General features: G+C 41.7%; 3 protein-coding genes across 4 annotated transcripts; 2 read left to right on the top strand and 1 right to left on the bottom strand.

The window, feature by feature from the left end:
* The first annotated feature begins 21,352 nt into the window (after positions 1–21,352).
* Positions 21,353–22,780, top strand: LOC120023346 (cannabinoid receptor type 1A-like). The gene has a single exon (XM_038967358.1). The coding sequence runs from the start codon at positions 21,365–21,367 to the stop codon at positions 22,778–22,780; it is 1,416 nt and encodes a 471-aa protein (XP_038823286.1). The 5' UTR covers positions 21,353–21,364.
* Positions 22,781–24,573: 1,793 nt separating this feature from the next.
* LOC120023727 (akirin-2-like) lies at positions 24,574–32,516 on the top strand. 2 transcript variants are annotated; one of them, XM_038967798.1, is made up of 6 exons: positions 24,574–24,787; positions 25,033–25,226; positions 29,465–29,599; positions 29,735–29,884; positions 29,981–30,052; positions 30,206–32,516. In XM_038967798.1, the coding sequence occupies exons 2-6, from the start codon at positions 25,052–25,054 to the stop codon at positions 30,214–30,216; spliced, it is 543 nt and encodes a 180-aa protein (XP_038823726.1). In that variant the 5' UTR covers positions 24,574–24,787; positions 25,033–25,051; the 3' UTR covers positions 30,217–32,516. The 2 variants fall into 2 exon arrangements, with proteins under 2 accessions (XP_038823726.1, XP_038823725.1); XM_038967797.1 differs by having other exon boundaries at positions 24,574–25,226.
* Positions 30,889–36,987, bottom strand: LOC120023345 (origin recognition complex subunit 3-like). Its single transcript, XM_038967357.1, is given in 12 exon segments — positions 30,889–30,930; positions 31,092–31,115; positions 31,231–31,347; positions 31,451–31,514; positions 31,679–31,809; positions 32,044–32,161; positions 33,113–33,299; positions 33,427–33,540; positions 35,985–36,143; positions 36,318–36,425; positions 36,563–36,704; positions 36,970–36,987. Coding segments are annotated over 12 exon segments (1,224 nt in total).
* Between the last annotated feature and the right edge of the window lie 17,500 nt (positions 36,988–54,487).

Raw genomic sequence — 54,487 nt, 5'->3', positions numbered from 1 at the left:
CCATATACCACAACCCCTCTGCCTTATTGCTTAACTGTCAAACGGCAGGCAGGCATCGATGGTCATGTCACCAGAATAAGACACTCAATATTTATTGGAAAGTAGCATAATTTCATCACCTTGCACTTTCACCACCCTGTGAAGTTCATCATAATTTATTTCATCTGTAGACTAATAAATTGCATGCTTTCCAGCAGTGTTGCCATGTTCACGGTTTTCCTGCAAAATTGGGCTACTTTGAAAACGATGTCGCGGGTGAAAATTGCGGGTTTTTGTTGCGGGTTGCAAAATAAATGTACACATACATGTTTTCAATCTTTGCACCCACACTGCTTGCACGCGTAACCAGGCGCTAAAATAGAACTTGGTTCTATTTATGACGTGTGATGCGCCTCAAGTCCCGCCTCTCCCATCTCCTCATTGGTTTTTAGGAGCATATACCCACATGGGTGATTGAAAGATGAACTGAGATCCACACTCCAGTCCAGTCGGAGGGGTAATGCACCTTAAAGTTGGTTGCCAACCACCATATAAAGTCCGAAGAAGAAGAAGCCTGAAGGAGGAGAGATTACTAGAAACAAACTCGGTTTACCGTTTTATCTGTGGATTAATTGTTGGAGTAGAGAACCTTGTGCATTTCAGGTAAAATAACAACCCTGTGTTTATATCCCAGGACAACAGCAAGCTAGCTAGCTAAATTTCCATAAATGTTTGCTTATCGACCTGTCCCCAAATTAATATAATTGGTTCAGAGTTCGTTTTGATATTTCAACCTGAGTGTCCTGATCGTGTCTGGTGTGGGGTGACAAAATCAACATGCGCGCGATGGTGCACGCGTGCGGTCTGGTCAGCATGTTAGTTGCACACTGCCGCCTTTAAAAAATATATTTAACTGTGACCTGCTGCTGACTGAGGCAGGCTGTTGCTGAGTGAGTGGTGGGGAGGGCCGGAGGGGTGTGTGTGTGTTGAGAGAGCAGCAGCTATTGGCTGAGTCATGTGAGCGAGAGGAGATTAGGCTACAGGTAAAACAAATTCTAAAAAATAACACTGGCTGTTGTTGACAAGCATATTCAGTTCATATACATATGTTTTATATTTAATTCAGTGATTCAAATGATGACCCCATCCTCAGTAGCCTATTCCAGTAGGCTATTGGGAAACACTTCTTACCTCTTAATAGCCTCACTATTCATGTTGAATAAATTAGTCTGATAATTTGAACTAAGCAAGTTGCTAAATCGTTCAGTTTACATCTTGCCTACATCTTGTCTAGGCTACTGTATACCATCGGAAATGAGATCTAGGCCTATCAGGGGCAATAGAATACTTGCCTTAATCCAAGCAAACCATGGCAAATTTTAATTACAATCATAAACCCAGATTTGAGTCTGCAGCCTATGACTATTGAAATGGGTCATTTGTAGTCTTAATATTTGGCACATAATAACAGCACAATAGCCAGAAAAGAGCCTAACATTGGTTTTTATGTTGATTCAAGTTTTTCTTGCTCAGAGATTTCGAAATCCACTCAAACTCTCCTGTCGGGTTTATCTATAGTTATGCACATGCGCAAAGGGGATTTATTTACTATGATAAACCTGGTTCGAGCCCTGAATGCTGATTGGCTGAAAGGTTTGACAAAAAATTACTTTTTACTGTTGTAATTACGTTGGTAACCAGTTTAGCAATAAGCAATAGCAATAGCAATAAGGCACCCCCGGGGTTTGGGCTAGTTTTCAGGCCTTTTGGGTGAGTTTTGAGTGGTCATTAGACTATCAATTTTGCTTGACCTGGCAACCCTGCTTTTGAGACATTTTAGTGGGAGGGCCACACAACATGTCATTGCATAACTCCCAAGTTTATTTCGATGCGATGGTTATTATATCAATATTGTGCATAAATGCATTTCCAGCAACATTTGTCACATAATTAATTTTATCGACACAAAAATATCTTGTCTAGCGTATTTTATATAGTCGACATTTGTAAAGTTTGCAGACAAATGTTATTTTTACATTAGGCCTGTCATGACATTTTTTACAGTAATACAAGTGTTCTCACAGGATTGTTCATGAAGTATTAGTGGAGGAGAAATGGGGAAAATCTAAATATCTGCCATTGTTGCTTTACAAAGACTCATTTTGTTCCATATAGAGATCCAATCAGCTCAGATTTGATTACTATTATAAAATGTATACTAATCACAAAATCTGAAAATAATTTCACAGGAAATTATAACGAGTATCTTCTGCAATCAGTGATTACTAAAAAAAAGCTTAATGATGGCTTCACTCCATGCTGTGACTAAAGGGATGCAAAATGCAGACTTCACCCCTACTATAATCAACAGTACTATTTCCAATCAGAAACATGTTAGTAGATGAGATGTTTGCCAAAGAAAATGCCATCCATGATAGTACAGACACAAATTGATCAGAAGAACCTACTATTTCCCCTTCTATAATGGTTCTGTTCAACATGACCAGATAATATTGGTTCCTAATACACTATTTCGGAGCATGACATCGTTGATGGAATGGCATCATCCCAAATTAAATGTCAATACTGAATCGAAACAGTATATCACTCTGCAGAGTCTGCACCCATACTCAGAGATGTTTGTTAGCTTTAGAACATCTTGTATCCGTATTCTAATCATGGGAAGATTGTCTTTCTATTAAACAATATCCTTAAAGCATCAAATGATGAAAATGAAACAGTCTCCTTTGATGAACTGAGAGGAATTTATCTTATTTGAAAGAATATAGCGGACAGTGGATGGAAAACAATGACAGATCAGATGAACAGCAGAAGACAAACCACTGTAATATCCTATGATTATAGATAGAGATCCCGATGTCTACCTCCTGTGACATTACACTGACTTTGTCCCAGCCAGTCGGAACCAAGTCTTGTCTATCAGTGACATATTTAAAGCTCATACATCAATGACATAATCAATGTTCCCATTCTGAAACCACTGCTTCCTCAAACAGAATGAAGGGAGGCTGATAACGACCATGTGCTCCAGAGGCCACATTTAAATAATATATTGGGACATCAATTTCACATTTGGGCTTGATGAAAAGTATAATATGCTGATCTTCCTGTGCGAACAGGTGTCCTTGTTTGACAGTGCCATTAATCAATCAAAACCTAACAATGAACTCCCTTGACCTTGGGCATGGACACAAGTTGGAGTGAGAGAGATTCAATGTAGTTAAAAGGTAAACCATTTAGATGTATGGGCTGCATAGAAGACAATGGGAGATGGTTCAGTTTAGTCTCCTGACAAGACATGTGGCATTGGCCTTCACTGGAGAAGCTCTGCCCTCATCTTGACATCTACCATGGTACTGTATTACACCAAGGGATGTATGAAAATACTACCTCAGCCAATGACTGCTATAGCTCTGTACTGTATACTGTATGCCTCTTGGGAAGGTTTACATATGTGACATAATGAGTATCAGAGTGTCTGGTACAGTACGGTCAAAGAATTTTGGTGAAGTTGCTATGGTGATTTGCCCTCCAATGCGGGTAAAATTGTATTATTCCTCCTCATAATCTCCCTAAATGTAATTTCAAATGGGGATTGATAATTGCATTTGTCTAGATGTTATTTGATTGGGGACATAGATAGTAGTCAGAGCCAATTGCCAGAGGGATAGAAACAGTAAGAATGTGTGAATTACTACAGCACTGGGACAGCTATACAGACACATTGGATAATATGATGATGGTAATCATCACAAAAAGGTTAAGACTATTTGAAGATTGGAACTTCTTTTGACCTTTTTTTGTCTTCTTTTGACCAGGCTCAATACAGCAAGAAAGGTCAACACCTTCACCCTCATCACTCACACAGCTGATCAGAGGTGCTGGGCTGGGGGGGGGGGGTTCTACTAAGCTAATATATGGAATGGTTTTAACTATTTCATTTAGAATTGTGTGTTTTTTCCCTGGTTTACATTCACCCTATTGCAGGTTTTATTAAAGTGCCTTCAGAAAATATTCACACCCCTTGACTGTTTCTACATTTTGTTGCGTTAAAGCCTGAACTAAAGATTGATTAAATTGAGATGTTGTGTCACTGGCCTACACATACCCCATAATGTGAAAGTGGAATTATGTTGTGGAATGTGGAATTATGTTTAGACATCTTTACAAATTAATTAAAAGTGCAAAGCTGAAATGTCATGAGCCAACAAGTATTCAACCCCTTTGTTATGGCAAGCATAAAACAGTTCAGGAGTAAAAATGTGCTTAACAAGTCACATAAGTTGCAGTGACTCACTCTGTGTGCAATAATAGCGTTTTAAAATGTTTATAAAAATATATATAGATATTTTTACCCCTTTTTCACCCCAATTTTGTGGTATCCAAATTGGTAGTTACAGTCTTGTCTCATCGCTGCAACTCCCGTACGGACTCAGGAGAGGTGAAGGTTGAGAGCACTGTGTCCTCCAAAACACAACCCAATCAGGCCGCACTGCTTCTTGACACAAAGCCCACTTAACTCAGAAGCCAGCCGCACCGATCAACATTGCTACTTTTTGTCCTGAATACATTGTGTTATTTAGGGTAAATCCAATACAACGGCCACTTATGTCGCTTATGCCTAGAAACGGTCAAATGGTACAGCTAGTGTACATTCAATCCTCAGGGTCAAGTTTAAGGAGCTCCTTTAGCACCTCGGACTCAGTGACTGCCTGCAGGGAGAAACTTTGTAGCGGGGCAGGGGAAAAAGAGGGAGAAGCATCGGGGATAGTCGCATTAGAAGGGATGGGATATGAGGAAAGGTTGGACGAGTAAGGAGGCATGGCTGAGTCAAATAGGAATCCAGACTTAATGAAGTGGTGATTAAGGAGCTCAGCCATGTGCTTCTTGTCAGTAACAACCACATCATCAACATTAAGGGACATGGGCAAGTGTGAGGAGGAGGGTTTATTCTCCAGGTCTTTACCCGTTTTCCAGAACTTTTTGGGGTTAGAGCCACAGAGAGAGAACTGCTCCTTAAAGTAACTAACTTTGGCCTTCCGGATAGCCTGAGTGCACTTATTTCTCATTTGCCTGAACGATAGCCAGTCAGCCTGAGTATGCGCGTGTCGAGCCATTCGCCAAATGCAATTCTTGAGGTGGAGTAACTCTGCAAGATCACGGTCGAACCAGGGGCTGTGTAACGGTCGTCATAGTCGTTCTCCTCCTCAGACGAGGAGGAGCATGGATCGGACCAACACGCAGAGTGGGTAGTGCTCATGATAATTTATTAAATCGAAACTGAACACGAAACAAAATAACAAAATGAAACAACCGACAACAGTCCCGTGTGGCACGAATACAAACACGGAAACAAACACCCACAACACACACGTGAAACCCAGGCTGCCTAAGTATGATTCTCAATCAGGGACAACGATTGACAGCTGCCTCTGATTGAGAATCATACCCGGCCGAACACAAACATCCCAACATAGAAAATCACACATAGACAAACCCACCCAACTCACGCCCTGACCAACTAAATAAATACAAGACAAAAGAAAACAGGTCAGGAACGTGACAGGCTGAACCTGTTTTTAATTCTCAATCCTTGTCATATGAAGAGAAATTAAGATAAAAGGTATCGGTGCTCATCGGCCATTGGACATAAACATCGGCCATTGGAATCAGTGACTAACTGCAAACGTTGCAAAGCAATCACTAGCCTGCTATTCAGTAGAGTGGGTGTGTGGTACAATTCTGGCTTTAAGGGTCTCTTTTCCTTTTTAAAAGGATAAACATTCACATGCAACACCATGGGCCAGAAAAAGTTGAATATCAATCAAAATCAAATCAAATTTATTTTATATAGCCCTTCGTACATCAGCTAATATCTCGAAGTGCTGTACAGAAACCCAGCCTAAAACCCCAAACAGCAAGCAATGCAGGTGTAGAAGCATGGCTAGGAAAGACTCCCTAGAAAGGCCAAAACCTAGGAAGAAACCTAGAGAGGAACCAGGCTATGAGGGGTGGCCAGTCCTCTTCTGGCTGTGCCGGGTGGAGATTATAACATGGCCAAGATGTTCAAATGTTCATAAATGACCAGCATGGTCAAATAATAATCAGGAGTAAATGTCAGTTGGCTTTTCATAGCCGATCATTAAGAGTATCTCTACCGCTCCTGCGGTCTCTAGAGAGTTGAAAACAGCAGGTCTGGGACAGGTAGCACGTCCGGTGGACAGGTCAGGGTTCCATAGCCGCAGGCAGAACAGTTGAAACTGGAACAGCAGCAAGGCCAGGTGGACTGGGGACAGCAAGGAGTCATCATGCCGGTAGTCCTGACGCATGGTCCTAGGGCTCAGGTCCTCCGAGAGAGAGAAAGAAAGAGAGAAGGAGAGAATTAGAGAGAGCATACTTAAATTCACACAGGACACCGGAAAAGACAGGAGAAGTACTCCAGATATAACCAACTGACCCCAGCCCCCCGACACATAAACTACTGGAGCATAAATACTGGAGGCTGAGACAGGAGGGGTCAGGAGACACTGTGGCCCCATCCGATGATACCCCCGGACAGGGCCAAACAGGAAGGATATAACCCCACCCACTTTGCCAAAGCACAGCCCCCGCACCACTAGAGGGATATCTTCAACCACCAACTTACAATCCTGAAACAAGGCCGAGTATAGCCCACAAAGATCTCCACCACAGCACAAACCAAGGGGGGGCGCCAACCCAGACAGGAAGATCACGTCAGTAACTCAACCCACTCAAGTGACGCACCCCTCCTAGGGACGGCATGAAAGAGCACCAGTAAGCCAGTGACTCAGCCCCTGTAATAGGGTTAGAGGCAGAGAATCCCAGTGGAGAGAGGGGAACGGCCAGGCAGAGACAGCAAGGGCGGTTCGTTGCTCCAGAGCCTTTCCGAATACATTGGCCATGCTGTCAATCCAGCATGACTTCTGCCGCGTTAAAAACAACTGGTAACTCGGGAACTGGGAAATCTCCAACTTCAGTGAGTTCAAGACAACTGGGAACTCTGAAAAAAAAACTAGTTCCGACTGGGAAAATACGTTTTGAACGGTCATCCAACTCTGAATTCCAAGTCGGGAGTTCGGGCCTCTTTCTAGAGCTCCGACCTGAAGATCACTGACGCCATGTTTCGACCTTGTTTTTTTCCGAGTTCTCAGTTGTCTTGAAAGCACCATAAATCTAGAAATGCCAAAACTTTGATGATGAAGTTTGATAACAAAATTTTCCCACAAGAAGAACCGCTGCACCACCTTCCTGTTCAGGAGAGCACAGCACAACACGGTGAGTCCAAAAATGTCTTGCATGATGCTGCATAAATTATGTAATATACCGCAGATAAGAAAGTAATACTAAGTGTATGTTGTGTATTAAGCTGATCATTTTGTCCCTTTCCCCCTCATAACTTAGCCTACTGTTCGGACTTGGTGGTGCACATGTAGCCTGTAGCCTGTTTTAGAGAAATGTCATCATTGAACTTTGTAAGAGCTTTCTTTGTCTGCTTATAAGCCCCCTTTATGTATCCTATGGTTCTGACTTGGTGTACAGGAAGATTACTGAGAATACTGAATACCATGTTCTGAATCCTGTCGCTGTACATTTCAAAAGTGCTGAACAAATAGTTATATTTACTACGTCCGTCTTAGCTCGGTCATTCATTTCTTAATCAAAATTATGGATTGCCTCTTATCCACTCATTGTTCCCTCATGCCATAGTTTGTACATCTCAATTGTCAGTAGAAACCCCCCCACTTTGTTAAGCAAGTCAGCCATATCAGCTATGCTTCTTAAAAAGGCGGTAAATGAGGCTGAATGAACTGTTTCACTGCCAGACAAGGCTCCACTGATAGTCAGGTGTAGCGGTGGTAAGGACTCACTTCATGGGGCTGAAAAGAAAGCTCTGCTGTTTGGGACAGCTTTATGAAGGCCCTAACGGTTTGTAGGCTCCGTTTGTCACCGTTATAGTGCAATTCATGTATTGGTTAGTGTTGTGTTGTGTAGTGGCTTTGCTGGCATGTAACATATTTTTTAAGTGAGTTTGCCCCACCAAGATTTACATGCTAAAATCGCCATGGCAGACAGTGCAGGAAGGCTTGCCAACATGATGAGATGATTATGGACAAAAGAGCAAGATGTTTTTTTGTTAAAAGGCAGCCAAGCATCGATCATGATTTCACCAGAATAAGACCCTCGATATTCAAAGGAGCATCAATTATCATGCACTTTCACCACTCTGTGAAATTCATCATAACTTATTTCATCTGGAGCCTAATAAACTGCATGCAATCAAAACTACGAAATAACACATATGGAATCGTGTAGTAATCAAAAAAGTGTTAAACACATTGGCACTCTCTCAACAAGCTTCACCTGGAATGCTTTTTCAACCGTCTTGAAGGAGTTCCCACATGTGCTGAGCACTTGTCATAATTTTGATGTCTTCACTATTATTCTACAATGTAGAAAATAGTAAAAATAAAGAAAAACCCATGAATGTGTAGCTGTGTCCAAACTTTTGACTGGTACTGTAAGTATTTCGTATAATGTGCCTCTCTGCTTACATTTGACACAGTATCCCCTCCAACCTGAAACTAGAGAGACACAAATTTACTGTCAATTTTTCTCCTTACTGCCCTGTATGCTCAAAGTGCTTTCTCTCTGGAGGGGATTCTAACAAAATGTCCAGACATTCTATACGCCTAACACTTCCTCTCCTCTCTGAACTCAGGTCCTGTCAGGAGCACTCTCACCTCGAAGCTACACAGACATCTGCTGTTTTCCTGTAGCCTGTGAGACACTTCCAGTGTATTAGGGACTTAAAGATAGTGTGTCGCTGAGCTGAACTGAGCGAGAGTAGTCATGGGGAAAATCATTGATGTCGGCACAGTGTAGGACAGAAGAATATCCCAGATAGAGAGATGTGGAGTCCTCTCCTTAGAAAAAACACATCAATAAAGTTGATTCAAGGAATGGACACTGCTAAAATGGATTTTGGATATATGTGTTATCATGCAGCTCCGTTAAGCAGGCCAGCACCCCACAGCCGGCTTTCACACTGTGTCACTGTCTGTCACTATCTGACAAAGGCAGTGCGGGGTGCCTCACCCTAATTTGTGGCCCACCGAAGGTCATACAGTGAGCTCCAAAAGTATTGGGACATCATGGTAGCATCCACATTAATATAGAAGTGTTTATTAACATATTATATTCTATTTACAATAAAAAAGACTCCAAAATGACACAATACATGATTTACCATTAATTTCTATTCGTGATACAAGCTTGATGTAGTCATTACGTGCTATAAATACGGGGACCAAATACTTCACTTTTTACTGCTTTAATACACATACAGCGCATTCGAAAATTATTCAGACCCCTTTGACTTTTTCCACATTTTGTTATGTTACAGCCTTATTCTAAAATTGATAAAGCATTTCCCTCATCAATCTATACACAATACCCCATAATGACAAAGCGAAAACAGAAATAACTTATGTAAATAAGTATTCAGACCCTTTGCTTTGAGACTCGAAATTGAGTTCAGGTGGATCCTATTTCCATTGATCATCCTTGAGATGTTTTTACAACTGAAGGTTCTCCCATCTCCACAGAGGAACTCTGGAGCTCTGTCAGAGTGACCATCGGGCTCTTGGTCAGCTCCCTGTCCAAGGCTCTTCTCCTTTTTTTGGAAAATCTAAAAGTAAACGAAACTGAAATAGCTTCCTTGGATAAGTGTCCACCCCCTTGTAATAGCAATCCTAAATTAGCTCAGGTGTAACCAATCACTTTCAAAATCACACCCCAAGTTAATTGGCCTGTATTAAAAACCTGTATTAACATGTATTGATTCAGATGATTTCAGAATGAATTTAGCAGTTCCTGTAGGTTCCCTCTGCTGGGTAATGAAATGCAAAGCAAACAGTCAACCATGAGCACCAAAGAGCTTTCAAAAGAACTCTGCGACAAAGTTGTGAAAAGGCACAGATCAGGGGATGAGTATAAAAAGATTTCAAAGGCCTTGAATATTCCTTGGAGCACAGTCAAGACTAAGAAGTAGAAGGTGTATGGCACCACTAAGACCACACCTAGATCAAGATATCCATCCAAATTGGATGACTGAGCATGTTGGAGACGGATCAGAGAAGCTACCAACAGTCCAATGGCAACTTTGAAAGAGTTACAGGCATTTTTGGGGTTAAAGCGTGCATGTAACAACAGTGCCCCAAGCAGCCATTACTTAAGATAGCCCACCTTGATTCCCATTTGAGGTATGCAAAAAGAATATTCAAGAGATTCTGTATCCAAGTGGCAAAAAGTTTTGTGGTCTGACGATACAAACATATTTTTGGAGGGCCTTAATGCAAAGCGTTATGTTTAGTGCAAACCCAACACGGCACATCACCCAAAATGAATGGAGCAATGTACAGAAAAGTCATTGAGGAAAACCTGCAGCTCTCTGCAAGAAAGCTGAAACTGGGGCGGAAGTTCACCTTTCAGCATGACTACCACCTGAAGCACACAGCCAAAGCTACAGTGGAGTGGCTAACGAATAAAATGATAAACGTCCTCGTCAGCCCAGTCAGAGCCCCGACCTAAATCCAAACGAAGATTTGTGGCATGACTTGAAGATTGCTGTCCATCAATGCTCCACAAAGAATTTGACAGAGCTTTGACAATTTTGTAAAGAAGAATGGTCAAATATTGCCAGATCTAGGTGTGCAAAGTTGGTAGAGACCTATCCCAACAGACAGGGGGATTGCGACTGATACAATAATGATATTTAAGCTTTGTATTTTGAATATATAGTTTTTTTTCACAATAAAAAAAAACATCCTTAAAAATGTGGAGTATGGTGTGAGTGGCGGGGGAAAAATCCTTATTTAAATGTATGAAACTCTGAGGCACTGACACAACAAAATGTGAAAAATGGTCAAGGGGGTGTAGACTTTCTATAGTCACTGTTTAAATGGCCTTTGCTTTTATTGATTTATAAAATACATGAAATGCTTTTGTTCACTTTCTGGCATTCAAAATAATAGATATCTCAAAATCCCCAAAGCATGTCACATCACTACTGGGACAAGCCAATTTGCTTACCCTAAGTACTTTAAACAATGCATAAACATAACGTTTTGCAGTTTAAAGGACTGGCATTATGTTTTATCAATTATCAACAGTTCAATATAAACAAAAACATGTATGATGTGTAACAATTTGTCATTGTGTTATTGATAGTTGCAAAGGCAAGGGAGGCAAATGCCCCCGCAATTCAAGAACGACCCATTATGACATTGTCAAGTTGCATTAATTTACTTATTTTTGTATGAAGATGGAAAGATTGTGTTTCTGCCACATCTGCACACATGTTGCATACTTGTTACACATACTATACCCAGATGTACAGTAAGAACCTGACATCAAAATGGTGTGACTTGGGGACACCTCATGAAAACACGAGGTGATTTACACAAGAATGCGTAAATATCTGATGTTCTGCGGGGTATGTGAGAGAGCAGTAATGCTGTACAGTAAGATACTAACAACAGAATCACGTTTTCACTGCTTGCATGTAGCCACCTATATTCCATCTCTACCTCTCTGAGGTAACAGACTGTACTCCCCTGTCGTGTCTTTGGCTATGCCGGATTAAGTGATATGACATGCCATTCTATAAAATCCTTTCTCTGTAATTAATATTACCTGATTAAGCTAATCATGTAAATGTAATTAACTAGAAAGTCGGGGCACCACGAAAGAGTGTTTATAGAGCTGTTATCTTCCGAATAAACTCTGAAAGACCTAGTAATATTTTACATCAATAGCGGTCAATATTAATCGTCACCTTATTTCAGTCTCATCTGAAATTTGTAAGTTCTTGGTTATCTTCACGAATCCTGGCTAACAAGTTGAATCAGCAATACAAAATTGGGTTTAATTATTTATTTACTAAATACCTAACTAATCACACAGAATTACATATACACAGAATGCAAATTATGTCATACAGAAAACGTCCCTGGTGGAAGGAGCCGACATGACGGCTGGTTACACAAAGGGAGGGGGTTGGGTTTGAGTGAAAGAGCGGAAAGACTGAGGAACAAAGGGAGAAGCTGTGCTATCGTAAATACAGTATCTTATGCATTCTAAATTACCGCCCATTTGGAAAAGGAAAATGCAATAAATATTTACTCTGAGCTGCACTCCGGTAGGTTGGTTGTAGATGCTGGTCGTGTTGCCCAACAGAGATCTTCCTGTCCTCGGAAGAATGTCTCTGGTGGTAAATTGGATACGTTGTAGTATCTTCGTTGTGTGTTAGACTGGATACGTCGTCCGTCCTTTCCTAGCCCACGTTTACAGCTGCTGTTGCTAACTCAACGGCTAGGATGTCTCACTTCTTTAGTGAATAAGAGTTCAAAGTTCATACCATTCACAACCAAAGCTCACACTGAGGTTGGCTTAGTTCTGTAGTTGACATGTTAGTCCTTTTTAACGTATGGACCGTCGTCCTATCGTCCTCGGAACAGATGGTTACATTTTCGTCGAGGGCTTATATAGTGGAGGGAGAGAAGGGTGTGTTTCATAGTTTATAACCCATGTCTCTTCACAGAGGCGGGCCACTGAGCTCTAACCTTATGAAAACCCAATTCTCTCATTTGGAAGCTAAAATTACATTTAATCTTTTCACAAATAGTTTCATATTCAAACATTTAAATTGCACAACAATTCCATGTGAATCTGATAACTAGAATGTGTAGACTTTCCCAGATACAGTTTATGTCGTCCTGTCATCAGTTATAATGTCTCAGATGGCAACCGAACTGACATCATATTCATTAAGTACCAACACATATTTTCAACTGGTTCTATTACCGAAATATGGTTCCTTTCCCCCCACCGTTTGATGTTCCCAGACTCTCTATGTTTAACAAAGGCTATTCAAGAGTCCTTCAGTAGAGTCAAGAGAGAGAGGGGAGAAAGGTATTTATGGGGGGGGGGGGGTCCTAAACCTTACCCACAGGCCAACGTCATGACACCCCTATCCCAGTCTGTCTCCACATGGATCTTCCATTACTATGGGAGAAGAGAAATATACTACTGGTCTATGTAGGAAAAGCAATTATCCTTTAGCTACTTATCTTAAACAGCAACAGTACTATTCTGCTGGTATAGGAAAAAGGGATAAGGATAAAGATCTAGTGCCATGTCGCAGGGGGTTTGTACCCTCTGGGAGGCATGGATTCATCCCAGGAGTGATATGACTCCAAGCATATCATGCTTTACTTCAGAGTCATTCGGTTCAGTCTGTGGTCAAGGAGAGCTGATACCTCCGTTTCCCAGGATGTATACATATGGAACAGCCTTTCACCTTATGTGAGGTTGACCACTGATGAGTGATGTATGAGGGTCATGTCTGGTCATACAGACTGTGGTCACGGGAGATGTCTTGGCAGGGCATAGGGCACTTTCCAGGAAAGAAGAAAATGTCTTGGAAGTAGGTCTTTTAAAAATAGAAAGTAGGTCTTGAAATAAAAGTCTTGAAAACATGTATTTCATTGTGATATTGTCACATGACCAAAGTGTTTTCAAGACCTTCTTTTACAGGGCAGAATGACGCAGAATGATGCTATTCAAGACACACTGCTAGTATGTTTTTTTCTCCAAATGACAAGTATAACCCCTTAATTTCAACAACTTGTGACATTTACCCATTTGCTTACATTTGGCCAAAATGACTGGGAAGATGAAAATCCTCAGGTGAAACATAACTCACAATGTGGACCACACATCACCATTCACAAACTGTACCTGTCTCTGTCACCTCTTAGCCCATGGAGATCATGTCGGTTTGGTGTGCACAGAGAGATTTATTGTAATGTGAGACCACAAAATGAATTATACATTTTCTGCTATGGGCTTTTTATATTGCGCATAGAAGCCCAAAGTCCCCTGGTGACCTTATCACCACAACATGCAGTATATGTAGAGATAGGCCCCATTTCTTCCTTTTGTCCCCTAGCCTCCCACAAACAGCCTGCAACTGGAACTATTAGCCTACTAGCTGAAGACAACCGTTTTCATGACAATAATCATCAATCATCTTTGTTTGCGCTGCCTGTTTCCAATTGCCGTACAAAGAATACGAGCCAGACACAAATATGATAGCTATGATATACACAGAATGGGAGTCAAAGGCAAACTTGAGGACTAAAAATTTGCCTAAGGACTGAAAAGCCATTCATATTTGGGCAATTGCAGTGCCTTCAGAAAGTATTCATACCCCTTGACTTATTCCACATTTTGTTGTGTTACAGCCTGAAATCAAAATAGATTTTTTTTCTCATCCGTCTACACACAATACACCATAATGAAAATGAAATTCAGAAATATCTCATTTATTTAAGTATTCACACCCCTGAGTCAATACTTTGTAGAAGCACCTTTGGCAGTGATTACAGCTGTGAGTTTTTCTAGGTAAGTCTCTAAGAGCTTTCTACACCTGGATTGTGCAAAATTTGCCCATTATTCATTTCAAAATGATTCAAGGTCTGTGAAATTGGTTGTTGATCATTGGTAGACAGACAACCATTTTTAGGTCTTGCCATAGATTTTCAAGTAGATTTAAGTCATGACTGTAACTCGGCCACTCAGGAACATTCACTGTCTTCTTGGTGAGCAACTCCAGTGTAGATTTGGCCTTGTGTTTTAGGTTACTGCCCTGCTGAAAGGTGCATTCATCTCCCAGTGTCTGGTTTTCCTCTAGGATTTTGCCTGTGCTTAGCTCCAATCCGTTTCTTTTTATCCTAAAAAAAACTCCCTAGTACTTGCCAAGCATAACCATAACATGATTCAGCCACCACTATGCTTGACAATATGGAGAGTGGTAACCAGTGATGTTTTGTATTGGATTTGTCCCAAACATGAGACTTTATATTCAGGACAAAAAGTGAATTGCTTTGCCACATTCTTTGCAGTAAACTTTAGTGCCTTTTTGCAAACAGGATGCATGTTTTGGAATATTTTTATTCTGCACAAGCTTCCTTCTTTTTACTCTGTTAATTAGGTTAGTATTGTGGAGTAACTACAATGTTGTTGATCCATCCTCAGGTTTCTCCTATCACAGCCAATGGGGGATCCATAATAAATACAGATACAAATACATTAAACGCTAACTGTTTTAAAAGACACCATTGGACTCAACTTATTAAGCACATTTTTACTCCATATTTAGGCTTGCCATAACAAAGAGGTTGAATACGTACTGAACCAAGACATTTCAGCTTTACATTTGTATTAATTTGTAAGAATGTTGAAAAACATAATTACACTTTGACATTATGGGGTATTGTCTGTAGGCCAGTGACAAAAAAATCTAAATTTCATCAATTTTTAATTCCGGCTGTAGCACAACAAAATGTGGAAAAAGTCGAGGGGTGTGTCATTACTGTTTGTGCTGTGTGAACGCGACAGGTACGCCGGTACGGTCCGGTACGGCAAAATAGTGAACCTATCACAATAATTAACACAAAATGCCAAGAAAAATGTAGGCTATTTATTATTTAACATTACCTCATATCAGCCAAATTAAAAATGGTATATGCTACAAATTGCATTGTGGTTCAAAGAGAACACTTATATTTTTCCAAGCAGAGATGAGTGGTCGAGACCGAGACGCAGGCAGACAACAACCGCAGCATGTCATTACAATACATGTTTAATAATTTTTTAACGGATCCCTCTTTCCATTCATCAAATTGCGGGTGCACAGTGCACTGTTTGAATGCTAGAATTATTTTGAGTGGACTAACATGCGCGGGTAGCCTACAGGAGCGCCTTTGGAAGTGATTGTTTGACAATCAGATGAAAACAGGATGACTGGTTGTGTTTATGCCACATTAAAAGGTAATAGGCTACTAGGCCCACAGAGATCATATTACATTTATTTGGGTTCTATATGTAATTGTTTGATTACACCTAGGTTATAAAAAAGTTTGCGTGCCTGCTTGGGTGCCCCGTACCTGTAAGAAATTAAACCTACTTTCACCCCTGGCGCGTGGTGATGTGGGCTGGTGTTGCTGAAATGCCAGGGCAAAATTTTGGTCCCAGTCTGTCCCTGGATTTCCCTTTGCATTATGGTGCTTTTCCTTGGTAATGACACTTCAAATGTATGGGCGTAATAGAGCTGGATGGAAAGACTAATGTTTTCTTTCATATTGTTTCATATGACGGGAGAGACAGCATTTTCATCAATGCTATGTTACTCTGTTTTGTCCCATGTCTCATAGGCTACATTTGTGAGGCAGAAAAGACATGCAGAAACAAATTAATGCAGTCCTACATTAATAACACCTGACATTTTACAGTCTTACAAATGCAGAGACATGGAACAGATTATACCTAATGGGACTGATAAAGTGTTATGAATACATTATCATTGGCATTTAAATACAGTGTTGCTTTTGGACACAGTTTCTGTGACAGTCCAAGAGTAAGTGCTGAATTCCATCTTTGCTATATTGTAGAGGTCACATACACAATGATAAGTGTCTGAACCTTTTCCAAAATGCTGCATCTAAAAATAGTATGTTATTATCCCGAAAAGTTGTTTTTCATTTGGTGGAGGGGGTGTTTGGGGTCAGGGTTCACGGTGGAAGTAATTTTGCAGCTGTGCAACACAGAGAGGAACTACTTCAATCTTTACATATTATTTCATAATATTTATGGGCAAAAAAGTGGTAACGGGCACACACACCACACAAATAATGCTAGCAAAAATAGCCAGCCTCACAAACCCTGTCACCCTCATAAACCCCCATAGACTTGTCTGTTCAAAGTTTGTCTCAAAACCCAACCCTAGGCAACAGCAATGTGGTCTCAAGGCAATTTATATTATTCTGTTGGTGGCGGATGTGTTGTTACCTACCCCTACCACCTGGGGGCGGCCCATCAGGAAGTCCAGGATCCAGTTGCAGAGGGAGTTGTTCAGTCCCAGAATCCTTAGCTTATTGTTGAGCTTTGAAGGTACTATGGTGTTGAACGCTGAGCTGTAGACAATGAATAGCATTCTCACATAGGTGTTCCCTTTGTCCAGGTGGGAAAGGGAAGTGTGGAGTGCAATAGAGATTGCATCATCTGTGGATCTGATTGGGCGATATGCAAATTGGAGTGGGTCTAGGGTTTCTGGGATAATGTTGTTGATGTGAGCCATGACCAGCCTTTCAAAACACTTCATGGCTACAGACGTGAGTGCTGTGGGTCAGTAGTCATTTAGGCAGGTTACTTTAGTGTTCTTGGGCACAGGGACTATGGTGGTCTGCTTGAAACATGTTAGTATTACGGACTCGGACAGGGAGTGGTTGAAAATGTCAGTGAAGACACTTGCCAGTTGATCAGCGCATGCTCGCATTACACGTCCTGGTAATCAGTCTGGCCCTGCGGCCTTGTGAATGTTGACCTGTTTAAAGGTTTTACTCACATCAGCTGCGGAGAGCGTGATCACACAGTCGTCCGGAAACAGCTGGTGCTCTCATGCATGTTTCAGTGTTATTTGCCTCGAAGTGAGCATGGAAGTAGTTTAGCTCATCTGGTAGGCTCGTGTCACTGGGCAGCTCTCGGCTGTGCTTCCCTTTGTAGCCTGTAATGTTTCACAAGCCCTGCCACATCCGACGAGCATCGGAGTCATGGTAGTACGATTCGATCTTAGTCCTGTATTGACACTTTGCCTGTTTGATGGTTCGTCGGAGGGCATAGCAGGATTTCTTATAGGCTTCCGGGTTAGAGTCCCGCTCCTTGAGAGCGTCAGCTCTAGCCTTTAGCTCAGTGCGGGTGCTGCCTGTATTCCATGGCTTCTGGTTGGGGTATGTACGTACGGTCACTGTGGGGACGACGTCATCGATGCACGTATTAAAGAAGCCAATGACTGATGTGGTGTACTCCTCAATGCCATCGGAAGAATCCCAGAACATATTCCAGTCTGTGCTAGCAAAATAGTCCTGTACCTTAGCATCTGCTTCATCTGACCACTTTTTTATTGACCGGGTCACTGGTGCTTCCTGCTTAGATTTTTGCTTGTAAGCAGGAATCCGGAGGATATAATTATGGTCCGATTGGCCAAATGGAGAGTGAGGGAGAGCTTTGTGTCTGTGTGTGGAGTAAAGATGGTCTAGAGTTTTTTTCCCTCTGGTTGCACATTTAACATGCTGATAGAAATTTGGTAAAAACGGATTTAAGTTTCCCTGTATTAAAATCCCCAGCCACAAGGAGCGCCGCCTCTGGATGAGCGTTTTCCTGTTTGCTTATGGCGGAACACAGCTCATTGAGTGTGGTCTTAGTGCCAGCATCGGTCTGTGGTGGTATGTAGACAACTACGAAAAATACAGATGAAAACTCTCTTGGTAGATAATAGGGTCTATAGCTTATGAGATTCTCCACCTCAGGCGAGCAAAACCTTGAGACTTCCTTAGATATCGTACACCAGCTGTTGTTTACAAATATACATAGTCCGCCCACCCTCGTCTTACCAGACGCCGCTGTTCTATCCTGCCGATACAGCGTATAACCAGCCAGCTGTATGCTGATAATGTCGTCGTTCAGCCACTACTCCGTGAAGCATAAGATATTGCAGTTTTTAAAGTCCCGGTGGTAGTTTAATCTTCCTCGTAGGTCTTTGATTTTATTTTCCAATGATTGCATGTTAGCTAGTAGAACGGAAGGCAGTGGGGGTTTATTCGATCGCCTACGAATTCTCAGAAGGCAGCCTGACCTCAGTCCTCTTTTTCTCCGTCTTCTCGTCACGCAAATGATGGGGATCGGGCAGTATGTCCTTCACGTAGGGCTCGTCGGACTCGTTAAAGGAAAAAGTAGCTTCTGCCAGTTCGTGGTGAGTAATCGCTGTTCTGATGTCCAGAAGTTATTTTCGGTCATAAGAGATGGTAGCAGCAACAATATGTACAGCATAAGTTAAAAAATAAGTTACAAACAACACAAAAAAAAACATATTTGGTTAGGAGCACGTAAAACGTCAGCCATCTTCTCCGGCGCCATGATGTAATGTTACGTTACATTATGAAAGGAATAGTACAATATCATAGAAATTATAGGACGTATAGTATCATACATCTTACCCGGTCGTACAATAACATACGAATTGGATGATGTAACGTATCATATGCCTTCGAGGGGGTATAGTATTATACCTCTTATATTGAGACCAGGTTGCTTGTTGCATCATAACAAAAAAGGAGAATTACAGGGATAATTTTCGTTGGAGTTAGGGAAACAAAACGTATAAAGAAAAACGTACAAAAAGATGCCCTTAGCCTACTATTGCTTTCGATTGAAACCAGACCCTAGTCACTGTTGCCTATGGTCCGATTTTCTAGACTAGATCAGAGGCAGCCAAATATTCTGGTGCCACTCAGGTAATTTAAAGTTTTTGATTGAGGACATGTAACCATTTAAAAAAAATATTGTGTTGTGCTGTATTTTTATTTTACATTGTATTGATAGCAGTTTTTTTTTCATATTGTATTTGATTGTTATGTTACTGGGATCAGGGCACCCTTGTGAATGAGACCTTGGTCTCAATTGGTTTTTCCCTGAATAAATAAATAATAAATAATTAACTTCCTCAATGCGAAGTAATCCTCAGACTGGATTCACATGATGGGCAGCTGACTCTAATAGCCCACTTACCAGCCTATTCTCTGCAGTTGTCCCACTACACACACACAACCTCATTTTAACACCTCTGCAGCTCCTGATATTATATATTTTTCTACACACTGCTACATGTGGTTAAATATATCACACTTGGCTGGATATTTTTTTTACCCACCCTTACTTCCAGGCTATAGAACACATCATGCCTTTCTGCCAGTCACAATAAATGGCATACTCTACCATTAGTGGATGTCATCATTTCTTATAGGTTGAAGTGAGAATCTAAACACAATAGTAATAAAAAGTGGTTTACCAAGTAAATGTTAGTGTTTTAACATTAATTAGAATAATGGTACTCATGCTTTCGTTTTCCTCAACCACACTGGTCGATAATGGTTGGGTGGGTGTTCAAAATGATGGAGTGTCTCATTATTGAGTGAGCGTGGATGTTGGGATGCGATGCGAGCGCACTATACTGGTCCAAGGCGTTGTGGCACCTCGGAGCACGTGACACAGAAGCGCACAAAGCGACCCCTTCCTTATAAATAATAATCCCATACCTCAGACAGACACATCGCTGTCTCTTGGCTTTACTAAACAATGATGCGAGGCTCATCATGACGAAAATTCGAATTAAAAACTACTTTTGATACACTTTGATAAAGCAACTGTTGACATCAATAGGCTACGATTCCTGAGATTGGATATGTGGATACATTTTCTCTTGTCTTCGTGTAATAAATTAAATCTAGCATATGGATCGACGCAAGTTATTTGTGCAAAGAATGTGAAGGTAAAAACACATTTTGTTTTAATAAAATCAAATGTTGCGTTAATGCATAGTCAAACATGTTTTACTTCATTGATTTCGCTATGACCTTATGACAGTGTATATTCTTATGCGAGTCTAATTCCTTGCCTGCAGCCGCTCTGCAACCTTACGTATTGTTGGTCTTTCTTATTCGTTCATGAGTGGGACAAGTGGCATCGTCACATTGTTGTATAGCCTATATCAAAACCAGTAAATGGTTTGCTTATCTATAAACATCTGCATGAAAATGTTATCACAATTATTCTCAATAGCCTGTACTTTTTTATTAATGAAAAACAGACTTGTCGAATAGGCCTATGTAGGTTATTGTATTTTTTTATGAAATGTACAGCTATATTAATTATCAAATGTAAATGTACTGTTTATCTATGAGAGCAAAACATAGTCATGTACAATTCTATAGATTGATTCAACAAATCAATCTTGTCTTGAGAGAATATAACTACCTTGATGCATAATTAATTGAATCATTATTTTGAAACGTAATCCTTGATTACCCCTTAATTGAAAGGAAAGATTGACCTACATAGGCTACTTAATGCAATGTTTTTTTATCCTGGGGGCAGCACAGAAGGTTAGATATGGGTCTCATTAATTTGTCATCGACTGTTAATTCTCTCACTATTGTCTGAGACGCATCTGCTGGAGAGTCAGCTGGCTGATACAGCAGGGATGTCAATAATGTCACCCAGCAACATACCCACATCACCCACAGTTAAATACATACACGTTTGCCATCCCCCACGTCACAATTAAACTAAATAATAAAAAGTAATGATAATTTCTAAAAATTGTCTGGAACTTTATTCTCTAGATACTCATCTTATGTTACATAATTGACCTTCCAACTGGACAGCCATGAAGTCTGCTCTGGATGGAATACCTGACACCACTTTCCGAACAATAACTAACGGTTTGCAATATCTTGGCTCCAACGATGTGAGCTACAGTGACCCGTCCATTGATTCTGGCTTTGCCAAGACTGGATTCCATTTACAGAAGGCTCACTCTGCCCCACTTAGAAACTACTTCCCTGGAGTAGCTAGAGACGAGGAGCTCATCTTTAATGGCAACTCCATTTACCAGACCAACTTCTCTGATCTGGTTGGCAATGGGACCTTTGTGGACGGCGGGGATTCTATCCAATGCGGGGAGAACTTTGTGGACATGGAGTGCTTCATGATTCTGACCCCCAGCCAGCAGTTGGTAGTAGCGATCATGGCACTCACCCTGGGAACCTTCACAGTGCTGGAGAACCTTATCGTACTGTGTGTGATCCTCCACTCCAGCACCCTGCGCTGTCGGCCCTCCTACCACTTCATAGGAAGCCTGGCTGTGGCTGACCTTCTGGGCAGTGTCATATTTGTGTACAGTTTCTTGGACTTCCATGTGCTACACCGGAAAGACAGCCCCAATGTGTTTCTCTTTAAGCTTGGTGGGGTCATCGCCTCTTTCAGTGCCTCTGTGGGCAGTCTCTTTCTCACAGCCATAGACCGCTACATCTCCATCCACAGGCCCATGGCTTACAAGCGGATCGTCACCAAGACAAAGGCTGTCATCGCCTTCTGCATGATGTGGACTATCTCAATCGTCATCGCGGTGCTCCCCCTACTGGGCTGGAACTGTAAGCAACTGAACTCAGTGTGCTCTGACATTTTCCCACTCATTGACGTGAAGTACCTGATGTTCTGGATAGGGATGACCAGTGTGCTGCTGCTGTTTATCATCTATGCCTACATGTTCATCCTGTGGAAGGCCCACCACCACGCCTTGCGCATGATGAGCCGCCGCTCCCAGAAGAGCATCATCGTCTACACAGCGCATGGCACCAAGGTGCAGACAATGCGACCCGAGCAGGCCCGCATGGACATCCGCCTGGCCAAGACCTTAGTGCTGATTCTGGTGGCCCTCGTCATCTGCTGGGGCCCTGTGCTGGCCATCATGGTCTACGACCTCTTCTGGAAGATGAACAACTTTATGAAGACGGTTTTTGCCTTCTGCAGCATGCTCTGCCTGCTCAACTCCACCATCAACCCCATCATCTACGCCCTGAGGAGTAAGGACCTGCGCCGGGCCTTTCTTAACATCTGCCAGACATGCAGGGGAACTTCTCAACTACTGGACAACAGCGCTGAGTCCGATTGCCACAGCAGGAGCGTAAAAGGCACAGCCACAGCCTACAAATCCACGGCTAGCTGTGCAAACATCACTGTGAAATTGGCCAAAGTTACCCTGTTGGTCTCCCCTGAGACAACTGCGTCTGCCATCATGTGACTGAAGGAATCGACTCTGAAGGAATTATGTAGAACAGTCAATACCCCAACTAGCACTGCACTGAAAGTTTGCTAAACATCAACTTCTAATTCAGTTCTTTGAAGTATATGTAGCTGTAGGATAAGATAATGTGGCTTTTTATTTCAATCTTTCAGAACTTCATTTATTTTCATAGGGAAATAATGGCGATAAGCATTGTTAAACTGCACAGTTGTGTATTTAGTGGCATGCTGATCTGCCCTTTGACTATATGGTTTGTCTCTATAAAGTGCTTGTAGGTGAAATTGGCTGCTCTTTATATTGTAAATTAGTACATTGTGATTGTTTGTAGTTCTTGTCATAAAGCATGCTGTATGAAACTGTTTTGATTCTTATTTTTTGAGTGATGCATAATTGAGGGCCATGTTATGAAATACAAAAGTAGATCATGTACATCTTTTCAATGATTCACATTATTTAATCTTATGCAGAGACAGATTTCCCCCAAAGAAGAACCACAACGACATGTAATGTTGTGCAGCATTAAATATGTTCTTTCCCCCTCTCCATATGCATTAAATAAGTGTTTTTCTATGAATACACATTTTAATTTCTGTTTCAAATAAAAAACATTCAGGAAAGCAGCTTGTGAACCACATACAGTATAATAACCATGTATTTCTTGCATCTCATGAGATTGAGGACGGCACTGCAATGCTACTGTGAAGAATAGACCTTGTTATCTCACGAAACAGAGACAGAAAAAATATAACGTTTTTATGTGCAGTTACTTATTCCAAACCAGCTAATTTAGTAATAAGCAATGTATATGAATGTTTTCATCTGATCACAGCAATTGAAACACAATAACCAGTGTATTTTATTGCAGCTGTACTTACACCAAAAGCTTTACAATCCATCATCATCCAGAAACGAACAAAACAATGACAAATGAAAGAAAATCTACAGAGGCCCTCTAAGTCAGTGAAGAACTAAAGGAATGTGAATTTTTAAGATGTCTCTACTAGGATAAAATGTGCACATACTTCATTTACAATCATAATTTATTTTCAAAATGATTAAACACCTTTATGTGGTTTAGTTTCCAAGCCTCTGAATAAAGTCAAGTGTGCACAGTACTCATAAGGCAGGCACGATATAGTCTTATCAGAAGTAAGTAGTCTTATCGGGCTTTGGTTGTATATGTTTTTGTCAGTCTGGAGGAGAAAGAGGTGTAGGCAGTGGCACATGGGATAATGTGCCATGTTTTGTGAGGTACTGTACTGCCTCGAAAAGTTAGTTAAACCCAAGATAAAAATAAATATAAAGTGAAAAACTAACAGAAAAGCCACAAAACCTATAAGTGAAACAAGCAATTTCACATTACGGGCCCATGCATTTGCAGAGCAAAAGAGATAGGCAAAGACTAATGGAAATACACCAATCTTCAAGATTAAAGTAACAAGAATGTGTATGAATATGGCTACTGGATATATACTAATGTATATGGGTAGCAGCGCAAAATGATGTAATTTATTATGTAATTCCATTACCACACAAACGACCAACTTTTGTCTGCACTACAAAGGTTAGTGCTGTCCGGAAGCCTTGAGACGTCCCTACCCTTATCTAACTCTTTGACCATTTTACATTTCAACTTCAATCGGCTAATGTCAGAGTTGGGACGTCCTATGGATCCCAGATTGCAGGGAGCGCAGTCCAAATCCCACCATCGTCAGTCTCATCAGCGCATGCCCAACCCACCCGGCATGAGCGCATAATTGAATATTTGACGTCATCAATATGAGAAACAGACGGCTCTGGTGGTCAAAAACAAGAAAAAGCTGACGTTAGCTGCCTTTCAAGATGGTAACGTTAGGCAGCAAGTTATATCTTCGTTTGAATGTATAACTTAGCTAGCTAAGGACATCCAAACAGATAACGTTATAAGATAGGGAAGAGTGTAACAAAAGTCAACGTTACACGGCCGTCGGAGTGATAAGAGGAGGGCAACTTTTCCCCGGAAAGGTGAAGGGAATTTGTTTTAATTTGGTTGGTTAACGCTAGCTAGCTAACGTTAGCGTGATAAGTTAGCTAACGGTAGCCAACAACAGTCGCAAGACTCCTTCCTGGACTTGTCGAAGTTGCAAAGCTAGCCAGCTAGCTGAAAAACCATCAGGATAAGCTCTTTCTTAGCTAGCTAACGAACGTTAGAAAGCCATTTTCTTTTGTGTTTCGCATTAGCTACACTGTTCCTCGTTCGGTCTTTGTAGACCTTCCTAGGTTCAAATCATGGCGTGTGGAGCGACCCTGAAAAGGACCATGGATTTTGATCCATTGATGAGTCCGACGTCCCCTAAAAGGAGAAGATGTATTCCGGTGTCCCCATCATCCTCCTCATCACCACGGAAATACCTTCGCATGGAGCCGTCACCATTTGGAGAAGTGTCATCCAGACTATCAGCTGGTAAGTACTATACCGGATGAACCCAAACTCATACCAGACATCTTGCAAGACAGGTAGTGGGCAATCTTGCTGCACGTTAAAGGACCAATGCAGCAGTTGTTTTTAATCAAACTATCAAATAATTTATGGGTAATTAAGTACCTTACTGTGATTTTAATTTAAAACGATAGTCAAAAAGAAAAATTGCTGGCAGGCCAAAACTCAATTCCACCAAAACAGGCTGAAATTTCAGGTGGTCTTTTAAAACAGCTCTTACGCTAGAAGGGCATTTTTCACAATATTATTTCAACCTCATAGTGTGGAAATATAAAACACAGGAAAATCACGTTAATGGCACTGGGCTTTTTAAGTTAGCATGTTAGCCAATAGCTACTTGTGTTATTGCAGCAGCTACAGTGCATTCGGAAAGTATTCAGACCCCTTGACTTTTTCCACATTTTGTTACGTTAGTCTTATTCTAAAATTGATTAAATGTTTTTTCTCATCAATCTACACAAAGTACACCATACTGACAATTGATTGGAGTCCACCTGTGGTAAATTCAATTGATTGGACATGATTTGGAAAGGCACACACCTGTCTATATAAGGTCCAACAGATGACAGTGCATGTCAGAGCAAAAACCAAGCCATGAAGTCGAAGGAATTGTCTGTAGATCTCCGAGACAGGATTGTGTCGAGGCACAGATCTGGGGAAGGGTACCAAAACATTTCTGCAGCATTGAAGGTCCCCAAGAACACAGTGGCCTCCATCATTCTTAAATGGAAGAAGTTTGGAACCACCAAGACTCTTCCTAGAGCTGACCACCCAGCCAAACTGAGCAATCGCGGGAGAAGGGCCTTGGTCAGGGAGGTGACTGTGGAGATGGGAGAACCTTCCAGAAGAACAACCATCTCTGCAGCACTTCTCCAATCAGGCCTTTATGGTAGAGTAACTAGATGGAAGCCACTCCTCAATAAAAGGCACATGACAGCCCGCTTGGAGTTTACCAAAAGGCTAAAGGACTCTGACCTTGAAAAAACAAGATTCTCTGGTCTGATGAAACCAAGATTGAACTCTGGCCTAAATGCCAAGCGTCACATCTGGAGGAAACCTGGCAACATCCCTACGGTGAGGCATGGTGGTGGCAGCATTATGCTGTGGGGATGTTTTTTAGCGGCAGGAAGACTATTCAGGATCGAGGCAAAGATGAGCGCAGCAAAGGACAGAGAGATCCTTGATGAAAACCTGCTCAGGACCTCAGACTAGGGAGAAGGTTCACCTTCCAACAGGACAATGACCCTAAGCACACAGCCAAGACAACGCTGGAGTGGCTTCGGGACAAGTCTCTGAATGCCCGGACTTGACCCCATCGAACATATCTGGAGAAACCTGAAAATAGCTGTGCAGCAACGCTCCACATCCAACCTGACAGAGCTTGGGAGAAACTCCCCAAATACAGTTGTGCCAAGCTTGTAGCGTCATACCCAAGAAGACTCGAGGCTGTAATCTCTGCCAAAGGTACTCAAGTACTGAGTAAAGGGTCTGAAAACTTATGTAAATGTGATAGTGTGTAGGTTGATGAGGGGGGGGCTGTAACATGAGGCTGTAACATAACAAAATATGGGCAAAGTCAAGGGGTCTGAATACTTTCCAAATGCACTGTATCTTGAAAAAATATCCGTGTTTTCAAACCCAGAGGCGCAACATTGTGATACTTACGGGAACGCATTGCGAAGCAGACTTATGGAGCGAGAGACCTGCCAAAAGGTTGAACGTACGTATCGTTAGATCATAAGAAAATCGATATGTAAATTGTTAGGATCGTAAGAAAAGCCATGTGTGAAACATGAAACGTAAACGTTAAATTTCATCTGTGAACATACAAACACCATGTTACGATTACGGACTAACATTTTAGGCTTGAACAAATCTTGTTGCAATCTTTACGAACAATAATACCTTTTGAGCTTTCTGTCAGTTTCATATCACCAACAAAAAAAAACGCACACCAAATGGCCTGTGAGGAGTGCTGTGAACAAGCACAACACAGCATTTAAAAAAAAAAAAACGAAAGTCAAGGAAACCGGAAAGAGGTATCCAGCATGTTTTCAAGTTAAGAGTAATAGAGAATGGAGACTTTAGTTAAGTTTACTTCACATTAGGTACTTAATGTAATGGATTTGTTTACCAGCGCAAGTCTAGATAGCACTAGCTGTGTTATGCCTACACCTAGCGGACTGAAACTTCACTGTTGTATCTCTAAAGCATGGGCATATCTCTGGGTGACGTGGACATCCCCATCCATGCACCTTATCAAAATAAGACTAATTCAATATGGCACCATCCCATTCTCTGGGCTTTGTCTGTAATCATAACCAGTAGTATCTACCAGGAATAATGAAACATAGAACAATAATAGGTCACTCAATCTTGCCAAAGCATACTCTGTACGAGGGGTTAACATGAATGTAAAATAATTTGACATGATTTATATGAACCGGGTCATGAACATATGGACTGTGAAATGAATAAGGGAGAGGTTAAACGTAGGCTAAGTCCGGCATAAGCTTATTCCCACACTTTACAGTAACTCTGTTGCAATGGTCTTAAGTAGTCTCCATATAGGCTATTCTCTCCATCGTGACACTGCTGCCCAGTTGAAGAGCTTGTGATCCCCATGCAGCACCATGCGACTTTGGAAAAGCACCCCTCAGCCTCAGAAGATGCACTTCTGGAGGCATGCAGCCATAGTTATACCCTAATGTAGGCCTATTTGCCTACTAGACAAATAAAGTGATGAGCATGCATGATGCGTGCAACTCGTCATTCCAACATATTTGAACATTGCATTCATCCTTCATTCAGTTCAGTCAGTCAGTATGCCATCCATTCAGTAATTTGTCTGAGTTGCAATAGGAACTAAATCAAAGAGAATAGAGCATTCTTATCCATTTATTTATTGAAATCTATGAGTATTCAAAATTATCAAAAGGTTCTTTAGCCTATCATTTTAACATTTAAATGTTTAATTTAGGCATATCCAAATAAAAAATCCTAAATGCAATATTTTGTTTCATCATTTATTGACATGGATATAGCCTCTGCGTGATGTGGTTGTGCAACGCAAATGTCTAAAACAAGCCTACATAAAGAGTGGAATTCTTAAAAACAACAGTCAAAATGCCTAATAAAGGCCTATAGTCCGTACTCTGAAATACTGGAAAAAGTGTGATTCATTAGGTTACATGATCACCACAGTAGCCCCACGTGGCTATAAAATAAATATGGCCATTAAATAACACAACAGCATGGCATATTTCGATAGCGGAATAGGCCTAGCGGAATAGGCCTAGCCTAAATCATATTTACTTCTGTGTCTTTATCATTCTCACACAAGTCAAAGGCCCAAGCCAATACTACACCATCTACTGGTATAACATTGTTATTGAATGCAGATCTAAAAAAAGCTCTAGACTTATTTTGGAATTGAAACCAGATGCTGCAAAGCAACTAACTTCTGGGCTAGAGTTGCTTGATTGACTAGCTACATTCCTTTGCATTGCTGACAAAAGTTTGTACACATAAAAAAGATCTTTAACCCAGTAAAGTGAGACGTAAATTAAGAATTAAACGTGTAAATGTTCATTCATAGTTGTAACATACGTTTACAGATCTAATTTTACGCTCCATGTTTCATTAATGGCTCTTCTTACGATCCTAACAATTTACATATGGATTTTATTACAGTCCTAACGATACGTACGTTCAACCTATTGGCAGCTATCTCGCTCCATACAGATCAGACCGGGGTTTGTCAAGTCAATGGGAGAAGTGAAATTTATCCTTAGTTGTTCATTTTCTTTCATTTTAAAGCCAAAACCTAGATTCGAGCCCATGTCTGAAGTAGCTGCAACTGTCATTACTACAACCTTGTGAAAGTAACAAACTTTATCGAAGGAGTGCCTTTCATTTGACAGCCTGCGCAACAAGACTGTTAGACCCGATGACGTGTTTCTGCGCATGAGCTTTGCTAGCGAACATCATCTTGACATCGCTGACAAGTGTGATCAGGGATTTCTATTGGAGAAGCAGTTTCTGCATATCTTCATACTGTACTGTCTTTGTTAACATGTTGTTGTCGGCCATAAGGAGTGATAAGGATTGCACTGTAGTGCGAGGCCTCCATTAGATTTGACAAGTTGTTTGACCAACGTCCTATCTGAATAATTTAGACTCTGTGTACTATCTTATTCTAGAGCAAATTCTGAACAACATCAAGCAGGAGTACAAACGCATTCAGAAGAGAAAGCACATAGATGGAGTTTACCAACAGACAGAGGGTTGCTACTCGCCAGAGTCTCCACCCCATCTTAGTGGATCCAGTATGCCAGGTTTGTTATGAGCTTATAGTGTACTATTAGCCTAAACCCTGGTGAGTGGGGGAGATCCACAATAATAAAGGAACTACTCCTTTTTTCCCCCCCAACATGCAAATGACCTAATTGCTTTACTTGTGTCCTCTGCAGGCACATCTGCTGGAGGTTCTTCTCCATCAAAGAAAGAACAGCCCTTATTTACTCTTAGACAAGTTGGAATGATTTGTGAACGTCTACTGAAGGAGCGTGAAGACAAAGTGCGGGAGGAATATGAGGAGACCATGACTTCCAAGTTGGCAGGTGTGGACAGTCAAACACAATTCAGAAAGTGCACCATGTGGTTTTTAGTTACAGGCAAATTAAACCCCTCCCTTTCCTCCCACATTTCTATTACAGAACAATATGACACTTTTGTGAAGTTTACACATGACCAGTTGATGCGAAGATTTGGAGAGCAACCTGCAAGCTGTGAGTATTGTTTTGCCGATTTTTCTATTTAATTCTCAGTGCATGTACCATTCCATTGCTGAATGTGAGAAGGCAACTGTGACACCTGAATGGAGAAACTCTAAAGGTTATGTTAATATGTCTGGTTTTCTGCTTTTATCTATTCATTTCCAGATGTTTCCTGAGAGACCGACTTTGCCAGGCGACCTTCTCTTGCTGGAAGTTAGAGTTTAAATCTTTGGAAATCCATGCAAGTGATTGGTTTAATGAAACGTCTTACTGTGCCATATTTCTCCTTTGGGCAAAGGTTTATCTAAGCCGTTGTCAGTGGTAATCTCTCTCTCTCACGTAAGCAACTATGTGCTTCCTAATGTAATTATATGGACCCCCTCTACCAGTGGCCTACATTTCTCCTGCTGTACCTGTATCGATAAGTTGTCACTCACTTTTATAAAGACATCTGGCATTCCAGACTTTATTCACCGTTTTATTTCTTTGTTACACATGTATATATGATAAAGGAATGTAGACAAAGGTTTGCTGGTCAATCTATTAGCAAGTGGAAGGTACGGTTTGGAGAAGATAATTTGCAATACCCCAGAGCCTTTTTGTATGGGACTTTACAAAGACTAACTTCAATTCATTAGATTTTTTCCGCTTTCAAAATGTTATTTATTTCATTGACTGTTTTGCTTTCAAACCTATGTACTTAGTAGAAGGGGAAAAAACAATAAAATGTTAAGTTTCATGTCGTCACAACAGGGTAATGCTTTAATTAACTGAAGTACTATCTAATATTTAAATTGTAAATAGCTAATAATGTAATCAAGTAGATATACCGATGATATCAGGTTCTGTCAACCCAGTCGCTTGTGTTCCACCACAGCTCCCTGCCTCCACTATGGAGTTACCAAGTCAAAGGCACTTGTCAATCTCATTCCACAGGATTTTGCTCCTCCACCCTTGTACTTGATCGGTGAATTAAGGTCAGTAATTAGTAGGAACTCCCCTCCCCTGGTTGTCTAGGTCTTAATTGGAAAAACCAAAAACCCACACTCACACAGGATATGAGCAGATCCCTTATCTGAAAATCGAGGCATATGTGGAACAGGCGAGACAGTTGGTGCCATGCTCTACAATTACATTCCTAACATGAGGTATTATTTCAATGGCAACCTTGATAAACAAAATGTTCAAACCGGTTTCCTCAGAGGGTATTTAGGTAGAGAAGACGTTAGAACGTGGAGACACCTCAGAATGGGGTAGTAGTTCTTATGGTATTTGCGAAGAACTTTCAGTAGTTTCTGACACACTTCCTAAAAAGAGTAGCAGGACACACAATCAATACATTACGGTAAGCTCATAATTCAGTCTTGTCAATATAAGGTTCAGAACCTCTCAACAGCACTCAATATTTACCTTCACATGGTCATCACTGGTCAACAGCTCCATTTGCTCCTGGGGAGCCTGCTTCTCTACGTACCTGGGGGAAAGGGTGTGAGGTAAACACCAAGCATCACAACAAGTTTTAAACAGACGAACCACACAACATTTAAATAATGTTACTCAACCATCATATGGGTAGAAGTGTGTGTGTGTGTGTTGGAGACTTGTGGGCCTGCATGTGCGTATGTGTGAGACAGTCACCTCATGAAGGATGGCAGCTGTTAGATTCTCTACATGCCGTGGCTGAGCTCAGTGGCTTGGCCCAGGGCTGCCACCTCCTTACAGCACAGCACGCTCAGAGGCTGGCTGTGGAAGTGCTCCAGCAGAGCCAACTGGTAAGGGGGCCCCCATGGTCAACACACAAACCTGAGAACAAGCAATGCAAAACATAAGGTAACTATTCACAGGAATAATCCAAAATAATACATCCAGCCCACATCTCAAAGTTAGTCTTTGAAAGACAATACAGAGCAATCAACATTGTGTTCAGTCAGTCAGTTATTCCACTTCAACACATTTGAACAGTTCTAAAACAGTCCCACCAACAATCAGAGGGCAGTACTCACCTGCAGGCCTTTGATGAAGTTGCGTACGGAGAAATCGTGGTGGAGGAAGATGCTGACCAGCACCTGCAGCACCTTGCCACTGGGCTTAACAGGAAACAGTGGGGTCAGGATTACCTTGGGACACAGATGGGAAAGCAATACTCACACTGAAGTCAGAATTCTAACTTGAGATAGACATGTGTAACAAAACAAAAAATCATGTCATCAATGGGGATCAAGAGTGAAAATCTGTTATGTACGTTGATCTCTAGTTGGTATTCAACTGCACCTTTAGAACCCTATTGGGTTTAGGAATAGGGCACAGGAGCATGATCACTGTGTCCAATACAACTACATCAAAGTGAATGGATGAATCCATGGTAGCTACAGACCTACCTTGTCTATGACAGTTGTTACGGATACAAGTGTTCTGTGTGTATCCTGTGTGTATTTCTTTTCTCTCCTTCTCCCCTACTCACAGGTGACAATAATCATTCCCCAATCAGTCATCAATCAGTCGCTAATCGGAAGACACCTGCTCCTTTTCCCTTACCCAATCACAGTCCCTTTCCCTTGGTTTAAAACCCCTGTCAGTTGTTTTCTCCGGAGCTCAATCTCTTTGTAACATGCCTTCTGTCTGTAGATCGCTTGTGTGTTTTGCAGCTACATGTCACTTTGTCCCCACCTGTGAGTATTGTTTTGGTTATGGTGTTTGAGTGGTTGTTTGATGGTGGGAAAATGGGGTAACCAGACAAGTCGCCTACACTACCCGTAGTTAAACATTGTTAAAAACACTAGTTAGAACTGGGCGGACCACCCCCTGTATTTTTGGTTAGTTAGCTGTTTGTGAAGTAGGCTAGTCTAGCTTAGGGGTGTTTTTGAGTTATTATTCTTTCATTCCTTGGGTCCCGCTCAGCCCCTTTTCCTGCTCCCCCCCATTTACCGTGTGTTTATAAATAAACATTTAGTGTTTGACGGTAATTAAGTTGTCTGTGTTATTTGTTCTCACTTATGTTTTCACTACTATAATTTGCATGAGTTGTGTTACGGGTCCCATTACCATCCCCCCTAGACTGTCGGGCCAAAGGGATTCGTAACAGTGGTCAGGTGCTGGGTGCAGGACAGGGACTGGAAGAGCTCAATGCACAGCAGAAAGGATATGGACTTGGGTAGCATGTGCTGAATGGTGCTGGGAGATGTGGTGATGCCAAAGACGAACATCAGAGGAAACTGCTCCACGTACCGACTGTTGCAAAGAACGGGGAGATTATACAGCATGTCATGCATTAGCATTTTTAACATATGTTAGATGTACCCTCACAAGTACAAGTGTATTTTCTCCATTCAATCAATCTGAGACAGAGGTCAGGGATCATGATCATCAGGGGGGGGCCCCTGCAGCAACACAAGGGTTGAAAGCGTCTAGGTCTTTGAAGATCACTAAAATGGGAGGATGCTGTTGCATGTCTTTGCCAACAGAAGTACGCTTTTTGCCTGGGGTGCCAGACAAATTATTAGGACCAAACAAATTATTTGTGCACATAAGACTCATGATTTGTAATGAGCATTTACAAAATGTAGAGATAGTAAGGTCAAAATCTATAAAATGTGACTTTTACATAAAAACATTATATTAGTCCTTAATTGTGTGCAGTAGCTTCGTACCTTTGTCACAATCTATCTATCCTACCCTGCCTTTCTAAGGTCTTCGAAAGCCAAGTTAACAAAACAGATCACCGACCAATCCCACCGTACGTTCTCCGCTACGCAATCTGTCTTCCGAGCTGGTCATGGGTGCACCTCAGCCATGCTCAAGGTCCTAAACGATATAAGACAATCGATAAAAGACAATACTGTGCAGCCGTATTCATCAACCTGGCCAAGGCTTTCGACTCTGTCAATCACCACATTCTTATCGGCAGACAACAGCCTTGGTTTCTCAAATGACTGCCTCGTCTGGTTCACCAACTACTTCTCAGAGAGTTCAGTGTGTCAAATCAGAGGGCCTGTTGTCGGGACCTCTGGCAGTCTCTATGGGGGTGCCACAGGGTTCAATTCTCGGGCCGACTCGTTTCTCTGTATACATCAATTATGTTGCTCTTGCTGCTGGTGATTCTCTGGTCCACCTCTACGCAGACGACACCATTCTGTATACATCTGGCCCTTCTTTGGACACTGTGTTAACTAACCTCCAGACGAGCTTCAATGCCATACAACTCTCCTTCCGTGGCCTCCAACTGCTCTTAAATGCAAGTAAAACTAAATGCATGCTCTTCAACCGATTGCTGCCCGCACCTGCCCGCCCGTCTAGCATCACTACTCTGGATGGTTCTGACTTAGAATATGTGGACAACTACAAATACCTAGGTGTCTGGTGTTAATGGAATTTATATGTTTAAATGAATGATTAGAATATTCCACCCTGAAACCATATAATTGTATGAAATTGATTAGAATCATAAAATTATTATTAATGATGTGTGTAGTTTTAGTCAGTAAAATTATAATAAATGATGTGTGTAGTTTTAGTCAGAATTAGGGGAAAACAATATATCTGTACAATATGTCTTTATAGTATCTTAAACACAGACTGTCTGAGCAAAATTTGGTGCCGACCTTGGCTAGGGGCCACTGAGAAATTTTGGAGAGGGCAGGGAGTACTTCTCACGGTTTCCCTAATCTTGGGGGAGGACAGGGAGTGATTCTCACGGTCTCCCTAATCTTTGTCGGCGGGGTAGTGATACAGTATGTGTGTAGGATACCTACTGTTCGTATGTATGTGCGTAGGATACCTACTGTTTGTGTGGAAGTATGTGTGCCGCTATAAAATGGATGTCTTTGTATTGTGGACTTCAGAACGTTCTGGTGAATAAACATTTGACTATTGTAGGCTGGGCCTCCGTCTGTTTTCATTTCAACCAGTTTCTTACAAATTCTGGGTTGCAGACTGAGTAGTTAATTGAAGTTCAGTTTATGAACATTGAAAACATAATTTTCTTAACACTGGTTAGACTGTAAACTCTCCTTCCAGACTCACATTATTAAGCATCTCCAATCCAAAATTACATCTAGAACCAGCTTCCTATTTCGCAACAAAGCATCCTTCACTCATGCTGCCGAACATACCCTCGTAAAACTCACTATCCTACCGATCCTTGACTTCGGCAAAATAGCCTCCAACACTCTACTCAGCAAATTGGATGTAGTCTATCACAGTGCCATCCGTTTTGTCACCAAAGCCCCATATACTACCCACCACTGCGACCTGTATGCTGCCATTGGCTGTCCCTCGCTACATATCCATCGCCAAACCCACTGGCTCCAGGTCATCTGTAAGTCTTTGCTAGATAAAGCCCCGCCTTGTCTCAGCTCACTGGTCACCATAGCAACACCCACCCGTAGCATGTGCTCCAGAAGGTATATTTCACTGGTCACCCCCAAAAGCCAATTCCTCCGTTACCCGCCTTCCCTTCCAGTTCTCTGCTGCCAATGACTGGAACGAACTGCAAAAATCACTGAAGCTGGAGACTCATATCTCCCTCACTAACTTTAAGCATCAGCTGTCAGAGCAGCTTACAGATCATTGCACCTGTACATAGCCCATCTGTAAATAGCCCCTCCAACTACCTCATCCCCATACTGTTATTTATATTTGCTACTTTGCACCCCAGTATCTCTACTTGCACATTAATCTTCTGCACATCTATCACTCCAGTGTTTAATTGCTAAATTGTAATTACTTCACCACTATGGCCTATTTATTGCCTTACCTCCGTAATCTTACCTCATTTGCACACACTGTATATAGACTTTTCTATTGTGTTATTGACTGTACGTTTCTGTATTCCATGTGTAACTCTGTGTTTGTGTCGCACTGCTTTGCTTTATCTTGACCAGGTCGCAGTTGTAAATGAGAACTTGTTCTCAACTGGCCTACCTGGTTAAATAAAGGTGAAAAAGAAAAGTAATGTACCAGTCACAGAGCGTGCCAAGGGAACAGTGCACCCTCTTCTGGTTAACATTGGTACTGTGTTGCTTAGGCTCTTCCTCCTCTTCAACATCCACTGACACACAAGCACCCATCAGTCTCTCTAGAACCCTCTGCATCAGGTGCTTCAGGGCTGAGAACAGAACCAAATGAAAATATGAAGATTTGAGTTAGGTAGTATCCATGTGTCATAATAAAAATGGCATGCAGATACTTATTACATCAAAGTATAAATAAATTAAATCTACCCAATTACCAACCTCAAATAGCAGAGTTATTTCTCAAGTACCACATACATGGGACTGACCTGCACACTCGTTGGCTTGTATGGAGACAACAAAAGGAGTCACCGACTGCTGCAGCTGGTCAGAGGAGCTCTGGAAGGTAATTTCATGATTTGGCACATTCACTCCAACACAGTAAGAAGAGAAGAGACATACAGTTACTTAGTTAATCTCTATCCCATGGACACCATATCAAAATACACTAATTTAGGCATATTGCATGAGCCCTGGTCATGCAAAACACCCTCTCTTTTGAGTAACATACCACGCACTAGGGCAGCTGTGGGAATCTCATTGGCTCTCATACCTGATGCCCAGTCATCCGTGCCCCGCTGGAAAGTGGAGGCACTCTTTCTGATAAACTCCAATAGGCTGTCTAAGATTATCCTGTTCAGCTCATCCTGCAGAAACTGTAAAGAGTAAACAATGTACATTTTCATGCCCGATAAAAGCTTGTAACTTTTCAGTGAGGTGAAACGTGCACAACGTTACAGATAGAAATGTAATAAATAGAGCCGACACAATTCCCTATTCTGCATGACAATTATAGATGTTCAATATTATATATTTATATTGGAACATTGCTTCCTCCTAAACACGGCACAGCTGATTGGCATAAGCACAATGATGCCAATGCCCAATGTTGAGAGGATAATGAACAGAGTATGCTCTCACCTCGGTGTCTGCCTTCATTTTCTCCAATAATGTCTGCTATTCTCTGTGTCCGCATTGCCATGAGCGAAATAATCCTCTGGAGAAAACATTCGCGCGCGCGATCAGGCCCATATAATCTATAAAATCACTCACCCACAGTTGGCCTCTTCTTTCTCTTTTTGGCACTGGGCTTGAACACAAAGCAACCCTAGACATGCGGGGGATATATACATGATGACACGATCATTGGGACTTCAGTTGGCTGACAACAAGCAATAATTTAATAAACAAGTTGTGGCTAGATAACAAAATTATAGGTAAGGTCGTTTTGTCAAGCTAAAGTTAGTAAACCAGCTGACATACGTGGGAAAGATGTAACGTTATTTGCCACGATTATGTATTAATTTACCACTCCCAACAGGGAATCTCAATAAAACAAATTGACTCATTAGCCTACCTTTGAAACCGATGAAGTTGTCGAAATGTGACTGTCCCAGACAGACTATGGTCTGTAAAATATGTTTTATTATTTGACAGATTATACGGAGCACTTTAGTAGTCATGGTGGTGGGGAACAAAAAACGGCCAGACTAATCTAGTATCAATTCTCCCGATTTTTAAAAAATCCTTTCACTGATTTTTTTCAAATGAATTCGTGTTTTTGTTTTTAGCAGTTCTCTCCGATTTTGTATTCGTTCCCTCATAAATTTTTTTCATTCCCTCAATTTTAATAATCTGCATGTTTTTCCATTCATTGTGTATGCACCCCTAATTGATTTCTAATTTCTTATGTAGCTGGCGGACTCAGCTGTGCTAGTTAGCTGTCTTGCTCGTTCACGGTGTAGCAATTTAAGCAATTGATAGCTATTTGATTTGTTGCTATGACAATACGTTCACCTGTAACGTTATACTAGCTGATAGCCAGGCTAGCATACGTAGCTAGCTAGCTTTTGATATATATCTAACCAGTCTGCCCCCTCTATCCTCCGGAGTATAGGCTAGCTAAGAGATGGAGCAGAGCCAGGAATTGCTGCGCTTTTTGAGAGATCGAGGGTTTGATGAGGATCTCGTACAGACCTTCATCAATGAAAAGGTAGGCCTACGTGATAGCTAACTTTTAGGGGTTTCATAACAAAATAGTTATAGCGGAGGGATGAGAGCGCACCATCATTGACATTTGCACCTGTTAACACCGAAGCCTCCAGTCCTAGAAATGATTCCTTTCTGCCTCTGACAATTAAACAATCAAACCCATCAAGGCGTTTGCCTGATGCCATGTTTTACTGGAAGATCAAATTATGTCACTAAACAAGCACATTTAGCGTAGTTCCGGGAGGAAAAAGTTGCGTTCTGTGCATGGTTGAGCTCTGTATTTACAAATTAGCAATAGAATAATGTAGTTGACAGTACGGTAAGGGGCAGGCAAAATAAACTTTCCAATGACCTGAACCATTGTCATGTCAGTGCTATTTCATGGTGTAATCTCAATTATCCAGCAGATGGCGCTGTTCATGTTGTACATGCATCATGAATCCGAGTTTGCGCATGGTGTCTTTAGTTTGCGTCGTAAACATGCATCATTCAGTTATGACAGCTAGCGAAGGTCCTAACTTTTCAGGTTATTGAAATGACTTAACTTAAGTCTACTTAAGGTCGCCGTTCATAGAGCTACACAAATCCACAGAGTCTGGAGTAGACTCAGGTTAACTATAAAGTCAGCCATAGTTCTGAAAAGGGAGTAAAAGGCAGTAAAGAGTTTCTCAATAATAAATGACAATACTATACAAACAATTAATTCGTAGGCTATTATAACCAAAAGTAGTAATGAAATGATAGCCTATCAACAAACAACATGACTAGTAAATGCAGTTCAAAGTGTCAAAGAAAAGTGTCTCCTCAAAACAACATTCTAGCCAGATAAATAAACTGCATCAGAGGAATGTTGTTCATATATATATATATATCGAACCATAAATAACTAAAACCATAAATAACTAATGAGCTTCACAAAAGAAAATTGATATTCAAGCCACTAAAGGCTGTCATGTTACTGCAAGGCTGCTATCGGTGCACATAACAGATTCCCAGTAAATACAATCAATGACAGATAAAATCGACAAATAAATCTAGGTTTATGATGAATTTAAATGAAATATAGAAAGCCTACTTATTTAAGGAAGTTAAAGACGCATGCATGACAAACAAAGCAAACTCAACCAAATAACATGGAAATGACATTTGGGGAACCCTGGTCAACTCTGTGGTGCTGAAAGGACAGCACCGCTGCCTAGCCAGATATACAGTGCATTCGCAAAGTATTCAGACCCCTACACTTTTTCCATGTTTTGTTATGTTATTGCCTTATTCTAAATAGTTTCCCCCCCCCAATCTACACACAATACCCCATAATGACAGTTTTCCCCCCCCAAAAAATGGAATAAACACATTTCCGTAAGTATTCAGACTCTTTTCTCAGTACTTTGTTGAAGCATCTTTGGCAGAGATTACAGCCTCAAGTCTTCTTGGGTATGACACTACAAGCTTGGCACACCTGTATTTGGGTAGTTTCTCCCATTCTTCTTTGCAGAACCTCTCAAGCTCTGTCACGTTGGATGGGGAACGTCGCTGCACAGCTATTTTCAGGTCTCTCCAGAGATGTTCGATCGGGTTCAAGTCCAGGCTCTGGCTGGGTCACTCAAGGACATTCAGAGACTTGTCCCGAAGCCACTCCTGCGTTGTCTTGGCTGTGTGCTTAGGGTCGTTTTCCTGTTGGAAGGTGAACCTTCACCCCAGTCTGAGGTCCTGAGCGCTCAGGAGCAGGTTTTCATCAAGGATCTCTGTACTTTGCTCCGTTCATCTTTCCCTCGAGTCTCCCAGTCCCTGCCGCTGAAAAACATCCCCACAGTATGATGCTGCAACCACCATGCTTCACCGTAGGGATGGTGCCAGGTTTCCTCCAGATGTGACGCTTGGCATTCAGGCCAAAGAGTTCAATCTTGGTTTCATCAGACCAGAGAAATCTTGTTTATCATGGTCAGAGTCCTTTAGGTGCCTTTTTGGCAAACTCCAAGCGGGCTGTCATTTTACTGAGGAGTGGGTTCCGTCTGGCCACTCTACCATAAAGGCCTGATTGGTGGAGTGCTGCAGTGATGGTTGTCCTTCTGGAAGTTTCTCCTATCTCCACAGAGGAGCTCTGTCAGAATGCCCATCGGGTTCTTGGTCACCTCCTGTGGGACCTTATATACACAGGTGTGTGCTTTTCCAAATCATGTCCAATCAATTGAATTTACTACAGGTGGACTCCAATCAAGTTGTAGAAACATCTCAAAGATGATCAATGGAAACAGGATGCACCTGAGCTCAATTTCGAGTCTCACAACATTAAAACATTTTTTTCGCATTGTCATTATGGGGTATTGTGTGTAGATTGAGGAACAAAATGTATTTAATACATTTTAGAATAAGGCTATAGCGTAACAAAGTGGGAAAAGTCGAGGGGTCTGAATTCTTTCCAAATGCACTGTTTAATTCTTCCGCTTTTGGGCAGTGGATAGTTGGGGCCCAGTTTGTCACACCATTTTGGGACTTATATATACAAATAAATAAAAAATCACACACACACATTGATTCTTGAAAAATATTAAACTTAGAAATGCCTCATGAGCTTAGTTCAACAGTCACCCCCCTCATCAGAACCCAAATTTGATCTTGTTTTTATTTTGATATAATGGATGGTCAGTCCTTGCATCCATAGCTCTCTATGAATTTGAGAGTTGTTACATTACACCAGGCCCATTACTCAGCTTTTTACCAAAAGAGGCAGGGTTGGCCGCTTTGTTATTGTTTCAATGAAGGATTCTTGCTTTAATTGAGCTATGTATTCATCCATCCACTATAACCATCCATCAAATAAAGTTAATTGCACAAAGTTGTAACTACTCTCCTCTTTTGTTTTCAGATTTACTGCAGTGCCGTCAAGGTCATGACAGATGCCTAACTCGCAAAATACGTGCCCAGATTTGGTGATCGTATTGCCGTAAGGCAGTACTGCAAAAGAGAAGTGGCCGCTCTCCAGGGATCCAGTGTTTTCAAAGCTGCAGATCCGTTTTTTAATTGTTCCATAAGCCCAAAGAAAAGTCATAAGTAGTCTGCAAAACTTTGTGGAAACTCCAACGCTAAGAAAACAGAACGTACTTTCCAAATTGGATGGCTGGAACAAGTTGGAGTCGACTCATTCTGCCAAGTTAGAGGCAAAGAAAAGGTGGTGGGACAAGACAATTAAAGGCACCAAAGACGGTTACTATGGCAGAGCTGTTGGAGGTCACTAAGGCACTTATCTTTCCAAATGGAAAAAGAAAACTAGGGCATGTCAATGATTTGGAATTTAAAATGCGAGACTTTACGAAGGGAGCGCTAGACCCATCTACTTCATTGGTCGAACAATACGAACTCAGAAAAGAAAACATTTTAAGTCTATATCTTTCCAGCAGATGAAACTTTCATGGCAGCTGCCTCTATCTCCAAAGAGAAGAATAACAGAACCAAGTACAGCAGAATCAAATCAAATGTTTTGTTACATGCTCTGAATACAACAGGTCGTAGACCTTACCATGAAATGCTTACTTACAAGCCCTTAACCAACAATGCAGTTAAGAAAATATTTACTAAACAAACTCAATAAAATAAACAATAACGAGGCTATATACAGGGGGTACCGGTACAGAGTAGGGTACTTTCTAAATGTAATCCGTTAGTTACCTGTCCAAAATTTAAAAACATAACCTTTTGATTACACAAACTCAGTAACGTAATCTGATTCCATTCCGTTACTTTTAGATTACTTTCCCCTTAAGAGGCATTAGAAGACAAAAATGTATGTTACCAATTGAACGACATCTATTGCAGGATAAATCTATGTTCAAGTTTACAGTGGCCATAAATGGATGTTACATTTTACTTTATGGGGTGGTTATGTAGGCTTCTTCTAACCCATAGCTTTCTAGTACATATAATACGATTAAATTATTTTTACATTAAAAACCAAAGTCTATCAAAATTTCAGTAATTCCAAGTCCTATGGATTTTTATCAGCGTGAATTAAATTGATCAATAAAAGCCCCACTTATTCCATAGGCTTGGATCCGCACTCTGCAGCTGTTGCAAGAGCGCATTTTTCACTGGCTGTCCACTGGTTTCAAAAACAATGATTGATAGGCAGCTTAAACTTCTTGAATTCAACCATTTAGATTTGTGAACAGCCATCCACAACCACCACAATCCATAAGGTGCAAATAGCTAAATCAGAGAGCAGCAGTGTGATTCACATCAATGCGCTATGTAGATATCAATAATAAGTGATATCCGTATCGCCGTAGACTACGCCACTGCTGCCATCCTTACCTCCAAGCATTTATTCAAGTTGAATAATCTTTGGACGCCGCACCATTGAAAGACAGCTTGGACTGTAGCCTACAAAAAAAGTATATTCCTGCTCTTTACCCACGATACCAAATGTGCTTAATGGATCATCATAGTGGTCTCTGACTTGTGGTCAGACTCGTTCAGGTGGAACAAACTTAAACTTGAGCCTTTTTTCAATGCTCATTTGCATGTCATTGAGAAAGCAGAGTAGTGTCAAAGATTTTCTTCCGCAAACATCCTTAATACATTTTAAAGTAATCCTCGAAGTAATCAAATTTTTCAAAAGTATCAGTAAACTGACTACAATATTTTTGCTGGTAATGTAACGGATTACAGTTACCGTTTTTTGTAATCCCTTACACGTAATCCGTTACTCCCCACCCCTGACAGAGTCAATGTGCGGGGGTACAGGTTTGTCGAGGTAATTGAGGTAATATGTACATATACACTACCGTTCAAAAGTTGTGTCATTTAGAAATGGCCATGTTTTTTTAAAGAGAAGCACATTTTGTCCATTTAAAATAACAATAACATCAAATTGATCAGAAATACAGTGTAGACATTGTTAATTTTGTAAATGACTATTGTAGCTGGAAACGGCAGATTTTCTTATGGAATATCTACATAGGCGTACAGAGTCCCATTATCAGCAACCATCACTCCTGTGTTCCAGTGGCACGTTGTGTTAGCTAATCCAAGTTTATCATTTTTAAAGGCTAATTGATCATCAGAAAACCCTTTTGCAATTATGTTCGCACAACTGAAAACTGTTGTCCTGATTAAAGAAGCATTACAACTGGCCTTTAGACTAGTTGAGTATCTGGAGCATCAGCATTTGTGGGTTCGATTACAGGCTCAAAAAGGCCAGAAACAAAGTACATTCTTCTGAAACTCGTCAGTCTATTCTTGTTCTGAGAAATGAAGGCAATTCCATGCGAGAATTTGCCAAGAAACTGAAGATCTCGTACAGCGCTGTGTACTACTCCCTTCACAGAAAAGCGCAAACTGGCTATAACCAGAATAGAAAGAGGAGTGGGAGGCCCCAGTGCACAACGGAGCAAGATGACAAGTACATTAGAGTGTCTAGTTTGAGAAACAGACACCACACAAGTCCTCAACTGGCAGCTTCATTAAATAGTACCCACAAAACACCAGTCTCAATGTCAACGTCAATGTCAAAGAGGCGACTTCTGTAATTTAGTGTTTCTTTGTTCTGTTCGGTCTTACTTTCTTATACAGGTGCAGACGAAGAGTGACGACTTCGTGATAAGCCCCCAATCACAGACCTGCGGATGTGTTTTGGAGATCCCCAACACCTACAAATCATACCTTGAGATGTCAGAGGAATTCACCTAGGTCTTGGATTCCAAAGTGTGGGTGATGGACATCATTTTCATGCGAGTAATTTTCTCTCACACACACAAATCAATCATGCTCAAATCAATCATGTAGAATTAGGGGTCGAATTGTCAAAAGTTACCAAGGAGGATGGTAGTTACGTTATTGGGGCGCGGTATACATGTGTCGGTCTTGTTCCACCAGGCTACCTCACCCAACCCCCCACCACCAATTATATGTTCAACAACTACATTCACAATGTTATGTTTTACACTTTCTTAAACAGGTGCAGATGTCCTTGTTTTGAGACCAAGAGTGACTTAGGAAGAAGCCCCCAAGACTGCTGAAGAACACACACATGCTGTACACAGTGTCGTCGTTGTTGTCAGTGTCGCTCAGACATTAGGACCTGGCCACTGTCAGTCTGTCCCAGATGATTGCAAACAGTGGCAAAGAGTTCCAAAATTAAATGAATGTAGCAAACCGATACTGTAGCCACGTTATGCATTTTATAAAAGGACAGCTACTGTGAGTTGCCATGTATAAAAACTGTGCTGTGTGCATACTATTCCAGCATTGCTGAGATGAGAAAGTCTCTCCTCAGATCCAGGGGATGGGCTATCAGGAAGAGCTTCAATCCCTGGTAGTTGGGACCTGTTCCCTCTCAAGCAGGCCCTATAGATTGTAGACTGTTTGAGGTCATAGGTTCTAAGTGATTACGTAGACGCAGCTATCATACACAGCCATATATTTCATATAATAGATGTATTTAAAGTTTTACTTGCAGTGTAATCTCAGAACCAAAAACCAAATGTAACAAACTAAAGCAAATGTAAAAACTTTTTTTTTTAAAGGTGCAGAAATGGCTGTAGCACAGTTCATTGACCACCCCTCGCAAAGCCTCAGTCAAACACTCTCCACAGGCCCTCCCATTCCCTAAAGTCCCTCCATGTCAAGCACCACAAGAAAAATATGTGTCATTGTTAAAAATCTTATATTGTTGATCAGCATTCAGCATTAGATTTCCATTATTGTAAACATACTGGTCCTCGCTGTATTGCTTTATTATTGTTACAAACAATTATTACTGTGTGCAAGCTTTATGAGTCAGGCAGGCCCTGCAAATCGGTTGTTGCAGCAGGTAGCAAACAATCAGAAATGGGGAGGATGTGGACAGAGCCCCATGACCTGATAACCTCAGTCTCCTTGGAGCCAGTAGGATGGGTGAAGCACAAGTTATAGTAGACCCACAGCTGTTACAATGAAACTGTAGAGAACAAACATCTTGTTAACATCCATGCAGATACAAAGGAGCCTGGTTGATTGCTCGTCTCAAGTGATGAGCAGAGAGATTACTTTTAAGACATGCCAGATAAGAGCTGTCCAGTGGGGAACCCCAATAGAGACTGCATGGACAGTACATGACAGATGACTTTTACAGCCATAGACTAGAGCAGGGGTTTTTAAACTATGGGTCAGGACCCAAAGTGGGCCCTGGGCACATGAGGGGGGTTGTGAGTTATGAGAATACATCTAGTCAGACTATTTCTTCTTACATTTGGACTTTGGAGGATGATTTGGGTCACGGGTGGACGGTCAATTTCTCATTAGGGTCTCGAGCTGAAAAAGTTGAAGAAAACCTGGCGTAGAGCAGGGTTTCCCCAAACTCTGTCCTGGGGCCCCCCCTGGTAGTACATTTTGGTTTTTGCCGTAGCACTACATAGCTGATTCAAATAATCAAAGCTTGATGATTAGTTGTTTATTTGAATCAGCTGTGTAGAACTAGGGCAAAACCCAAAACGTGAACCCGGGAGGGAGGGGGGGGGGGGGGGGGGGCAGGACCAAGTTTGGGAATCCCTGGCCTAGAGCATTAAAACATGTAGGCTCCCCACAGGTCCTCAGACAATGTTCAATTCATGCAGTTAAGAGTAAATGGCTGAAAATGGTGCCCCATAGAGGGGAAATAACTTTCAATTACCAAAAACATTCAAAACAACATTCTACTATTTTGTCACATTTTTTTTTAGGAAGTCACCAGTGGTGGAAAAGGTAACTAATTGTCATACTTGAGTAAAAGTAAAAAGATAACTTCATAGAAAATGACAAGTGAGTGACCCAGTAAAATACTACTGGAGTAAGAAAGTCAAAAAGTATTTGGTTTTAAATATACTTAAGGTTCAAAATTAAATGCAATTGCTAAAATATACTTATGTATTAAATGCAAAAGTATAAATCATGTCAAATTCCTTATACACTGCTCAAAAAAATAAAGGGAACACTTAAACAACACAATGTAACTCCAAGTCAATCACACTTCTGTGAAATCAAACTGTCCACTTAGGAAGCAACACTGATTGACAATAAATTTCACATGCTGTTGTGCAAATGGAATAGACAAAAGGTGGAAATTATAGGCAATTAGCAAGACACCCCCAATAAAAGAGTGGTTCTGCAGGTGGTGACCACAGACCACTTCTCAGTTCCTATGCTTCCTGGCTGATGTTTTGGTCACTTTTGAATGCTGGCGGTGCTTTCACTCTAGTGGTCGCATGAGCCGGAGTCTACAACCCACACAAGTGGCTCAGGTAGTGCAGCTCATCCAGGATGGCACATCAATGCGAGCTGTGGCAAGAAGGTTTGCTGTGTCTGTCAGTGTAGTGTCCAGAGCATGGAGGCGCTACCAGGAGACAGGCCAGTACATCAGGAGACGTGGAGGAGGCCGTAGGAGGGCAACAACCCAGCAGCAGGACCGCTACCTCCGCCTTTGTGCAAGGAGGAGCACTGCCAGAGCCCTGCAAAATGACCTCCAGCAGGCCACAAATGTGCATGTGTCTGCTCAAACGGTCAGAAACAGACTCCATGAGGGTGGTATGAGGGCCCGACGTCCACAGGTGGGGGTTGTGCTTACAGCCCAACACCGTGCAGGACGTTTGGCATTTGCCAGAGAACACCAAGATTGGCAAATTCGCCACTGGCGCCCTGTGCTCTTCACAGATGAAAGCAGGTTCACACTGAGCACATGTGACAGACGTGACAGAGTCTGGAGACGCCGTGGAGAACGTTCTGCTGCCTGCAACATCCTCCAGCATGACCGGTTTGGCGGTGGGTCAGTCATGGTGTGGGGTGGCATTTCTTTGTGGGGCCGCACAGCCCTCCGTGGGCTCGCCAGAGGTAGCCTGACTGCCATTAGGTACCGAGATGAGATCCTCAGACCCCTTGTGAGACCATATGCTGACACATGCACATTTGTGGCCTGCTGGAGGTCATTTTGCAGGGCTCTGGCAGTGCTCCTCCTTGCACAAAGGCGGAGGTAGCGGTCCTGCTGCTGGGTTGTTGCCCTCCTACGGCCTCCTCCACGTCTCCTGATGTACTGGCCTGTCTCCTGGTAGCGCCTCCATGCTCTGGACACTACGCTGACAGACACAGCAAACCTTCTTGCCACAGCTCGCATTGATGTGCCATCCTGGATGAGCTGCACTACCTGAGCCACTTGTGTGGGTTGTAGACTCCGGCTCATGCGACCACTAGAGTGAAAGCACCGCCAGCATTCAAAAGTGACCAAAACATCAGCCAGGAAGCATAGGAACTGAGAAGTGGTCTGTGGTCACCACCTGCAGAACCACTCCTTTATTGCTAATTGCCTATAATTTCCACCTTTTGTCTATTCCATTTGCACAACAGCATGTGAAATGTATTGTCAATCAGTGTTGCTTCCTAAGTGGACAGTTTGATTTCACAGAAGTGTGATTGACTTGGAGTTACATTGTGTTGTTTAAGTGTTCCCTTTATTTTTTTGAGCAGTGTATTTCATGATGTGTATGTAACCTAACATGCGCAATGTTGTGCCAAATCAGTGATTTAGTCAATTTTTATTGGGTAGGCATTGAAATAAGCCACCTCAATATTTGCAGCTGTAGGTGTTAATATCGCTCTTGGAGCTGATCCGTCATCAGTATTGTGAAATAATTATAAAATGAAGGTAAGATTTGAATGGAGAAAGCGGATCTGAGAGCAGTGCTCACTTTCTTTCGATCCTATTAGTATCGACACATGCCCCAACATCTCACTAAGCGAGCGTTCTCTCTGCGTGGTGTTTTGGGAAACGCATGTTACATCTTTGGCCGTTGTTGGAAAGATGCATGTTTAAACACTTGTCAGCCTTAGTTCCATCGCTATCGGGAAACAGGACCCTGGACATATATTTTGCCAACACATGGCTCACCTTTGCTCAACCAGCTAAACCAGATTGAGAGTTAGCCTATTAGCTAGAAAAAGGTATGCTAGAGTTATTACTTCCTCTTCCAACTATGTACCAAGTCCATTCATTTGAAAATCCTTGCCATTATCATTCATCTGATAAGACAAGTGAATAATGTTTTGGGGGGTTAACATGATTGGGGTCCCTAGGTCACCAGTCTGTCTCGGCAGGGTTCCATGGCAAGAAAAAGGCCCCTGAGCTAAACAGCTGCTTTTAGCGAAAATGTGTTTGGAGTTACATTTTTCTAGCCAATAGGCTATGTATGTGTACAGTATGTACTGTAGGTCTCAAACTCACCAAAGAAAGAAACGTCTGCTCACAGTCAACTGCGTTAATTTTCAAGAAACTTAATGTGTAAATATTTGTATTAACATAAGATTCAACAACAGACAAGCTGAACAAGTTCCACAGACATTTGACTAACATAAATGGAATAATGTGTCCCTGAACAAAGGGGGGGGGGGGGGGGGGGTCAAAATCAAAAGTAACAGTCAGTATCTGGTGTGGCCACCAGCTGCATTAAGTACTGCAGTGCATCTCCTCCTCATGGACTGCACCAGATTTGCCAGTTCTTGCTGTGAGATGTTACCCCACTCTTCCACCAAGGCACCTGCAAATTCCGGGACATTTATGGGGGGGGGGGGGGAAATGGCCCTAGCCCTCACCCTCCGATCCAACAGGTCCCAGACGTGCTCAATGGGATTGAGATCTGGGCTCTTCGCTGGCCATGGCAGAACACTGACATTCCTGTCTTGCAAGAAATCATGCACAGAACGAGCAGTATGGCTGGTGGCATTGTCATGCTGGAGGGTCATGTCAGGATGAGCCTGCAGGAAGGGAACCACATGAGGGAGGTCTTCCCTGTAACGCACAGCATTCAGATTGCAGGCAATGACAACAAGCTCAGTCCGATGACGCTGTGACACACCACCCCATACTATGATGGACCCTCCAGCTCCAAATCGATCCCGCTCCAGAGTACAGGCCTCGGTGTAACAGTAATTTCTTCAACGATAAACGCGAATACGACCATCACCCCCGGTGAGACAAAACTGCGACTCGTCAGTGAAGAGCACTTTTTGCCAGTCCTGTCTGGTCCAGCGACGGTGGGTTTGTGCCCGTAGGCGACGTTGTTGCCGATGATGTAAGACAGGTCCTCACCAGACAACAGGCCTACAAGCCCTCAGTCCAGCCTCTCTCAGCCTATTGCAGACAGTGAGCACTGATGGAGGGATTGTGCGTTCCTGGTGTAACTCGGGCAGTTGTTGCCATCCTGTACCTGTCCCGCAGGTGTGATGTTCGGATGTACCGATCCTGTGCAGGTGTTGTTACACGTGGTCTGCCACTGCAAGGACGATCAGCTGTCCATCCTGTCTCCCTGTCTTAGGCGTCTCACAGTACGGACATTGCAATTTATTGCCCTGGCCACATCTGCAGTCCTCATGCCTCCTTGCAGCATGCCTAAGGCACGTTCACGCAGATGAGCAGAGACCCCTTGCATCTTTCTTTTTGTGTTTTTCAGAGTCAGTAGAAAGGCCTCTTTAGTGTCCTAAGTTTTCATAACTGTGACCTTAATTGCCTACTGTCTGCAAGCTGTTAATGTCTTAACGACAATTCCACAGGTGCATGTTCATTAATTGTCTATGGTTCATTGAACAAGCATGGGAAACAGTGTTTAAACCATGTACAATTAAGGTTTGTGAAGTTTGGGATTTTTACTAATTATATTTGAAAGACAGGGTCCTGAAAAAGGGAATTTTTTTTGTTGCTGAGCTTCTATCTCACACACAGTTGAGTTCAGAAGTTTACATACACTTAAGTTGGAGTCAATAAAATTCATTTTTCAACCACTCCAAAAATGTCTTGTTATCAAACTATAGTTTTGGCAAGTCGGTTAGGACATCTACTTTGTGCATGACAAGTAATTTTCCAACAATTGTTTACAGACAGATTATTTCACTTATAATTCATTGTGTCACAATTCCAGTGGGTCAGAAGTTTACATACACGAAGTTGACTGTGCCTTTAAACAGCTTGGAAAATTCCAGAAAATTATGTCATGGCTTTAGAAGCTTCTGATAGGCTAATTGACATCATTTGAGTCAATTGGAGGTGTACCTGTGGTTGTATTTCAAGGCCTACCTTCAAACAATGCCTCTTTGCTTAACATAATGGGAAAATCAAAAGAAATCAGCCAAGACCTCAGAAAAACAATTGTAGACCTCCACAAGTCTGGTTCATCCTTTGGAGCAATTTCCAAATGCCTGAAGATACACACAATAGTACGCAAGTATAAACACCATGGGACCACAAAGCCGTCATACCGGTCAGGAAGGAGATGTGTTCTGTCTCCTAGAGATGAACGTACTTTGGTGCGAAAAGTGCAAATCAATCCCAGAACAACAGCAAAGGACCTTGTGAAGATGTTGGAGGAAACAGGTACAAAAGTATCTATATATATACAGTAAAACAAGTCCTATAAATCGACATAACCTGAAAGGCTGCTCAGCAAGAAAGAAGCCACTGCTCCAAAACCTCCATAAAAAAGCTAGACTACGGTTTGCAACTGCACATGGGGACAAAGATCGTACTTTGTGGAGAAATGTCCTCTGGTCTGATGAATCAAAAATAGAACCGTTTGGCCAGAATGACAATCGTTATGTTTGGAGGAAAAAGGGGGAGGCTTGCAAGCCCGAAGAACACCATCCCAACCGTGAAGCACGGGGGGGATAGCATCATGTTGTGGGGGTGCTTTGCTGCAGGAGGGACTGGTGCATTTCACAAAATAGATGACATCATGAGATGGGAAAATTATGTGGATGTATTGAAGCAACATCTCAAGACATCAGTCAGGAAGTTAAAGCTTGGTCGCAAATATGTCTTCCAAATGGACAACGACCCCAAGCATACTTCCACAGTTGTGGCAAAATGGCTTAAGGACAACAAAGTCAATGTATTGGAGTGGCCATCACAAAGCCCTGACCTCAATCCTATAGAACATTTCTGGGCAGAACTGAAAAAGCCCGTGCGAGCAAGGAGGCCTACAAACCTGACTCAGTTACACCAGCTCTGTTAGGAGGAATGGGCCAAAATTCACCCAACTTATTGTGGAAGGCTACACTAAATTGTTTAACTTGGGTCAAACGTTTCAAGGCAATGCTACCAAATACTAATTGAGTGTATGTAAACTTCTGACCCACTGGAAATGTGATGAAAGAAATAAACGCTGAAATAAAATCACTACTATTATTCTGACACTTCACATTCTTACAATAAAAGTGGTGATCCTAACTGACCTAAGACAGGGAATTTTTACTTGGCTTAAACGTCAGGAATTGTGAAAAACTGAGTTTAAATATATTTGGCTAAGGTGTATGTAAACTTCCGACATCAACTGTATATCTTCCACTGGAGGCATTTCTTATCCCATGACTCACCAATCTGTTGTTTCAACTTTGTCAGTGTACTCTTCCTGGACACAGACACCGAGCCTGGATAGTCAGTCAAAGCATCTCTTTTTGGCCCACCATTATGTATGACAAGCGCATTACGAAACATTTGTGTACACATACATTTTAATGTGCCCTTAAAATAGTGGCAGTTGCCATGGCCACTGTGCACTTATTTGCGCCTTCTGAAGCTTTTTTCTTTTTCCTGTAGCCAGCCATGGAGAAAGTGCTCACACATTGCAAAAATTCCAGCAATCTTGGTTCTGACTTTTTCTATTCATCCAAAAATGTATCACATATACACTCTTTCAGTACTAAGGGACTTGTGTGTTGCAGTATAAAGTCCACCCTTTTGCTGGTCAATCGTCTACACTCCGCAGTCACCATATTTAGTGGTCGCTTGATAACTTGTGACAAACCTGGAACTTGCATCAAATGCTTTGGGATTGCTCTGGGCCGATTACCTTGAAGACGTACACCAAATCTTTCCAAAGGACCTCTAACTATTCATGATTTGGTACCAGAAGTAGTTGTAACAGTGACCTTAAATAAAAGGAAAATAAGGTTTTAATATCTGAGAGACTGTCGTCATGCATTATGCCACACATTTGCAATGATACAAAGTTTATGTGCCACATAAAATGAGCTTCATCAGTTACTTCATCAGGGGCGGCAGGTAGCCTAGTGGTTACAGCGTTGGACCGAGCTGACAAGGTCAAACAAATCTGTCGTTCTGCCCCTGAACAAGGCAGTTAACCCACTGTTCCTAGGCCATCATTGACAATAAGAATGTGTTCTTAACTGACTTGCCTAGGTTAATAAAGTTAAAAAATACATTTAAAAAACACCTGTCAAAGTATCTGTATAAATGATCTAGGCTGCAATTGTCACTATGATCAACTGACGGACTTGCAAAACACTGTTTTCTATGTTAAGTCTATGAAGAGTGCAATGATTAATACAAGGATAATAAACAAACAATCCCCAAAAAGTTAACATGTAGCTGCATGGCCTCTAGCATTGACAACAGTTCACTGTAGATAGCTTTGTTGTTCAAAGGTAGAGCACCTTAACTATACGGTGATCACTTTAGTTGTCGTCACCTACAGCCGATGATGCACCAAAAACCGGTGCGTGTAGCAGATTCATTCCTATATCTGGCAGCTGGTCATCGCGTCCCTGAATAGGCCTGGTCTTGTCGGACTCTCTGTGCTTTGCTGAACAGACACTCTTTTGGGACCTCTGGTGGTCGAAACAGCCGCACCACATCATTTCGTTCTTTACTCTTTCCCTCACAAAACAGCTGATTCTTTCCACGTCATTGGCACTTCTTTTATATTTGAGTATAAGATTGCGACAGGAGCCACATACTGCTTTTGAAAACCCATCACTCAGCGTGACAGGTCCTGCTTTATTTTCTAAAGCCCGTGTGTAGTCCGATCGCAATGAAGACGATTTACCTCCCAAAAGGTTGTTTCTTCCTGTTACAATTGTACTGTTCACCACAAACACGGCATACATTAACATATTTTGATGGGGTTTTAAACCTCCAATTTTCACCGCCATCCTCACACACTGATGCACTTGACACTAATCTCGCCCAAACAAGGCATTTGATTGGTTTGACATATTGCATGGCATCACTGATTTACACCGGGTTCCCACCCCTTTTATAACTGATTTTGTGCCATGGACTTCCCCTGTGTTGATATCACAAGTTTACTGGAGAACTGAGACGAAGTAGAGACTCTGGACAGGGTGGATATTCGTATAATAAAAAGCAGTTTATTCAGAGGTAAAGATATCTGATACAAGCGTGCACGGACTCGTTCATTCAGCTCGTAAGGAACCTGCAGACAGAGCCCCGAAACATAGTGCAAATGTATTTTATACAGGTAATAAAGTAGGTTGAGTCTGGTAGATCTGGTCTTCTGATTGGTCCTGATGAGTTGGGCGAGGTCCACTTCAGGCTAGTATCACTGTCCCATTGGCTCTGAGTAGAGTTCTTTGTCTTCAGAAATGTTCAGCTAAAACAGGAGATTAGGTGTGTGCGTAGATGTTCCTATTTTGACATATCTGTGTGTCTCTGTAAAATGTTCAGCTAAAACAGGAGATTTTGTGTGCGCGTAGATGTTCCTGTCTTAATCAGTGTTTATGATATGAAAGGTTTACGTCAGCCCTCTGTCCTTGGGTGTGTGTGTGTCTCAGTATCTCGTGAAATGCAGACCCAAGCACCCTTTTGATCAAGGCCTTTCCGGCCTTATCAGTGTTTATGAAAGGTCTGTGCCAGCCCTCTGTCCTTGGGTGTGTGTGGGTCTCAGTATCTGCTTATGAGTTTGTGAGAAACCCTGTTTTGAAAGAAGTTAGTTATAACAACGTAATAGCAATATGCTTGTGTTATTTTAAATGGTATTTATTACACCTGGTTTCCCTTTTTTTGTAGCCTGAGGCTACTGACTAGCTAACCATGAGCTAGTTGCTAGCTAGATAACAGCTAGTGTAAATGTAAAACTTGCTCAAGACAGTTCACAGAATTGTCAAATACAAAATGTTGCTAACAGATAGTTAACAGATCCAGAGATTCTTACCTTTGCCTCAGTTTGGCAGTATCATCCAGATAATCATGGCCCTGGTGAGTGATGTGAAGCTTGAGACAGGCATTTGTAGTTCTGTATGATAGCCACATTAGCATTTCATTTTGGGGGGGGGGGGTAAATACAGGTGTTTATAGTGATAAAAGTCACCTTTTCCACGAGAGATTTACACAGTTATAAAAACATCACACCTGGGTAAGCCTACACAAAACACTACCCCATCTGAAGTGTTTCTAAAATCCCCTATGGGAAAAATAAATGGTGGAAAAACGATTGGAACCATTTCCGTATTATGACTCTTTGTGGTTCATTCAAGAATGACAAGATCATTATAGCACAGAGTTTCAACAATCTTTGATCAGTCTTTAAAACACTCACCCAACAATGTGACTGGACATCAGTAAAACCAACCAACAAAAATGATGCACCGTCTTGAGTTGTTTTGTCATCATAAACCCACTGCTCTGAACCTATTTATT

Source organism: Salvelinus namaycush, chromosome 28, assembly GCF_016432855.1.
Source record: "Salvelinus namaycush isolate Seneca chromosome 28, SaNama_1.0, whole genome shotgun sequence".
NCBI classification, from domain to species: Eukaryota; Metazoa; Chordata; class Actinopteri; order Salmoniformes; family Salmonidae; genus Salvelinus; species Salvelinus namaycush.
This window is presented reverse-complemented; position numbering and strand designations above follow the sequence as displayed.

What these genes read in the sequence shown, in the direction of transcription:
- LOC120023346 (XM_038967358.1), top strand. Translation starts at nt 21,365, where the DNA reads ATGAAGTCTGCTCTGGATGGAATACCTGACACCACTTTCCGAACAATA.
- LOC120023727 (XM_038967798.1), top strand. Translation starts at nt 25,052, where the DNA reads ATGGCGTGTGGAGCGACCCTGAAAAGGACCATGGATTTTGATCCATTG. An exon ending in GTCATCCAGACTATCAGCTG is followed by an intron (nt 25,227 to 29,464) that starts GTAAGTACTATA and finishes ATCTTATTCTAG; the next exon opens with AGCAAATTCTGAACAACATC. An exon ending in TAGTGGATCCAGTATGCCAG is followed by an intron (nt 29,600 to 29,734) that starts GTTTGTTATGAG and finishes TGTCCTCTGCAG; the next exon opens with GCACATCTGCTGGAGGTTCT.